General features: G+C 51.0%; 10 protein-coding genes across 10 annotated transcripts; 4 read left to right on the top strand and 6 right to left on the bottom strand.

The window, feature by feature from the left end:
• Positions 1 to 6122: 6122 nt before the first annotated feature.
• COL26b_013265 (uncharacterized protein) lies at positions 6123 to 6663 on the bottom strand (the record flags this gene model as incomplete). The annotated part of the gene is made up of 2 exons (XM_053185886.1): positions 6123 to 6128; positions 6151 to 6663. 2 exons carry the CDS (start codon positions 6661 to 6663, stop codon positions 6123 to 6125), a joined length of 519 nt encoding a protein of 172 aa, XP_053030178.1.
• A 443-nt stretch (positions 6664 to 7106) lies between these two features.
• Positions 7107 to 8523, bottom strand: COL26b_013264 (uncharacterized protein; the record flags this gene model as incomplete). Its single annotated transcript, XM_053185885.1, has 2 exons — positions 7107 to 7196; positions 7270 to 8523. 2 exons carry the CDS (start codon positions 8521 to 8523, stop codon positions 7107 to 7109), a joined length of 1344 nt encoding a protein of 447 aa, XP_053030177.1.
• Positions 8524 to 10143: 1620 nt separating this feature from the next.
• COL26b_013263 (uncharacterized protein) lies at positions 10144 to 14153 on the top strand (the record flags this gene model as incomplete). The annotated part of the gene is made up of 7 exons (XM_053185884.1): positions 10144 to 10161; positions 10209 to 11059; positions 11265 to 11701; positions 12220 to 12343; positions 12396 to 12690; positions 13072 to 14079; positions 14139 to 14153. The coding sequence occupies 7 exons, from the start codon at positions 10144 to 10146 to the stop codon at positions 14151 to 14153; spliced, it is 2748 nt and encodes a 915-aa protein (XP_053030176.1).
• Positions 14154 to 15000: 847 nt separating this feature from the next.
• On the top strand, positions 15001 to 15508 carry COL26b_013262 (uncharacterized protein; the record flags this gene model as incomplete). Its single annotated transcript, XM_053185883.1, has 2 exons — positions 15001 to 15438; positions 15467 to 15508. The coding sequence occupies 2 exons, from the start codon at positions 15001 to 15003 to the stop codon at positions 15506 to 15508; spliced, it is 480 nt and encodes a 159-aa protein (XP_053030175.1).
• Positions 15509 to 16976: 1468 nt separating this feature from the next.
• Positions 16977 to 17266, bottom strand: COL26b_013261 (uncharacterized protein; the record flags this gene model as incomplete). Its single annotated transcript, XM_053185882.1, has 2 exons — positions 16977 to 16994; positions 17027 to 17266. The coding sequence occupies 2 exons, from the start codon at positions 17264 to 17266 to the stop codon at positions 16977 to 16979; spliced, it is 258 nt and encodes an 85-aa protein (XP_053030174.1).
• Positions 17267 to 17272: 6 nt separating this feature from the next.
• COL26b_013260 (uncharacterized protein) lies at positions 17273 to 17999 on the bottom strand (the record flags this gene model as incomplete). The annotated part of the gene is made up of 3 exons (XM_053185881.1): positions 17273 to 17419; positions 17478 to 17696; positions 17736 to 17999. The coding sequence occupies 3 exons, from the start codon at positions 17997 to 17999 to the stop codon at positions 17273 to 17275; spliced, it is 630 nt and encodes a 209-aa protein (XP_053030173.1).
• A 9207-nt stretch (positions 18000 to 27206) lies between these two features.
• COL26b_013259 (uncharacterized protein) lies at positions 27207 to 27494 on the bottom strand (the record flags this gene model as incomplete). Its single annotated transcript, XM_053185880.1, has 1 exon — positions 27207 to 27494. The coding sequence occupies one exon, from the start codon at positions 27492 to 27494 to the stop codon at positions 27207 to 27209; it is 288 nt and encodes a 95-aa protein (XP_053030172.1).
• Positions 27495 to 32780: 5286 nt separating this feature from the next.
• On the bottom strand, positions 32781 to 33776 carry COL26b_013258 (uncharacterized protein; the record flags this gene model as incomplete). Its single annotated transcript, XM_053185879.1, has 4 exons — positions 32781 to 33039; positions 33100 to 33239; positions 33423 to 33431; positions 33477 to 33776. 4 exons carry the CDS (start codon positions 33774 to 33776, stop codon positions 32781 to 32783), a joined length of 708 nt encoding a protein of 235 aa, XP_053030171.1.
• Positions 33777 to 43251: 9475 nt separating this feature from the next.
• Positions 43252 to 45391, top strand: COL26b_013257 (uncharacterized protein; the record flags this gene model as incomplete). Its single annotated transcript, XM_053185878.1, has 2 exons — positions 43252 to 45127; positions 45375 to 45391. 2 exons carry the CDS (start codon positions 43252 to 43254, stop codon positions 45389 to 45391), a joined length of 1893 nt encoding a protein of 630 aa, XP_053030170.1.
• A 12060-nt stretch (positions 45392 to 57451) lies between these two features.
• On the top strand, positions 57452 to 58054 carry COL26b_013256 (uncharacterized protein; the record flags this gene model as incomplete). Its single annotated transcript, XM_053185877.1, has 2 exons — positions 57452 to 57568; positions 57773 to 58054. The coding sequence occupies 2 exons, from the start codon at positions 57452 to 57454 to the stop codon at positions 58052 to 58054; spliced, it is 399 nt and encodes a 132-aa protein (XP_053030169.1).
• Positions 58055 to 64012: the final 5958 nt, after the last annotated feature.

The following is a 64012-nucleotide window of genomic DNA, read 5'->3' as shown; positions in this document are numbered from 1 at the left end:
CGAACCGGTGGTCGGTGGTGTCTCCCCCCCTACGCCGCCGTGCCGTCCCCTGTCCGTAACTACCCCTATCCCCCCACCCCCCCCCCCCCCCCCCCCCTTCTTCCTCCCCTCCGAAATCGATCTTCTCTCACGCCCCGCCATCTTCCTCTCTGGACTCCTCGACGTCGCCTCACTATCACCTCCACCCACCTCCCCTGGGACCTTTTCGTTATGCTCGATTTCCTGCGAGGGATTGCTGGGCGTGAGAGGGCTTACGTGTCGTGTTGGGCCGCCGGGCCTCTGCGTGTCTCTTCTTTACTCTCCCAGACCCTTCCTGTTCTTTTTCCTTCTGTTGGGGTCCGGGCGCCACCAGGTGCCCACGGCTGTGACGCCACCCGGCCCCAGGGTTCTTCCAGTCTCCGCCAGCCAACCTGGCCCAGCTAGTTCCTTCCACAGACATCACCACTTCAATACAGTGGTATTGTTCTCTCACGCCTTCTTACACGTCTTCTGGTTTTCTTAAGACACGCTTGTGTCCCTCACTCTCAGTTTCTATTACCTCGCCCTTTTTGCTCCTGCACCGTTTGCGTCATGGCGGATCGAACAACAAGTCGTGCCTGTCGTGGAATTAGCCGGAGCTTAAACTGCTTCACGCTTAAGGCGGTGATCAGCAGCAGAACCTGCAAAGCAGTCATGACGTAATCTTGCGACAAAACACCTTAATATCAATTATGTACGGGGTAGTGGTAGACAGACGTACGGAACCCAACCTCCAGTCTCAGGAACCACTTGGAATCCCTGATTATCGCACCTCGCCCCTCTTCCTCCACAAGATTTAGCGTGGACCGGCCGCACAACCTTCGTCACAATTGTTTGCCTTTCTTCTTGGAAATAGTCGGCCACTTACTCTACTAAGGCCACAATATAGAATGATTTGTTTACTGCAATACGTATGTTCGCGGTTCCCTCCCACGTAAAAATTACCATCCTCGCGATGTGATAGGTTTCCTAGCCCTCAATAAGACACTACACCCCCAGCTACAAATTGCCGATTTGTTCATGACCCCGCGGACTTCCTCGCCCTTCATGTAATATACACATATGGTGTTTCCTCCCTTCCCCCTTTCATCGTCGTCAACCTCACGAACATCAGTGTGTCGGTTCGCCTTGCACCTATGCCCTGCATCCGACGGCCGAGACTTGATGAGTCCGCGGCGTGGGCCGTGGCTATCGGCGGGGCCTACTGCTGCGATGTCGACGAGCTCAGGTAAATTTCCCTGGGGACGATGGGAGACTCAGGCCACGCAGGCTGGTCATTCGAGAGGATGCCTAGGGGCGGTAGTGCTAGTCCGCAGCTATAGTTCAAGTGGATGCCACTATAGATATAGTAAGGGATGACGTTAGGGTTCTCGTCCTCTAGTGGAGGTGGGTATAGCACCCCGTGGGGGAAGTGACCGTTGATGACGCCAATCGGGACGGGAGGGGGCCTATGGGATGCCGCCGCGTGGCTACCAGAAAGGTGATTAACAGGCGTGGCAGGGTACTTTGACCAGTGCGGACAGTCCTCGAACATGCGGTCTGTCGTCAGAACCAACGTTCGGCTCGTCTGTGGTATAGATACTAAGTATTAGTGATAATATGTAGGGAGAGGTTGATCATCCAAATTTACTTTTAGGTCGTTGCGGGGGAGACATCCGCACCAGCTGTAGAGAGTAAGGTTCCAGATATCAATCAGATAGTGAAAGTTGGGCTTCTTGGAAGGCTGGGGCCCACGCTAGGGAAACCAGATGTAAATATAAAGGTTAGCAGCCTTAACGAAGTTAAGCTGTTTATTGCTGCGGAAATCAGCGTCATATAGGCGGGTGAGGTCAGCCTAGTCAGCAAACTGCCAAACGTTCAGTAAGTGGCACTTAGCGGGGTCCCTGAAGTCAAAAGTGTTACCCACAGCTCTAAAACGAGAGACCTTCAGACGTTACTCCTTCTCAGTAGCGGTGGTGTTGAGGATATTAATGAAGGTTCTGAGGGTATTGTGACCAGGATCGTCGTGGGGGAGGATGCCAGGCTTGACCAATATAGGGCGGATAGCGTAAAGCATCATCTTCTCGGCCGGCTTTGGGTCAGCTGACAGCTTGGGATTTGCGGTAGCAGCATATATCTTGCCTGAGAGGTGATTTGTGGTTGTTGAGGAAGGAAGCTGTGCCTTTGGATGCTCCCCTAGCAGTTGATAGCAACTAGGAGCGGTTAGTTAATACGTGCGAAGGAGAGAGCAGCTAGCTTAGCTGGGTAATAAAAATTAGTTGAGGGATGTGGTGATATAGGAGGAAGAGAAGAGAAGGCGCTAGATGCTAAATTGCTAGCTAGAAGGAGGTGCCTTAGAAGCAGCCTGCAGTCTTAAAAGAGAAGGAGCGGCCTGGCTGGATGAGGAATGAGGAAACTGCTGCCTTCCTCTATAATAGGAGGAAAGAAGGCAGTAGCAGATTGGAAAGCAGCTACATAATGAAGTGGATCAAAGGAGGAAATCTCATCAAGTGCTTGGATTCCCAGATGCTGGCTATTGTGCCCAGGACTTGCTCTGACGTGCATGCATGTGGAAATTCGAGGATTCACTACTGCTCCAGAAGGGGCGGAACAGGAAGCCCAGAAGACTATCTTGGTCGACAAGCCTCCTCGAGATGGCGGCCAAACAGGTAGTGCGCGTCGAGGCAACCTTAATATTCTGCTCAAGCTGTTTATAGACTAAGGCAGCGACAATACGTCCTGAAATTCGGAGCTTTTGCTCTCAACAATATCGTGACCATCCTAATAACCAGAAGCTGCAAATCAAAATAATAGACCCAGAGCTGTAGGACACAGATAATAAGGTCGTAGGTACTCTTATGTTCCTATGAGTGGAAGGGGGCATGGCTACATAATAGCGTCCACCGCCTCGTCCTTGATTCGCACTCTGCGTCTTCCATGCCTCATCCTGACACTCAAACTCTCTTCAACTCCACGTAACGCTCCTTGCTCGAAACTCCTCCTCTAAGAAGGCGATCAAACTCCTCCTGAGCGCCCATCTGCCCAGGCCTCAGCTTCAATCTGAACGGCTACTTCTCGATCACAGTATGGCTTCCCTTCATCGCAGCTCTAACCAATTGAGCACTCTAAGAGAACATAAGCTTCGCAGCATGCCTTAGAGTGTAATTAGCATACGCTGCAAAAACGCACAGCAAACAGCTCCACCACGCTACTTACTAGTTAAAAACGTGGTTATAAGTTAGGATATAATCCTGAGCAGCTATGATTTTGAAGATTATGGTGTTGTAATAATTAAGCGGTCTTCCGCTGGGCGATAGGTACTTATGAATGCGCTTCATCACCATGCCATCCGCCTTCATGTCTGTAAGCCTTTCCATTTCAGTAGTATTCTCATCCACAGCATTCATGAACAGTGTGATCAGCATCGCATGGGGGTTGATGAGAGGGCTTTGAAGGAGGGGAATCATCAGCTTGAGCGTGTGATAGATGCTGAGATACCTGGCATCTGAGATATTAGAGACCTATACTAGAGATGTCAGCTGAAGATTTTCGCTATAGTGTAGGTATTAATGCCTACTTACCTCAATCTGGCTGAAGGTGCTGTTCTCCAAGAACTTAGGAAGAGCAGACGCATCTATTTAGAACAGTCTAAATGAGGTCTGCAAGCTTAAAAGACGATGGAGAAATGCCCAAAGTACTGTATGAAGGCTTGTAAAGAGTTTGCTATAGATATCAGCGGTTGCAGGCCTGGTCTGAGTCTCTTAGACGTCCTTGGAAGACCATCTATTGAGGGGGTCGGCATTGTCGTACATAGGCTAGCTTATTTCCCGGTAAATAGTTCTAATACTTATTAGCTATATATTCTATTCCACTAGTGAAGAGAATCTGTTACTCATGGGTTAGGGTGCTGGAAGGTATTATGCGCGGCTCTAAATAGAAGCAGAAGTCTATCCTCGCGAAAGCATGTTAGGGCGATTTGATGGGATGGGGACTGGAGCATAAGGTGACGATCATAATAGTCCTTTCTGCCCTCGGCGAGGGTGACAGCTTTATAAATCTTAAATGCATAATTTGACGTCACGCCCTTAGGGGTGTCTGTGAAGGATAAGAGGTCGTCCCACGTAGACCTTTTCAGCATGAGTCTCAGCAACCGCTAGCTAAACGTCCAGGTCTTTGCTTAGAGGATGTCAGCACCCTTTCCCTTCAGCTTATGGCAGACCTCCTTGAGGACTAAGCAGATGCGATGCTACATAATATTGAGGTTGGATTTACAGAGGAGGGCAGAATACTAGACGTGGATAATGCAGTCGGCTGCAAAGTTAATATTATCTACTATAAGACTAATAAGAAGCATAATGACGTTCCAAGCAATAATATTCAGATCACAGTCGTTTATAGTCACCTTAATAGGCTGAGTGTAGCTATCAGGGAGCTAGGCAATAGTCTTAACGACGTTTTGAAGGTCTCTAGAGGCTATATATAATAAGTTAGACTCATCGCAAAGCTTGCAGATTATGGTACTCACCAGCAAACAAGAGGCGTAACTGCTCGTCATAGGAGACGCCTTCGTTTGCGCCAAGTTGGAGGACGTTAAAAGCTAGAACGTTGCCCTAAAGGTACTTCCCAGCTCTATAGGTCACCTGCAGGGGACTATTCCTAATGAAGGCTGGAGCTTGGTTCTCTAAGACCCAGTCAGGCTGCTAGCTCTCCCTTCCAAGGTGAGATTTGCAGTTGGGCTTATGCATAGTCCAGTGAGACTTCTGACACTTAGGGCTATAGTACTGGAGGAAGTCTGGGTCAGCAGATAGAGATGAAATCTTTATGGGGAATGTGGTGCCCACTGTGACTAGAAGACAGTTCTTGCAAGCGAACCTGCCAGTATTGTTGCATTTGGTGTTATCTGGCGCCCAGTTGGCGCATATTGGCTGGAAAGTTGCTATTTTGTTGTTGTTGCCACTAAGGTTAAGGTGCTAATTGCAAGAAGAGGAAGCTATTTTTTTTTTCAAAAAAAGTTGGCTGCCCTGCTCATTTATCTGATTCCATGAGTTTCCAGGCGGCTGGTGGAATTCGTGAAGCAGGTGCAGTTGCCCGTAAAAGGCTCCTGCCTCCATTATATAAACGCTTGTTTGCTGTACAAACGGTGGAGTGCAAACCTGAGGCCTTACTATGAATTTGATTATTAATCATAATGAAATGTAAGAGAATCGGTGAGATCTGACGAGTATAATGATTCGTGTCTGCTTTGTTGAACAAGTCACTGAACTGTCCAGGCCTCCCCGGATGGTAGTTGTTCGAAGTCCTTCCACCATCGTGAAGAAAGGCATATTTTGCTGTTCCATAGCTATATATAGTCTGTAATAAAACAAAATTTGTGTGTTATCTCAATGTAAAAATCTTCCTAATCTAAAGTCAGACTAAGTGACGAATTAAGCTGGAGCAGCAGGCACTAAAAGAATGTGATCAGAAGCCCAGATAGGTTCAGCTCAGGTGGGTATCAAGAAGGACCTGATATGCGGTGGTAGAAATGCAGTGGTAATGAATGGCTCCTTTCCTGCCAAGGCGTGTGCGTGTACTGCCCGGGCGATCACTCAGATAAAGTCTGGCTGCGCATGGCAAAGAAGCTGGAACACCATTGGTGAAACGCTTCAGTGCATGGCCGGATTCTGGTGCCAGATAATGTTTGAGAATTGCCTTTGTGGCCTTGGAAAGGAACATTCAACGCCATCTTGCTTTTTGTCCTGCTGCTGCTCCCAGCTATAACGAGGGTGTCGATGAGGAGAGAAAGACGACATTAGACTAACGATGTCCGGTTTGCTTTGGAGGAGAACCCCACAAATTGTAAGACGCAGTATCCAAATGGCCACGCGCTTTCCAGATTGCCTCCTGGAGATACTGGTCTTCTAATGTCGCCTTCCTGACGGTAGACCCTTGATTGATAGTACAGCTGTTTTCATCAGCGTAAAGACTGAAATTCTCTCTGAAGCTGCGTCGTAGAAAGCTTTTGTAGAAAGACTCAAGGTCTTCAGAACGACGTAACCTACACGGTGCCGACTGAACGTGTTCCTCCGCCTGGACATGTGCTCCTAATGCATCAAGAATTTTGTCTGATAACGTCGACTCGTTACCTAGAGCTTCGGCGGCGGACGATCGTACGTTGGTGTCCTCGTCCTTGAAGAGTTCCATAAGGGCGGCCACGGTTGCATCTGATAACGTCGACTGCTTGCCTAGAGCTGCAGCGGCAGACTCTCGTACGTCTCTGTCCCCATGCTTGAAGAGTTCCACGAGGGCGGCCATGGTTGCATCTGATAACGTCGACTGGTTGCCTAGAGCTCTGGCCGCGGACATTCGTACGTTACTGTCCTCGTCCTTGAAGAGTTCCACCAGGGCGACCACAGTCGCGTCTGATAACGTCGACTGGTTGCTTAGAGCTTCAGCGGCGGACTCTCGTACGTCACTGTCCTCGTCCTTGGAGAGTTCCACAAGGGCGGCCACGGTTGCATCTGATAACGTCGACTGCTTGCCTAGAGCTTCAGCGGCGCAATATCGTACGGAGCTGTCCTCGTCCTTGAAGAGTTCCACGAGGGCGGTTATTGTCGCGTCCGATAAATGTTTCTGAAAATCCCTCAATACGTCCAAGAAGACTGTTTTATCTCCAGAAGCTCTCATAGCGCGATTCAACACTGCTTCTGGAATCTCTGATTCTCTCATGAACGTTGACGATCCTGTGAAGTCCCTCTCAAACAGTACCCAGTCAAATAGTTTGTCTTCTATGTCCTTTCGAAGTTTATCCGGTAACCTCGGTGCCTCATTCAAGCAATGCATGACGAGGCGTTGGTGTGCTGGTCCCAAAACATCGACAGGCTCTTGCTCGATCTCTTTGAATAAGTGGCCAAGCTCATCTTCGCCTTCTTCGTTTGTATGTTCACTCAAAAACCCAGTAACAAAACGCCACATAATGTCGTACCGTCCATTATACTTATTTCTTCTGAGAAACTCCTCTGGAGAGACTTTGTAACTTTTCTCCCGGCGATTCAAATCAACACATTGGAGCATCTGTTTGTCCGTCCAGATTCGCACGAAGTATTTGGCAGCAAAGTACTCTTGGAAGGTTAGGTGTAGAAAATGATGGCTTCGGGTAGCAGGATCTGCTGACCCATCCGATGTCCGTAGAAATGATAGTCGTCCCATAGTTTCATAGACTGGCAGACTAGTTTGCGAAGAACGCAAAGACTTTCGAATAGCTTCGCGGTGTACTGACTGGAACTCAATCACGTTACTGTACATGCCGCTGAAAGCTAGAGACTCAAGCATATAAATCTCTTGCTTGGTATGGTCCTCAATCTCGGACGAAGACAACGCCTCGATATGCGGCTGTGATTCTTTCAATCTTTTGATATCCTTCCTCCAGAGCCGCTTCACAATAGCTTCATAGACTTGGGTCATCGTCTTGAACCCTTCATTGTTTACCAGAGTCTTGTCCCAAACAATGCAGAGTGCGTCTAACTGAATCGGGATATGGACGAGGCTTCGCATCAGCGGGCTTTTCTGGAGGAATGATTGGATATTTTCGGATACTGCCGGGGTCGAAACTGCTTTGAGGTAATCTTCCACCTGATCAGAGCGGAAGCCGATTGTTTCCACCTCCAGATCAGGTTTCTGGAAATCATACGGAATCGAGACGTGCGGCCGGGTCGTAATGATGACGTTCATCCGGTTCAGCAGCCCTACAAGAAAATCAAACATGGAAGGGTTGCGTTTGTCTAAAAGTTCGGAGATTTCGTCTAGACCGTCGAGGATGAAAAGGGTGCCGCGGGATGTGGAATTCTCCACATGCTGTTGTAAGGCGCTGGCAAGAGAGGCGTCGTCTGGATGTTGCTGTAGATAGATATGACGAAGCATCCCCGTCAGACCGTGCTTTGGACCGTTCCACGTTTTCAGGTTGCGCAGCGGTACCCAGAGTACGCTAGCAAACAGACTGTTCCACATCTCCATTTCAACGAAGTCGTGTACGATCTTCTTGCACAGAGTAGTCTTCCCGACGCCGGCACGACCACGGATCAGGATTCGTCTTGGCTCTTTCATCTGACCGTCTGGTTTCTTTCGCGGCTCAAAGAGCTTTGATAGCTCGACCTGAGAATCTTTGTGTGGCGTTTCAACCTTTAGCCGAGCAGCAAGGGAGAATTGATCGGATTGAAGTGTATGGTCTCCAGACCTCTGTTTCGAGTCGTTATCTCGTGGCGACTCTATCAGTGAGAGGTTGATATAGCATTTGTCCATCGGCAAAGTATCCCCGGAGAGCCTTTCGATTCGTAGCCTGTCCTTGTTGTAGTGCTTCTCGCGTATCCACGCATTTGCCTGCTCAAGCGGCGTCCCCTTGCGGATGTCTTCGAGGAAGGAGAGAATTGATTCCACGACGAGTTTGTAGTCCGCATCAGAGTCTTTTGGGCCTTGGAACTTATTCATAAGGACATGGCTTCGGTCGAGTTGGAGTGGATTTGGGACGCAGTCAAGGACTGCCGAGCTCATGCTGACCAGCTAGCGACTGTTAGCAAGCTGGCTTTGAAGGAATGTGCGGTACATTCTTACTTGTTTCTTCGATGGCGGTAGTAAAAGGGACAGGAGAGGGACCTTGGCTGGAAGGCTTGTGTAGCGCGTCTCGTAGAAAGTAAGCACTTTGTAGCCTTGATGATCGTTGTTGTCATGACAAAGCTGAGTGAATTCGCTGGCAAGGCGGGTGAGGTTGAATGTCGGCGACTTCACCCAATCCAGGAGACCAGTCACTCGGCGGCCTTGGACAGAAGCCCACGCTCTTAAGCCTGGCTCTGCCCATCTGGCCACGTCCTCAAACGACGTTCCTCGGAATGGTGTAGCGAGAAATATGATGCCGCGTGTCGCGTTTCGAACCGAAAGATATGCATCGCTGGCCATGACGAGGGCCTTCATCAGGATGATGCCCCCGAGGCATGACGCAACGAAGAGGATCGGTCTGTCCTTATGATGCGGCCTATCGTTTGTCGCAGGTGGCCGTCCTTTAACCCCGGCGAGTAGGAGTACAGCAAGTTCTTGAATGGTGTCTTCTTCTGCATCCAGCGTTCCGAATAAATCAGCCGGCCAGTCGCAAGTAAAGATACGAGCATTGGAGACTTCTGCCGGCAGCATATGTTCGTCCTGTAGCCAGTTCACTTTGTGGTCGTTCTTCGTTTTATACTCCCAGGTCTCTGGCGACCTGGTGTCGAGGCCGTGTACAGCAATGATGTCAATGCCTTTCTCTGGTGCGAAACTATCGTCAGCAAATGGATTGACCTGCCGCAGCCGGACGCCACGCTGGTTTCCTTGGCTTTCCGCGGCCAAAGTCGTTTTTGGTTGAGGAGCATGCGCAGGCCCGAAAAACCAAAAGAAAGCAGCGGTTGCGACTCCGGCCAGCAGGAGGACCAACCAAGCCGACGCCATTACGAGAGAGTCACTTGGACTAAGGTGGCGACTCAGTGTTATGGCTGCATAAGAGCAGTTTGTTTGAGATGCTGGATATGGAAAGATTTCGGCGGTCATCAACTGGCAAGCTGAGCAAATCGCATCAGATCTGAAGCTGGTGCACTGCGGCGCTGTCAACGATGGTAGGAGAAGATGCGATGATGAATGGCCATCTACTGAGGGGTAAAGACGTGGAGTGGAAACAACAGCGAAGGGCATGAAAGGCGGCAAAACTGCCAGTCTCAGCAGTACATAGCGTACTCCACGCAGTGTGATGCGGGTGCCTTAGCGATCCACAACGGCTGGAAGTCGTTGCTTGAATGCGAAGGCAACTGGCTGTGATAACGAACGCCCATGCATGCATGGGATATGGTCTCGTCCTCGTTGGGCGCTACTAGTCATCACCCTACTGGCCCAATACCGTGGCCCATGATCACCAATCTGAGATGCGAGAAGGTCGGGAGCTGGGATCATCAAACACAGTTGGGTGAGACTGACATTCGTCCTCAGAGGTCATTGAGGCCCCCGAGTACATAGTGCGTGAGTAGCCATGCAACACCACGAGTCTGCATCCAAAGCTGGGAGTATGCCTTTGCAATATATAAATGATGCATTGCTGTACAAGTTGGGCGGACGCCGCTCGCGACCCTCATCGAGCAAGGCAACGTTAAGATAATGGCGCAGCCACACCGCGTGAGTATCTTCGACGCATATAGCTCTGCCGCTAATGGTGTCTACAGTGCGCACCCTTTTCGCAACGGCTCCTTGCGGACGCCAGTCTTGAGGATAACCTCCTGTCGCTCCTCCCGGCGTCAAAACGGACAGATGACGATGATCTAGAATGCCTCACTGCGACACACCAATCAACCGATATCCGGAGATGGGTGAGCGAGGAGGTTGACGTCGACCGGCTGGACGATATCCACGAGTGGCTGTGGGTCGTCGGTCGGCCCATGCCCCCGCGTCCGCTTCACCACCAGCGCCTCCTCAACCGCGCGATAGTCGTCACGGAGCGGCCGGACATGCACCTCGTGTGGACGAGCGACCGTATCTTTCTCAAACCACTGCCACGCTTTCTCCTTGACGCGAGATTCTGGGAAGAGTATTTGTGTCGTCACAATGTGCCCCAGGCCGACGCAATGCACGCGCGCGCTCTCGGCTTCCTCTTCTCATACGCGGCCCTGATGATGCATGAGAGCGACTTCCGCATTGCGAAGGAGACGCACCTCATACCCGAGGAGCTGCAGTGGGCGGCATGGAGGGTTGCCGTCGGGCAGCTGTTGGACGTCTCTTCCATCTACTCCTGTGTCGACCGACGTTTCCACTACGGCGAGCTCCGCCTCAGCCGGCTGAACAAGATCTACTTCTTCTGGAAGACACCGCTCCACGGCTACATGTCTCGCTGGAACCAGTACGACTCGTTCTTCCACGACAACTTCGCGCTGCTGGCCAGCTCGACTATCTACATCGCCGTCGTCCTGACGGCGATGCAGGTCGGGCTTGCGACGGAGGCCCTCCAGAATAATGAGGCCTTTCAGTCGGCGTCCTACGGCTTCACCGTGGGCCGCTGGCTGCCGCTGCTCTTGTCGTTGTCGTGTTCTGCTACCTATTCGTTGGCAATTGGGTGGCCACGCTGCACTATAGCAGGCGGAGGCTAGGGCGGATTCGGCCTTAATGTTGTCAGCGAGGTTGCCACCTCGATTGGCGAGGGTTAGTGCGGCACGTTCATAGGACTAGCGGGCATTAAGTCCTCTGCAGCTGCTGGATCCCTGAGGCATAACATCAGATGTACCTAGACTGAAGTGGAAGAACATTCTTATGAGGGCCGCGACACGTTACGTGAAGATCCAACCGGCGTCAAGCCATATACAGCAGCTGAGCTTTGCTACCGTCACCACTGAGCGCCACAACGGTGACTGCTTTTGTGGCCTGTACGGTGCTGATAAGCTGTCCAACAGAGACGAGACTCCTGACTGCCTGCCGAAGCGGCAAACCCGAGTTGATCGGATGCCGCGAGGACAGAAGGGGTTGCAACGTAACAGAGTGACAACCCTGCCGTCGTCGGCCTCATTGGGCCCCAACCTGCTTCGCATGCTGTGGCAGGCGCTGCAATCAGCTCCGACTTGGCCTACCTGGACTCCCGGGTGCCCTCGGGACCGCATTGCCCGAGGCGGTGCGAAGCTGGATGTTGCTGAGCGGTCCGTCATCGACACTCCCAACATACCACGGAGCTGTTAGTGCTGGTGGGCCTCCTAAACGGGCTGGGTACGGATCGCCTGCTAGCTTCCCCTTCCTCGTGCCCAAGCGCGTGGAAGCCACACAGATCGCTCCTGTACATAAGCAAGGCGCCCTAGCAGACAAGATGCAGCCATATCTTTGCTGACCAGTCTACGGCGCTCTTTGGCTTCACAATAAGGGACACAGAGCTGTGTATCAACCCTGCTGACTTTCAGGCCCCTGCGAGTGGACGGCGTGCCCAAACCCCTCACTTGGCTCCGCGCAAACAAGCTGGGCATGGTTCAATCGCAGGTAGTAACACGCACGCAGCAGCAACTGCAGCCCACGCTGCTTACTGACACTCCCAAGCTCGTCTGGCTGATGCAGATTTCTCCATCGTCACCGTATGGCCTGGCTGCAACCTGAGCGAAGCGGAGTGTATCTGCTGAAGCGCCGTGATGACTGCTCTCACGATTGGGATCTCGCCGTCATGGGCTTTGTGGGTAGCAGCACATGCTGCACTGCTCTATGCAGCGTACCGATTCGTCGCCCCTTTCGTCGCCAGGCTCAAGCCTGGACAGCGCAATGCACGCGCCGACGGTCTCGATATTGTCTACGATCCATCAGAGAACCAAACTACACTCAGCCCTCAATTCGAGTGAGGAGTCTCCGCTCACAGACACATTTCTCGACAACTGACCTCTTTGCAGGATTGTCGCTGTCCACAGCCTCGGCGCGCATCCCGAGCACACCTGGGAGGGCAAATCAATCTACAAAGTCAAGCCGAAAGTTCACCTCCTTCGAGACCTGCTCCCACGCGCCTTCCCGACCGCAAGAATTCTGTCCTTTTCGTACAACTCCGACTGGCTAGTGGATGCGCCCGAGAAAACGGCACAGCAGATCGGTCATAGACTGGCGGAGAGACTTGCCAAACGTCGGGGCGAAGCGTTGCGCCTTCCCATCATCTTCATCGGGCACAGCTTCGGCGGTATCGTCATCAAACAGGTACGGCCACCGTTAGACATCTTTTTTTCTTTATTGAAAGCATGGCACAGGCTCTTTGCGTGATGGCCGGGTCTTCGAGTACGCTGGAGGACACATGCGGCATCATCTTCCTCGGAACCCCTCACCAAGGGTCGTCACTGTCTATCGCAGCATCTCTTTTAGGCAAGCTGACCGCCATGCTCGGCTCCAACACAGCGCTGCTCCTCGCCCTACAAAGCAATCACAACCAATTGTCAGACCTGGAAGACAATTTTCGGCGTGTCGCTGCTGACAAGCAAATTACATCGTTTTACGAGACGAAGCCTACGTTTTATCTGGGATTTTCCATCGGCTGCGTACGTCTGCCGTCTCACTGCGTTGAGCTTTCCTAATTCCACGCAGATTGTCAACAGAGAGTCGGCCAGAGGCTTTGCAAAAGATCCTGTCAGTATAGACACAGATCACGCGGGGCTCAACAAGTTCAATAGTCCAGCTCACCCCGGATTCAAAGCAATCAAGACGGTCATTGAGAAGCTTCGCGCCAAGCCCCTCATTCAGCAGGCCGACGATGTCTTGATCAACAAACACTATACGAGTGCAAAGCTCATGATCAAGCGGCTATCGGGAGAAGAATTACCAATGGATCAATGCTACATCAATCTCGCCATCGTGGAGCAGGTCCAAGCGAAGAAGCCCTCGCAAGACGAACAGGAAGCGAAAGACTCTGCGCCAAAGTCATCGCCATTCTCGCTCTTTGCGCGACTCAACGTCGAGACATCATCAGATGAAAGTCAAGTCCAGTTGAAAGACCTTTTTAGTCAGCGCAAAAGAACTGACGGGACGGAAATATCTCCCAGGAGGGTTTTGATCCGCGGATGCGCTGGGGTCGGCAAGACCACCCTATGCAAGAAGATTGTGCACGAATTTGTCGGCGGCGGCATGTGGCGCGATCTATTCGACCGTGTGCTCTGGGTACCTCTGAGGAACTTGAAGGAGCGACCAGCCCCTGGGTACAACCTCGAGAGATTCTTCTTTGACGAGTTCTTCCGGCTTCAAGGAGACTGTCCAGGCAAACTCTTTGCTAAGGAGACGGAAAAGGGCGTGAAGCACGATCGAACGTTGTTTATTCTCGATGGATGGGATGAAGTGAATCAGATTGCTACCGCAAACTCTGATATGTCCCGTTTTCTATGCGACGAGCTACTCCGCCAGCCCAACATGATCATCACCTCGCGGCCATACGCTAGCATACCTGTTCAGGGCCAGCCAATTGACCTGGAGCTGGAAACAATAGGGTTCAACCCAACGCAAGTGGACGAATACATCGAGAAAACGCATGACAAGACGGATGTGACGAAGGTCGACGAAATCAAAACTTTCCTGCAACGCCACGAGCTCGTTAGAAGACTTGTTCGGATACCCATACAGCTGGATGCTTTCTGCTACTGTTGGGATGACAACAATTACAGCAACAACAAAGTTGACACCATGACTGCGCTCTATCAAGCCATCCAAACAAGCTTGTGGAGGAAAGATATTCCGCGGCTGGGAGAGGAGCATGGGATACCCACAGCTCAGACCAGCGAACTGAAACACAGTGACCAAGTACTTATCGAGATGGACGTGAGAGAAGAAATCGGATTCCTTGAGCATCTTGCTTTCGACGGATTGGTGGCCGATAGGCTGGAGTTCGACTGGGGCGACATTAACAGGACATGGGCCAAGGAGATCACGCACGACAGAACTCGTTCGCCTGGCAACACCCTACCATGCCTCTCGTTTCTGCGCACTTCAGATCCGTCAGCCAATTCCGTTGGCCAGTCACATCACTTCATTCACTTGACGTTTCAGGAATACTATGCAGCACGATATTTCGTGCGACATTGGAATTCTCACCAATCATTTGAGCCCAATCAACAGAGTCAAGAGCCAATTATGCCTCATACGTTTTTACATAAGTACAAGTACGATGCACGATACGATGTCATGTGGCGCTTCGTCGCCGGACTTTTGGATGACAAGAAGAATGCGGGTTCTTTCTTCAAGGAAGTTGAACTAGGGCCTGTTGATGTTTTGGGACCAGCACATCAACGCCTCATCATGCATTGCTTGAATGAGGCACTAAGATTACCGGATGAACTTCGAAAGGACATAGAAGACAAACTATTTGACTGGGCACTGTTTGAGAGAGACTTCACAGGATCCTCAACGTTCATGAGAGAATCAGAGATACCGGAAGCAGTATTGAAACGTGCTATGAGAGCTTCTGGAGATAAAACAGTCTTCTTGAAAGTATTAAGGTATTCTGAGAGGCATCTATCAGAAGCAACCATGGCCGCCCTTGTGGAACTCTTCAAGCATGAGGACAGAGACGTACGATCGTCCGCCGCCTATGCTCTACGCAAGCAGTCGACGTTATCAGATGCAACCATAGCCGCCCTCGTGGAACTCTTCAAGGATAAGAACAGAAATGTACGAATGTCTGCTGCTAAAGCTCTAGGCAACCAGTCGACGTTATCAGACGCAACCGTGGCCGCCCTTGTGGAACTCTTCAAGGACGAGGACAGCTTTGTACGATCGTCCGCCGCTGGAGCTCTAGGCAAGCAGTCGACGTTATCAAACGCAACCGTGGCCGCCCTTGTGGAACTCTTCAAGGACGAGGACAGAGACGTACGATCGTCCGCCGCCTATGCTCTACGCAAGCAGTCGACGTTATCAGATGCAACTATGGCCGCCCTTGTGGAACTATTCAAGGATGAGGACAGCGACGTACGAGAGTCCGCCACCTATGCTCTAGGCAATCAGCCGATGCTATCAGACAAGATATTGGACGCATTAGGGCTCAGTATTCAGCCACAGACACGTACCCAATTGGTACCTTATAGTCTGTGTCATTCTCAAGACGTCGCAGTTTTCTATGAAAGCTTCTTGCGGCGTAGCTTCAGAGAGCATTTCAGCCTTCATGTCGGTGAAACGTTCTGCATCATCAACCAAGCATCTGTGATAAGAAAGGCGACATTGCAAGATCAACGGCAATTCCAGGAAGCAATCAGAAGAGCGCGGGACAAGTTAGAGCAAGACCTATATTTACCGTCTTTATATCTCTCTTAGCAGGCTGAATAAATACAAACAATCCACCATAGGCGGTTCCAATAATGTCACAGTCTGCGGGGCCACTGACTAGGTGGCCGTTTACCAGGATGACGGAGCAAAGTTATGTAAAACTGCTGGTGGAAACACTGTACTAAGCGAAGAAGACTGACGTTGACTTCCGAGGTGGGAGCTCGGGAAAGATCACCAATTTGGAGGGATTATGCTATCTGAGTTTCGGTCGATGCAACTATATCGGCTTTTATCAGTATTGGCTTTGTGAGACAGGGCAGTTCATACATTCAGCTTACGTATCAGTCTCCCTCATTCAGTTATATTGACCTCAGAGAATATCGGGTGTAGTCAACAGAAGAGTTCTGATCTACGCCTTACCTCGCGCTACTATCTCGTGGTACTAAACCTGTCCGTTGGTGCATAACTTTAGACGGTGCTGCTAACCTGCCACTTCATTTTTGTCGCGACAGCATGTTGTGGCCGTCACTATCAGATACTTGATCCAGCCTTCACCTGACATCGCCGTAGGAATAATATAAACCAAATACCCGGTCATCTCAATTGCTCAGGACCCCTCTTTCACGAAGGGAAAACCGCGCGTAGCACCTTCATGCGCTGTGCATCCTCCGATTTTTCCAACGCTTCCAGCACCATAATAGCATTGCTCACCCCGGTTCATCCTCCGCCTTCTCCCGCCGACTAAGTACCGTACTCGGTGCAAAGACAAAAGCTTGTCCTGTGTGTAGTGAAACAATCATAGAAAACATCTCCTCAATCGGGTTCTTGCCTCCGAAGCCTGAATTTCATCCTCTTCGTCAACGACCGTAACTGATATTGACGAAATACCTGCTAGGTGGGTTTTCAGTATACGTAGCCAGTCAGGGGAGGTGAAGCGATGCACGACCGTCATGGAACAGAGGTCGAGGAGTTTGGTTGACAGCGTAGGTTCTTGAGTCGAGATGAGGACGCGGACGCCTAGGTGACGCTGAAGACGGATAATCTCAAGGAGGGAATTCGTCAAGGTCTGGCTTTCCTCGGACTCCTTCATGAACTTATGAGCTTCATGGAGGGCAAAGACGCGGCCGATGGATGACTTTTTCTCCAGGAAGAGGGAAAGGCAGATGTTGAAGAGCGAGCAGGCTAACTCCGCTGTCACGCAAGAGCAGGAGAGGTCGACAACAATAAGCTCGCCAGACTCCGAATCAGACAGTTAGCTTAATCTTGGTGGTTATCGTGGGAAAGAGGGTCTTACCTTGGGCTGCCAGTCAATCTTCCCAGTCACGCCAGCACTCTGTCCCTTAACCACACTCTTTCCCTTGACCACACCCTTGGCCTTGACCATGGACTCCTTCTTGGCAAAAAAGCTTTCAAGAGTATCAAGAAGCTGGTTCAGGGGGTTCAGCTGGCCTGCAGTCAGTTCTTCCGAGGCTAGGTATTTCCTGAACTTATCGTAGCTGAAGCTGAGTCCGGTACTTTGCTGCTCTAAACGCATATCTCGTCAGATGCGGTTGACCACTTGCATGTACAGCGGTTTCGAGCTGCCTTCTCCGACTGCCATGAGGTCGTTCATGCGGCGAGTGTTGAGGTCGTCATCACTCAGCTTCAGAGGCTCAATCTTGACATGCGGAATGTTGCTGTAGATACTCTGCGAGTTGTTAGAATCATGTAAGGCGAATTGGAGGAAATTTGGAACAGCGGAATACCTGAATTGTGCGGACGTTCGTTGGGGCATAGAGAACTCTGACTGACTCCTTCTCGTGGGATGCGATAAACGCAGCCTCACAAGGCAATCCGCCAGAGTTGGAGACGAAGCTGTCATAATGGAAGACGATTCCCGTCAGGGGATAAGGTAACTTGCCAAGCTGACTGGGAATGAGGCAGTTCTCAAGGAGGCACGCGAGCGTGTTGCTCTTCCCGGAGCCCTAGTTGCCGCAGATAAAGACGCTTGAGGGGCATGTGACGTTGTGGAAGAGACGAGCTTCTGCCACGTAGGATGAATCTTCCGATATGGGAGCGCCGAAGAGGCCGAATTTAGAGCGAGGCGGTTTGTTGATGAGTGGTGCAGTCAGAAGAGGGCTGGAGAGGATCTCGTCCTGATGCTGCTCTTGTGGGCTCAGGGCTAGGTGATTCATCTGAACGGCGAGATCGTCTGGGGACTCAGCCTGCGCAATGGCACCACCGCAATCGGAGGTTGCGGGCGATGGAATACTTTGTTCTGAAGACATTTTGCTGGATTAACAGACGAAACAGCTGTGAAGAGCTGAAGATGATTGTGGAATAGCTGGGGCTCTAGCGTGTGAGAGCTTTTATATAGATGGGCTGTTAGTGTACTTCCGTTACTAGATGATTAGAAGGGAATAGTGAATACCGGAAGGATTATGCTTGGTTGTAGATTTAAGGTGTAACAAGGCTTGAATCTCGTAAATATTCATTGAATAAGATGACTGAAATCATCAACACAAAGGGAAGGTGCACTAAGCCTGTAGGCTTCCTGTAGTGTGGTACACAATTGTGCTTTAGCAAATAAAAGAGGTTTACGTGCCTTTACGATTTCTGAGACATATCTGATCAGAGTCACAGGGCTCCTTAAAGAACAGAGAGTCGTTGAAGAGTATATCATCTTACTAAGCTCAAGGTGTTATGGGGACGTCTTTGATTCATGTGGCTGCTCTCTTTGACTTCATTGACCCTAAAATTAGAAGAATAAGATGGAACCCAAAAGAAATTTGTCAGAGATCACAGCACTCTTCAGTTGATGCGGAGCCGGTTGCCTTGTGGGGTATGGTAGACCTTCTGTGACTGTGACTGTGGCTAGATTGGAGCTGCTCACTCGCCCCAGGTCTGGGTACGTTGAAGTTGGACTGCTCTATAAGTGTTTCTCATTAGCTATTCGATTCTCCCATTAAAGCCAGCGACTACGCTATCTCCTGGACGAGCTGCCCTCTAAAGGCGTCAAGGTTATATACAAGACAGTAACGGGGGCAGGAATTACAAGGGCCTAGCTAGCTTTCATAACACATACAACTATAGCTGTTGAAAGATGTATTGGCGAATACTATCTTCGGAACTGCTAAAGCTCGGAACCCACCGTATCATATTCAATGCGATCGATGCATGGGCGAAGAAAAAGGATACTCATTCTTCAGGCGCGCCGGAAGCTATCAAAGAGGGCCATGGGACACCATAATTAGTCCAGGAAGTATTTTTTCCAATGCACCTGATACTGCACTATATAAGCGAAGACTACAAATTTCAAACCGAGCTCGGCCGTGTAATACAAGCTTGCCCCGTGAATACAAATAAAGCAGTCCTCCTCTTTCCAATTTTACCTCTAATGCCTTTTGCTTTCGGACCACAAGTTTGTCATTATACTAAATATCAGCGTTTGTTTGTTTGTTTTGTATTTAACGCCGTGGCGGCAAGGGCGCAGCCGCCCTTGCGGCAAACCTTGCAAAGGGTATGTGGCGTGGAGGCCCACAGGCTCTAGCTATATAACTACTCTGCAGTACACGCCGCTTCCCAACGTCCTCCAAGTCTTGCCCGATGCCCACTGTGTGATCAATCCATCCCTAGTTCCCACTGGTGCCCAAGTTCCGTTACAACAATCTGGTTTCCTAATAACTAGAGGTAATCTGTCGTTGAGAGGATAGGTTAAGTCCTCGAAACATCAGTGGGCCAACGTTACCGCAGCCTTCTGCAAACGTGCTCGACTGCTGCCACCCGGACTTACAATCCCCTTCACCGACCCTGCTATCAAGTCGGGCAAGAATACGAGGTGCAGAACCAGGCAGACTGGAGTAGTCACGTCACATGGTGTTATGGCGAGGAAAATGCCAGACCTGCCGCCAGCTGGCAGCGGTCCTCTAGTAAGCCCCTCCAGCGCTTGGGCCCATAGGGCAGGTTGAAGCGTCATACACATCACGTTCCTTCCACAGGTTGTGAGCCCAGCCCGATTTTTTCCACTATAACGTCGAATTACGCGGTTATCCCTACCTTTCTGCTTATCCTGACGATCGTCTCATCGTCTACGTCGTTTAACTGTTCTTCTCGTGCGCGGATTGGCTGTTTTCATCACCGACCGCCTCGTCTGTTCACCTTCTGACTCCGCAACGCGTCGGAACGCGTCAAGGCAGATTGTTCAGCAACCTCTCGATCGTACGCTTTGCGACGACGAGCAGATTCCGTTATTACAAGTCACAAAACGAGCGCGCGTAGGCCAGTCCACCGCCTCAAAAGTCAATCCTCTCACGTCGTACGCCTCGCGGCGACGCCTCCTACCTACCCCTCACGTCGACTCTGCTGACCGCCACCATGTCCGGCGAACGTACGAGAACGACGCCCGTCAACGTGCCGAAGTTACGCGGTAAATCGAACTGGACGACTTGGAAGGTCTCCATCGGCGCCACGCTCCGAGCTGCTAGAGTTGAGAAGTACGTCAAAGCAGACGTCCCCGAGCCCTTTGATGACAACGAAATAGAGGCTTGGATGATCGACCGCGACATTGCCACAACATCCTCATTATGGCTACTGAGAGCCTTATCGACAAGCTGCTTAATGCAGGCTGGGAGGATGACGGCGACCCATACAGGTTGATGGAAGCACTGAAGAAGTACGTCCCCAAAGTCTCAGAGGACGCCGTTGGCGCGCTCGTCAATAAATTCAACAAGGGCACTGACGAGGACTACAAAACACTTCATAACGCGTTCAAGCGTGCCCAATACCTTCGCAGCCGCATCACTAGCCTCGTCGGCGAGTGCTCTGATCACTACTGGTCCATCGTCCTCCTCAAATACTTTACGACGAGGCTTACAGACACATACAAGTTCTACACTACCAACAACAGGATGCCCACGTGGAATGATGTCGTCCAGACCCTTCTCACTCTTGCACAAGATGAAGAGCAGAAGATCGGCATTGCTGCCTTCAAGAAGACCACCAACGTCAGCCAGCAGAACAAAGGCAACAGGAAGGCATCCACCACATCGCCAGCCAACAAGTCCAGCAACAAGTGCAATCACTATAGCCATGCCCATGCCACTCAGCAGTGCATCACCGCCCATCCTGAACTTATCCCAGATGACTGGCCCAACCGCAAGGCCATCCTGGCGAGAGCCGAGAAGAACGCCTGCAACGCCAAGTGCGAGTGGGACGCCCCCAAGAACAAGTCGGTCCATGTTCGCGCCTCACCTGGCATTCTTAGTCAATCATCAATAGCTGATGTTGCTATCAGAAGGTCCACGGACGTCGCTGAGCAACCTGTCCGCGGTGACGTCAGCAAGACAGTGCTCACTGCTGTTGCTAACCAGAAGATCCTCCGCTCAGATATTATCCTCGACTCCCGCTGTTCTGGCTCTATCTCCAACGAGCGCAGCCACTTCGTCACATACGAGGCTAAGACTGACTTGCCTCCATACGAGGGTGCTAATGTAGAGTACACTTCGACCTGAAGACTGTCGACTGGACTATTGACAACGTTGAGTACAGCCCTTTGAGTCCAGCCAACTCATCAAAACAGTGTAGAAGACACATCTGCAGTGACTAACGATGCTACATAAATACCTCCAGAGACTTACCTGCAGGATGAACATGATGACGACTCATTTGAGATCGCTCTTGAAGATGATCACAGAGATCCAGCCTATGCTACATAAGCTATCGAAGAAGCAACTGACATGACAGTTCTGGAAGTGGCAGTACGAGCCGGACCCCGCCGAGCAGCTCAGAATCCGGAGGGACACTACCGTCAGCTTGCTGGCGTCCGTGAGTACAAAAAGAAGCTCTCCGCAGCCACTGACATCCAGGTTCCGGACCGCACTGTCACTTTGCGCTCAGTTCCATAGCTGCCGCCGCCCTTTCGAAGGCTCTACGCGATGACATTGTCATTTCGAAGTCCTACAACCATGCCAAGTCCAGTCCTCAGTGGTCTCACTGGAAGGCAGCATTCGAGCAAGAGATGCAGCAGTTCCACGACAAGGAAGTACACAAGCTCGTTTATCCTCCCCGTGATGCCAAGATCCTGCCCGGAAAGTGGGTGGTGCTTGACATCAAGACCAACAACAACAACAACAATGAGGACATTGCAACCATGAACGTGGAGATTGTGTCACGGGCTGGAGCCCGGATTGATATCTCCGGCTTCGCCGGAGCAGTTACCGAGATCCGGCTCCGTTGGATCCACTATTCTGCCGCAGTACGCCGCCTAACCCGGCCTGCTTCACCGCTGTTAGGCGCCTACCCTTGTAAAGTCCTTTCTTCCTTCTACAGCTTAGAATAGTCAATCGACGGCACCTCTACCTTGAACAAGCCTAGGGGCCAGCCCCTTACAGATTGGTCCTCTCAAGAGGTCTACGCAGCTGTTGCCACAGCCACTGCCACTCGCATGTTCTTTGCTATCGTGGCACTTCATGGACTCAAGTATGAGATGCATGACTTCGACATTGCCTTCTTGGCCGCTCCTGTTCCCAATGATGCAAAGGTCGTCTGTCAGCCTCCAGGTTTCTCGACAAATGACGGCAAGGTCTGGCTCCTTCGAAAAGCACCATATGGCCTTTGTAAGAGCCCTCTGTGGTGGTTCAACTACATCAGCGTTGAGATGCAGAAGCTTGGCTTCACCCCAGTCGATGGAGAAGTCTGCCTATTCACCAACAAGTCACATGGAGCCTACGCTCTCATGTACGTCGATGACAACGTCATCGCCGCTCCGAACAAGAAGATAACTAAGCAGATTCGCGACATGCTCAGCAAGGTCTGCCCCCTCAAGGCTCTTGGCGAAGCCACTGAGTTCCTGGGCTTCCAGATCATCAGAGACCGCATCAATAACCGAATCTTCGTTAACCAGACCAAGTACGCCAAGGCCATCCTTGCTCGCTTTAGGTACAAAGATGTCAACCCTGTCAAGACTCCCACAGTATCCCACGAGGAACGGCCGCCTACATGGGACCCCAAGGAGTGTACAGAAGAGGAGGGCACCATCTATGTCGAACAGACAAGTTGCCTCAACTACCTCACTACTATCACGCATCCTGACATCACTTACACTGTCGGCAAGCTCAGCCAGGCCAATGCTGGCCCTTCTAAAGCCTATCTACGTGCTATTAAGCATCTGTTCCGCTACCTCAAAGGAACTGTTTACTACAGCATCATTTTCGGCAGTTCTTCCCCGATGATCGACCTCAGCCTGTACGCTACGGCAGATTCATCCTTCGCAGACAACAAGCCCTCTCGTGTCTCAACTGGTGGCTACGTTGTTTACTTCGCTGGTAGCCCAGTTGCCTGGAAATCGAAGAAGCAGACCTTCGTTACCCTCAGTTCGACCGAGGCCGAGTACATTAACCTAACGCCCACCGCAGTCACCGTGATGTGGCTGCGTCGCGTGGTCGAGCAGCTCCTCGACCAGAAGATCCCTAAACCTACTATTCTCTTCACTGACAGTGCCAACGCATATGCCAACGTCATCAGTCCCCTTAACGAGGCTCGGACACGTCATATCGACCTCCGTTATAAGTGGATCATTCAGGAGGCTATTCGCGACAAAACTATCACGATTCGCCAGATCAGAGGCGATGAGATGCCTGCTGATAGCGAAGAGCCTCGGCGCTCACAAGCACGCCGAATTCGTCAGAATGCTGGGATTAGTAGAGGGTCTTGATTGAACACGACAGGACGGAGCGGAGGACATTGACCGACTCTGGAGAAGGATTGATCTAGAGCCCCGGCCAATCGGAGGCCAGGATGGCTACCCGGCGTCTCACCGACTTGTCGTATTCTTTCAAAAACTCCTCGTTTTGAGCTTGCTAGCTTGAGGAGTGATTTTGGCCAAAGTGGCCCATTTGTACGTTAGTTAGCCCGCGCTGTTAGGCCTGAGAGGGTGTCGGCAGTGCCCGTCACTCTGGCAGCCCTGCCGCCAGATGGCAGCGGTCCTCTAGCCAGCCCCTCCAGCGCTTGGGCTCACAGGGCAGGTTGAAGCATCATACACATCACATTCCATCCACAGATAATGGACGACGGTTCGTGGGTTCAGCACGCTGCAGAGCCTCACAAGGCATTAGGTCTCGACCGATGCGAACTATGTATGACATCCAACCATCCACTATCAGATATCGACCAGGCTGATGTGCACATGGAATAGCCTGTGAAGAGCACGAGGCGGCGTACAGAAACTACAGATGAGGTTGTGCGGCTAGTGGCGGGTGAAAAGTTGGCCCTGCTCTAAGTCATGTTGATGTTGGTTCTGGGGACGTCTGCAACGCGTGCGATACCCCCCTGTGACATATCGATTGATCCTCTGCTGTATAAAAAGACAAACTAATTGCATAGAATACAATTGAAATAGCAGACAGCCACAACACAGCCAGTTTTTAGTTTGAGGTGGTAGACTCAATTTGTAGGAGCTCATGCTTGGGCTCTTGAGTCCACCATAGATGATGTTCCCTTCGCAGTTCCCTCTCCTGCTTCAAAACCCCCTCCAGTTGCAGCTGTAACAGGCAACGTTTTTGCTCGCGCTCCAATTGCCGTCTTTTGTCGCTTGTGGTCTTTTCCATCTTGTCTGACTCGCCGTTCTTTTGCAAAGCCGAATACGTCGGATTCACCCGCAGTTGCTTTCCTGAACCCTCTGTCTGGCAGTAAGGACATTTGCTGAGAAATTGAAGCCCTGCTTCTTGTAGACATTCACTATGAAAGACATGACCTAGGACTCGTTAGGGGCCATTCTTGAAAGAGTAACAGTGTAGACTACCGCAACAAATTGCCACGAGACGCCTGTCATAATTATCATGACAGATCCCACATTCCACGCTGTAAAGTACCTAAGTGTCTTGCGGACCTCTGATATGATGACTGTACTTGGAGCAGATTAGACTGCTAGACGAGTTGTAGTCTTGGTAGTTTCTACAGCATGTTGAACATATGACCTTGGCTATTGTTAGCATGAGCCTAACGGCGCAGGTACAGGATGCACCCACGCAAGAACACGCAGTCAGGAGAACACGGTCCGTCAAGGGATGATAGCACCAGGCACAGAAGTAGGAAAACTCTGGCTCAGCATCCGATTTACTAGCCATTGTGTTACAACGTAATAATAAAGAAGTTGAAAAATGAAGAATCCAAAGGACCAAGCGAAAGCTCATTCTTTATTTATGCTTAGAGAGTAGAAACCAGTCTTACACTATCTTACAATCAAATACATGCTGCGTAGGCCCGCCACTAATCCGCTTACCAGACAGCAGTCTAGTTGAAGTTAGACCAGCTGGTTACATACTTCCGCTGCGTGACCTCGGCAGGCGTGGCATCCAGATTTGGCCTTGGATGAGACGAGTCCTGCTCGTTGGATGTGCTGCCATCATTCCTTCCAACAAACCATTCCTTATCAGGCAACTCGGCTATAGCAGTTTCTATTGCGGATGATAAAGGTGCCGTAGTTGCAAGCCCTATATCACCCATCCGGTAGGTTTGGGGTTCTGAGACATTATCTAACCGAGGTTAGAGATTTCATAAGTATGTATGCAATATGGTAACCTACAAGGCAATGATCCAGGCTGTTCAGCAGAGACCTGTTCCTCTGCATTCTCCCGGTCTCTGGAATGCAACCAGAGAAAGCATGAGAAAGCTAACACGGGGACAGCAATTGCGATGGCTAAAATAATTATGAAAAGTGGTGCGCCCTATATCATAGGTCTATCAGCCTCAGACTCCATCATCAACGCAGTAGGTGTGACAGCAGTCACAATAGTCACAGCAGAGGTGACAGAAGTAGTTAGGGCTGTAGTAGTACTGAGTCTCATTGTGGAAGAAAAGGTTGTAGTGGCTGACGCAAACGAAGAGATTGAGAATGAAGTGACGGCGAGGTTGTTAGGATAATCAGCCAAATCACAAGGATCGACTGCATAGCAACCATGAAACCCATTCTTGCTACAGACGTAGTAAGACTTTTGCTGAGCGCAGCTTCGACGATAAAGTTGTTGGTTCTGCATTGTCGTTCTAGTCTGGGATAAGAATTGTGTTTTCAAATGCAGTTGTCAACATTGATATAACAAGAATTTATTCGCCATCCTCTCCTCCAGATATCCGGCGCTTAGGGATTTCTAATTTAGGCAACGCTGTTCTATTCTGGGACCAACCGTCGGCCAACGACAGCCCAACCTCAATGTCCCAAGTTGCTGCTTTCTCTCTGTTCATATCGCACAGATGCCGACAATATATACGCCGAAAGGCACCTGGAGATGTAAGGAAATTGTCTCCCAGACACAGGCAAGATCATGAAGTACACGGGCGAAAACATGGAAACCGAACAATTGTGTCGCGAACCCACACCTGAGCAAGAGCTCTTGCCTGTTCAAGATTCCGTTCACACCAGAGCCACTACTACTCCTGACGACGACACTGAGAATGTAGGCATAAAGCCTTGCAAAGTGATCCTGCGGACTACTTGGAGCTCAGGTCGAGCAGTCAGAGCCAGACAGATGGAGAGACTGCGTCGTTGGAAACTCAATCTGGCTAAAAAGGCTCACGAATTCCATCGCGATTTCCAGCAAGACTTCAATGCAGATGTCTTTCTCATCGTGAGGACTGCAGGGAAGTACCTGATTTTTGACTCGTCCGACGACCCTGGCTGGCGTTCGCCAACCTATCTCGTTTGTTTGTCTTCCCAATCATGCCTTATGCACTATTGATAAGTACCTAGGACAGGACTTACCCCATTCCAAAAGTGTTCACACCAGAGAGCTTCGCACACGAATGAAGGGCTGCGAAAGGGACTAAGGATGGCGTCTGTCGCTGCGTTCAAACAACGACACAGGATTTTCTTCCCTAATCGAGGATCCTAATAAAGCATGCATTGATTCTCCGCGAAATATAATTCCTCAAGGTGATTAACTATGTGGTAGAAGATGAAGTCTGCGGCTACAATGACATGCTGCCCATATTCGGAAGGAGCCAGCAATCCCCAGAACCACTGCAATCCAAGAGTTGGCAGATGGAAGGAGAAAGACGCCGCGAAGTTCCGCTGGCCGATGAAAACACAAGTGTGCTTTTGTTATATGGTCAGGGGCATGGGTCAAGCATGGCAACGTATGAATTCCTATATAGTGCGTATAATCAATGGAGACACACTCTATATACGTATGATTAGTAATGGTACTGAACAGGGATAATAATGATTGCAAACGACCTGGGTCGCTGTGATGTTTGTCTGGCGATGTACTCATGGAAAGGCAAATGGGGCTTAGGTAAACATGTCGAATTAAAGTATGCAACTACTGAAGGAATCATCTTTATCTACTCAAATCAACTTCCACCGCGCGGCATTCGACTTGCCACGATCGTAGCGTTGTAACTGATGACTGAGTGTGCGGATGACTCAGACCAAACTTCTTCCCTCTAAGACGAACACAGTCTTGCATCAGAATAAGAGCATCTTCTTGTCGACCTCAACCATGCTAAGTGAATGCCAGGTTGTTCATGCTGGTCAGCGTGTCGGGATGGTCGACCCTAAGCTTCGTCTTGCTCGTCTCCATCACCTCCACCTCCAGCTTCTCGGCCTCCTCCCACCGGCCCTGGTTCCTGTACGTCGACGCCAGGTTAGCCATGCTGGTCAGCGTGTCAGGATGGTCAACCCCAAGCTTCGTCTTGCTCGTCTCCATCACCTCCACAAACAGCTTCTCAGCCTCCTCCCACCAACCCTGATTCCAAAATGTCGACGCCAGGTTAGCCATGCTGGTCAGCATGTCGGGATGGTCGACCCTTCAGCTTCGTCTTGCTCGTCTCCATCACCTCCACAAACAGCTTCTCACAGCCCAAAGACCCTGAGTGCGATCGCATTACCAGTCGAGAAGAGACGAGAGACGGCTGGTACAAGTTAAGCGTCAACTTGACTGGATGAAGAGCAAAAGCAATCAAGATAAACAAGAGCCTGTTGTATGAGACAACTCATATTGGTACAATCTCCAGACTATCTGGAATTTTTGCAGGAGCGGCGACAAAGTCATTCCTTGAGTCGTTCGTGAATCGATGCAAGGTCCCTATTCATGTTCCTAGCTCGGGGTGCAAAACTTCAAGCCACCTCGTGAAGAAGTCAACTTCATCATCTTCCAGAGTGTTGTATCTATGTGGGTTTAGCATAGTTGCAAACGAGTAGCATATCGAAACTCACTGTATCGGCTCGATATTCTGTCTCAACACATTGAAACATCTGCGCGCATTCTGAAATCTAATGACTGTCTCGTCGGGTCGAATGGTCGAACCTGGCAAGTATCTTAAGACATCGCAATCGACACCTTTTTCAAGCTTCTGCAGAACGCGTCCTTCTTTCACATATTTCCAGTAAGGAGTGCTCTTAGGACTTCGCGTGACCAACCCGGTCGCTCTGCGTATGACCTCACTCTCAGCCGTCTCGCGATGAACTTCCTTGCTTTGTCCTGGTTGGGCATGCGTGTTCAAACTTTGCTGGAGCTCTGCTCTCCTGGCCCCGTCGCCAGCAGGCTCATCAAAACTTTTGCCCCTTTGATTGTTGGGTTCGTTCCTCGTTCCCTTGGACAATATCGTTGTTTGCTTCGCCCGTTGTTTCGCTTGTTTACTCGATTGTGCCCTCTTGAATGCCCTCTCTTTTTCGTTCTTTTTCGTCACAATATCCAGCTGAACCTGAAACTCCTTCGCAATCTCGATCAGAAGCTTCCTATGCTGAAAGCTATGTGACTGAAAGAGAGCTTTCATCTCGTTGATTTCATGAAATAACTCTTTTAATGAGCATGAGCCACTGCTCAACTGGGGGATACTCTGTTCGTTTACCGGAAGAGGCCGGCATTCCAAGATCATCTGGATCAGACGGGCTTTTTGTTCGATCCCGAGGGCCGATTTAGCATCGTTCAATGCTTCAGCAGCCTGGCCGATAGCACGACCGCTAACTCTGGAGTACTCATGCAGGTCACTGAACAGACAGTGATGCCTCCCCTCAGTGCAACTTGCCTCGTTGGCGTCACTGATATGCGAAGACTCAAACATCGATTCAGGGGTATTCACGACGTCGAGGTCCATCTGCTGCGTATGATCTGGGAGGAGACCGGAGGGAACTCCCGAGTGAATGAGAAACCTACGAAAGTATCTCTCCCTCAACTCAGGTCCCGTAGGCCATCGCCCATCGTTCTTCAGCTTTGCCTCGAGGTAACAGTCCAGGGCAAAAGCGCAGAGAAAAGCGCAACACAAATCGTCAGCGTAGGGTCCAAGCTAAACAGCATTAGCAACAAGCCAAAGCTTGGAAGGCTTCAATAGGTGAATCGTACATCATGGGACCGCCTTTCGAGCTTGAAAGATCCTCCAGAGACCTCAGAGGCAAGAGCCTCTATTCTTGAGCCCTAGTAACGAAAGGAATCGTTTTGCATCCCGAAGGCATCAAATATCCTCGTGCCCAGATGGACAATTGCGATAACCTAGTGATTTGTATTCCTGCTTAACATCTGGTCAGATAGGTTGACGTTAATAGGTAAGACGAGGCCGTTTACATCCATGGAGAATGCTTTGAACATAGGATATAGGAAGGCTTGATTAAGCTTCAAATGCAAAGGGTTGACAACGAATAATCTGGAGTCTTCAGTAATCATACGAAGAAGTTAAAGAAGAACAATATCGTCAACAAAGGTGCCTAGGAGGAACTAACTGAGCCTTTATCTGAAATATGATTCATTCTAGCAATATAGCTTTTTGGCGTCAACGCATTCAATCGCAATGTTGATCAACTTATTAAGTGATTTCATATGGCTGTCGTCATCTATATAAGGGCGGGTCTCAATAAGTTCATCATCATGAAGAGCCTCTCCATTGGACTCAGACGAGAGGATACCTAGAGACTCTTTGTCGCTAGCAAGGCCAACAGCAATACTAGGCTAGTTGTCCAAGTTAGGACCAGGAAAGTGGTTGGCCAATTAGGCATCTGATTAGTTGTTAAGGACACCATCAATACTAATGGTAGCGAGGACAGTTTGCCCAGTATGCTTAGTAGGTTTAACTTCAATCGTGGACTCAGCTGAAGACTGGGCACCAGGTATAGGACTTGCCTCGATACTGGATTCAACGAATAGGCTGAGACTCCTAGGGCTGGATTCAACGTAAGGTTTAGTGAAAGCTCGGTCGCTGCGCAGTTCAGCCGCAATACCTTACATCGTTTCAACGCTGTGTTGGAATCCAGGCTCGGGAGCGGCACAAGGCATTGCGCTTGTATCTAGAGGATCATATGATGGTGATATTTCCAGCCGGCCTAAGTCCATCAGGTCGCTGCTTTGCAGTGCTGGAAAATTCCAGTCCAATAGACCGTAGTATCCTTAACTAGTACAGTGAAAGGGAAGGACTTATGTTTCTTCGGTCTCCTCATTCAATAGCTGCCCATGCTGTAAGGTGGAAGATCGGATGGGTGCTTCTTGCTCGCCGGATTGTGGTCGAGATGGTGGATCGGACAGAGCATATCGGTGGGTCTCCTCCAGTTCTACATAGCCGAGGCCAGCGGAGTCTGCTTGAAAGCAATGAGCTCTTGATTCGATGGTACGAAAGAATTACTCACCAAGCCATGAGGTCCATGCGGAGATCTTACCACGCAGATGCTCAACAGCACTGTCAACATCCCCAAGGAATGTGAACCCTAAAGCGCCATAATCGGAGATGAAAACATCCGGACTGCTTGCGCCCAGCGGATCCAAGGACCTGAGCCGATCAACGTGATCTTGAACATTCTTGTCGAAGCTGGCCAAGACTGTGCTCACATCTTTCTGCAACTGTAGGATAGTGGGACTCCAGCAACTCATGGCTGCTCTCTTTATCGAAAGAAAGCGGAAGCAAGAAGGTAAAGGTGCATAATCGTTGTTCTATCCGTTTGACAACATCACGTCTGCAAACAAGTAAGCACCTTCTTTCCGCCCGATATAGGTATTCATAGACTTGCCATGAAGGCCACCACCCTGCTGGCCGCGGTGCCATCCTAAATGTCTGGCATCCATGAACTCTGGGTGCTGCGCCGCAAGCCTACGCCAAAGCAAGCCGCAGCAAGAGCGTAAGAGCTTTCTCAGATGCGCCTTCATAGCTAAGCCAGTGTCACTAGAACTGATGGCGTTCTCGGTCTGGGGAATGTAGAAGATTCGAGATGTTGAGCTCTTGTTCCACGTCAAGCAGAGCTTCAACTCGCGCAAGACAAGAAAGCAAGATGTGAGGGAGGCCGAGCCAGCCGGTCAAGCAGGAGGGCGGGCGAAATGATCAATACAACCTGGTGTTAGAAGATGGTGATAGCAAGGTTTAGGGATAGCATCATGGATTAACGTTGATGGCGTGAATTGGCGGATGATCTGATTGGATATCTGATGAAAGAGCAGTTATCCTAGCAAGTTGCGCCTATCCTTATCGAGATAGCTCGCTAGAAGAACTAAGCAGCATCAACAAGGTAAAGGATATAGACTGGTAGACGCCATATTTAGCGCAGACACAATCAAACACCAATAGCGAGTAGGGATGAAAGGGCGTTAGTTGATATCATAGTTCAGACGGCAGCAAGCTGGTGGTAGTGATTAGGTATGCAGGTATTTTTGCCGATTTGATTGACGGCCGCTCATAGGTTATGCTAGAGGCATCGCATCGCCAGTCAAGTGATCATTGCTCAGCGCACCCCACTCACACCATGGTGCACAGGCTTGGAATTCTTGGTTCCTGCCGGGGTGCGCCGGCAAATCGCAAATGTGGGCTCGTTTGCGCCGCAGTCAGAGATACCAAGAGTTGACGTGGGCACCTTATTCGTATTGATTCACTGCATGCGAGTTACCAGCCTCGTACCTCCCGACATGAGTTGTCCTTCACGCCACCTGTGTCTTCTTGTCTTTGCTCCGCGTTGGCTCACGCTCAGGGAACGACGTAGCAGGCAGTCTCTTTTGCCCTGTAGGGAAAGGAGCTTCCACGGTTGTGTTGCACTGGGTAGCTGATCCTTGCACGATTTCGAGGCCGGTTGAGATTAGCAAAGATCACAGACCAGCAGGGATTATCGTTATGTTGGAAACAGAACTGAGCTGTTGACCTTGATTCTGATGATGTCTTTCATGGAATGTGATTGAGAGTCTTCCGGAGCACTTCCCCGGCGATAGCGGCCTTCAATCTCGGCGTTGGAGCCTTTGAGGCCAAACCGCCGACGCGACAGAGAGAAGTTGGGTGGACTGCCAAGGGTGGGAAAAGGCCTCCACTCGAACGCCAGAGAGGCCTCGGTTTTACGTAAATGACAAGCATGAACGTTGTATCGGCCCCCAGCCCCCAACTGGATTGGTGTCTGTGATGGATGGGTTTCGCGGATGAGGGGCCAGAGACGGGCTACACGTTGACTGTCTGACAGCACATGTATTCTTGCCCGTCACTAGGACGGATAGGTTTCAGAAACACGCTCAGGTTCGCATTCAACGCCATAGAGCGTTGAAAGCTTCAATAGAGTGGACCTTCCAGACGTTATTAACTTTCAGACCCTTACAGGTATATCCCTGCTAAATTTACGAAATGAGACACCTCTAGCGATCTCAAGCAATCACCTGCCACCACTGCCCCAAACTAGCAGCATTGCTTTCTTGATCCAGCGCCAACGACCCATCTGCCTGGATAGGGGCCGTCTTCACAGAGCTTATCTGCTCCAATAGCGTGCGCACCAGACCTTCCATGTTTCTGTTGATAGCGTTCCACGCTTCTTTCCGCCCAGGCCCTTCGTTAGGACTATGGCATTATTGATTGCGTTCCATCCTCACTAACTAAGTGGTACCATCCATCACCGCTGTGAACGCTTTGCATCTGTCGTCTTCGCACAGTTCTTTATATCCACAGTTGTCTCTTTCAGGTGCATCAACCCCATCATTCATCTCGCAATGAGGCTCTGTAGCGTCGCCGAGCAAGGAGGCACTAGTCAGTGATCTGTCGGGCGTGTAGTGCACGACCGCAAGAGAGCTGGACCTAGGTGGGCAAGCGACCACAATCTCCTCAATCGCATTGCTGTCATCTGCTAGCAGATATCAGCAAGTTTCACGCTGTTGCTTAGCTTTAAGATACGCACCGGTTAGCATGTTTCTAGGTGCGTTATGACGCTTAGCGGACTTCAACACCTGGTACCCCTCATCCAAAGCTCTCTTGAATCTCTCGTTGTTCAGCTCCGCTTTGTCCTTGTCGCAGCCTGTGACTCGAACGCCAAAAGCCTCAATGACGGCTGGGAGGGCAGCTGAGGGTCTGTTGTGAGCGTAGCCCTTCAGGTGGGAACCTGCAGCTGTGACCGCTCTGTATAGAAAGTGTATATTGTGTTCGTCGCATTAGAGGATAAACCAATCTTTGCCGTACTGGACTATTCGGTGCTTGTACTTCGCATCTCTGTTGTTGTAAAGCCTGTTGAAGTCGACTGTCTTCTCGATGGATTTCGTAGCCGGAGTTGCGTAGCAAAGTCTTTTGCCTGGCGTCGCGGGCGCGTCTTCGACCGGTCTCTTCGCTGGAGATGCTGGGATGGATGCAGGTGACGCTGGATGATACGGAGTTTGTTTTTCGTGAATCGACGCCAAGTCATCAGCATGGCCTGCGGCATCTCCACACAAGTCAAAGGAACATTTCGCTGAAGGAGATATTACAGGCGACGCGCTGTTCGAGGAAGTCGGATGTCCCCCGCATACGAAGTCAAGCTGCGACGTCAGCATTGCCCACAACGTCGCGATGATGTTGCTTACCATGTTTTGAGTGTTTGGAAAGGCTGAAACCTTGCGCCTGTGCTGGACAGCCGCCTCGTAGGCCTCCTCGATCTCTGTCTGGTGTTCACAAGCAGCATCTTCCTCCTGTCGACACGCCTTCATCTGCTGCTGTAGCTGTATCATTCGCTCTCGAATCGCTTTAATTCTTGTCTGGAATGCTATGGTCTCTGCGTCCAAATCTCTCTTCGCTGCGGTTTCCCGCTCTTCTGCACTGCGGCGGATATCATTCAGCTCACGGCCGAAACGCTCCACCGCAGCATAGATGTCGTAGGAGAACATCGTCGTCAAAATGTGTAACAAGTACTGCTCTATTTTGCGGATATGGTGGAAGACACAAGCAGAGCAAACATTTTGCAGACGAAGTAGACGGGACGAACGCGGGGAAGGAAATGCACTCCCAGTGCAGAGACTTTTGACAACACGTAGAAAGACGCAAGATACGTTGCGCCTGTGGTTCCCTGAAGGCTCAACGGATCAAGCGCCGGGGAAGCTGAGCTTTGCTTCCAATTGGTTCATGAAAGCTGGGGTTGCAACAGCGCCAACATCGAGACGTATTTAGGATGAGTTGCCTGATCTGCGCGCAACATCGCTCATAGTTCGTTATCGCCAATCCTTGCGAAAGTGCTTTGGGTGTGGATGAGTGGAATATTCAGAACGCTAGTGTTGGAGCCGGGGTAACATCTCTTTGCTTAAAACTTTTTGGAGCTTTCGTGTTGGAACCGGGTGACGATCATTTTGCGGACCTGGTTTTCTTTTCGCGGCGCTAGTGTTGGAGCTGTGATAGTGTTAGTGCCAAAGCTTGCTGTGACCAATGACCAGACTGTCGGGACAGCTCTCATCTTAAATGGCAATCATGTCCACTGAGAGATCCAAATCTGGGTGGAGACGTACCCCGTCGGCCTTCGGACTTCGCCTCGCCAGTATTTCCGTTTGTTGGTCTTCCCTTTGACCGACGCCTGTCTTTCCAAGGCTTGGATTTGTCAGTCGTTTGTCAACGATGATGGATTACATCTTGTCCTTGTATGAAGCATTGAGAGTGGTCTAGATACGAGGCGTAGAGGCGGGGTCGTGCATGCGATGCGTTGCATCATCCTGATAACCGGGTAGGAGGTCTTTTTCTACGGCAGAAATCCAGGGAACCATGCTGTCGTCACAGGGCTGCAGCGTCGTCAGGTCATTGCCCCGTCGATCGTTGCCTATCAACTTCATGGCTTCATGCATTGCATCTCGGACCTGCTTGAAGTGAATCTCTCAGCGTACAGTAGCATGGGACAATAGCCTAGAGTCGCGTCGCGGGCGATTCTCTTGTTCACAGCTGTACACATTGCTCTTACTTCGGACTTGGTGAAATGCGACAACAGAGCTGGGCAACCCTTGCGGTCTTAGGTTGATGGTGGATGACAGCAAGGTCCTGGGCAGGTTGGTAGGGGCGAGGTAGAGCAGATTGCGGGGCACAATCTCCCTGTCGCGTCAGGCTCTTCCCTACTAGCAAACGCGCTGGACTAGGTGGTCGTAGTGACAGTTTGCGCACGTAAGGACTGATCGTAGGCGAGAGATACAGCGGGTCGTTGGCACCCGCCTTTTTAGAGTTCACGTCGAGGCACATGAATCCTGGTAATTCAACGCGCAGACGTGGACCTCGTGAGGGTCCCTCCGAGCTGCGAGTCAGTGGGAGGAGCTGAGGCACAATGTACAGCCAGGTACAGAAAGGAGAAAAGACCAAGGGACCTTAGAGCCATACCTAGAGAGGTACTCAGAATCGGTGGGAGAAGCATTCACCTCTGCTGTCACTCCCACATCCCGAACATGTCGACGATCTCGGACTGTACAGAAGCCCCTCAAGAGATGTTAACCCTGTCCAAAGGCGGCCGTCAACTTCCTTCAGTCGACGCTATCACCGCTGCTTGAGACGCCCCAGTCCTGCCAAAGCGCATCTTCAGGAATCTGTCCCACGACATAGATGTCAGCACACGCAGTCTGCCGCTGGCAATGGCTCATGCCAGGTTCTTAATATGCTGTGTAGACAACATCCCCTCTTCGATGAGATCGGATCCGCATCTACATATCGTGGAAATATTACTTTGTGGCGCATCCAGGGCACCCTGGAGATTGACAACCTGATTTCTTGCGACGCTAGCGTATCGCGTCACTATGGCATGTAGCTAGCTAAGCGTGCTTTCTAGAGCTGTGAACTCTCTCACCAGCACACTCAACAGGGCGAAGTTAAGCCGACAAAAACGGTATTTCTCCACATCGGTTTGCACACAGGATAGCTTCAGTTTCAAGCAGCACAGTCAACTTTTACGCGTTTAAGAAACTCGACACTTATACTGTCATGATGGGCGACATGGAACACTACTTGGACACGTACCCACCAATCTGCTGGAATGAAGCATCACAAGCGGCAACCAAGCGGCTGCCCGATTCACAACGATTTGTAGTTTTATTTCTGTGTGTATGACTTTGCAATCCAAAGCGTCCCAGGCCCAGAACGCCTCGCATTACGACCCTTGTTGCTATTACCGACCGTCAGGAAGCTGGGAACTCGACCACTGACGTAGGCAAGCTGTCGCATGTGCGCTAGCACCTGAGGTTTGCTTTGGACTCAACCCAGTGTTTGGCCACATTGTGCTGGACGGCATCGCTGGAACCACTCGCGGACATCGACCTCACTTCTTTTGTGCAGGATAGCGGAGAAACTAGACGCTCGTGCTGGTGGGCACGTTTGGTAACAATCTCTTTGTTCTGTAAAGCCATTCAGCTACATCGTCGTGGAAACGGCTGTGCCTTACTCACTGTCTGTGGTTGCGATCCCTCGATCTTATCATCTGTAGGGCCTCCAAGCTCATCTTACAACTGTAGTGCTGGTTGAAGTCACGCGTGATGAGGTACCACATGCCATGCCCTTTGGCATGACTATGTCGATCAACCAGGTAGCGAAGATACCCTTCCTGGTTTGGGCGGGCATTTGGCGGCGCTGGCGGCTGGCGAGAGCGTAATGCGGTCTGGTGTGCGAAGTCCGCAGCACAGCCTATGTCGTTCGAACTGCTGTCGTCGCCGCAGCCGTTTCTCCCATCTGAACGCGGCAACGTTGCCGAGAGCGGTCCCGGGGATTGGAGGGCGTTGAAATGGCGGCCCGCGTCAGATGCAGATGGTGGAGGTGACGGTCGGGTTTGTGTCGAACCGTGGCCAGGAGCATGCTGCGCATCGCTAGTGTTGTCGTCCTGACTAGCAAGGTTTACTTCAGCCCCTCCATTCTGACGATAGAGTATGGCATCGTGTTCTGCCAATTTCTGTCCTACTCTTGGTGCGGGTTCTTCGGAACCATGTCTGCACTCTGCAACCAGCAATGAGATGCCGGCGGCGGACGCCGGTATAGACCTCAACTGAATTTCGCGCGAGCCTGGATGTCGTCGTGAGCCAGTTTGTAGGATACAGGCGACGTTCGCCACTTCGTCGTGAGGACTGGCAATGTCGTCTAGTGTCGAGGTAGGCTTTGACGAGGTGATGGTCTTCTTGCTCATATCTGAGAGCGAGGTACAGCCTTTCGAATAAGCAATACTTGCACTATTGCTGTCGCTATCGTCTCCAGAGTTGTCGTCTGAGCTTTCATTATTATTAACTATTTCTAAGCTTGGCAGCCTAATAGTTGACTTCAATACGTGGAGCTTGCTGTTTCCTGTGGTTGATGCGTTATGTGGAAGCCTCATGGCATAATCTCTGACAAACCTAAGGAACAACTGAAGCATGTCCAAACCCCCTTAACTGCCGGACAGTTCAACGCTACTCCCAATAAGAGCCTGGACGGTATCACTCATCCGCAGCATATGTTCTGCAGAAAAACCACAGGCGTGACATGTGGTTGAGGATGGATCTGCTGTGGTGGCGACGGGAGAGAGGGGACCTTGTCCGGACCTTTGGGGAGTAGGCTCCCCTGAAGAGGTGTTAAGGCGAGGTGAAGCAACTTCTAGTGTAGTTAGCGATCGTCTCCATAGTCTTCCCGCCTGCTTTCCTCTTATCAAAGTGTGGTTCACCTCTAGCGCAGGTAGTGCATCAACACGTAGGTGGTCATTATCACAGTTCATAGAGATAGCTGCGTGAGACTATGCCTGTGATCTAGAGGAGCGCTGAAGCTGTCTGTCGCTTTATGTTATGAGGCCTCTCTTGTCTAGCTTATCTTTCAAGACTCAAGATGGTAGTGCGCGTAAAGTCCTCGCTGGAAGAGCCTGCGATACTGTCTCCATGTCGGCATCTCGTGACTTTCGTCGTTTAGGCAAGCGGCGATTATAGCTCTCGCAGCTGTCTTCAATTGCCTCACAACCTCGCTTCCTCCAGCTAGTGATAGTATCACCGCCTTCCTGTGAGACAGCAGCATGATCTGAGGATGGAGTAGGAAGCGAGAAAAGGTTTGTTTGAGGCTCTTCTACCACATCCAAGGAAGCAGCGGCAGCGTTAATGGAGAGACTAGTAATAGGGCTTGATGCGTATAACGGACTCCCCGTGGAGTCGGGCGCCCCGGAGGTGCTTGCAGTCAGGATGTGTGATGTGGTGATCCCCGATAAATCTGGACTTATAAGGTTAACCGCTAACTGCTCAGAACAGCTCTCACTCTCAGTGCTGTTATCGTAAGAGCTAGTGTAACCATCTTTGGCTGAGCTGTTATTATCGCAGCTTTCCCCGGTGTCGCTGGTCTTGCTCCTCTCTTTTGATCCAGCAATATCTGTGCATGTTTGTTTCAGTCTTAATATCTCTAGTTTGCGGTTTTAGTCACTCATATGCGTTCATGTCGCTAAGACAACTTGTTAGTTGCTCGGTTGAACGTCTGACCAGGTCAAGAGCCAGGGGCTGTTCGCTTCGTGAAGAGGCAATTGCCACTTCTTGCGAATTCGGTTCTGTCGGAGGCTGGGCTAGTTCAGGTGTGCAAGTTAACCAGGATACCGGAGACTTGATCTCATCTGGCAAGCTGGGTTTCGTATTTTCCGCTGTAACACTACCAATCTTGGAGATCGGAGCAAAAGGCTCGGTTGTGTGTGCAATGTCACCCAGAGCATCGTTGTTATATAACTCAGCTGTGTTGAAGGCCTCAATAAAGTTGAATCCGAAGTCGTCAATACCAGCAAAAGAGTCACCAAGACCACCTGCTTATTATCAGTTAATGCTTATTAGGAAGTGATGTAGGTGTACCTGATGTGAAGCTTGAAGCCTGAGTCTCTGTCAAAATGAGAGCGCCAACATCTTGCTCGAGTTGCGTTGCAAGTACTGTTGACAAGTTTGTTGATATTTGCTGATGCTTTGGCTGCTCCTCAAGCTGGCATTAACGTTTCTGTCGTTTGCGCTCCCTCTGTTTACGCTCCTTTTCTTAGTAGAGCTTTATAAGGGTTTGCACGTCATACGTTTTTCTGAAGTTGGGGTGAGCCATCCTCAGCAAACGAGAAACAATGAGGTAAAGTATAAGCAGTGTGGAATCAGTCAGCTGCCGTAATAGGGGTAGAAGAAGGGCTTTATATAGGTTTTCTTTCAAGCCGAAGGCCCTATCTGTAGATACAACAGTCGGGTCAAACCGCCCCTTCACTAAACCAGAACGGGGCTTATAGCTCCTACATCCGCGGTGAAAGCCAAACATAACATCGCCAGGCCCCTCGCTTCATGGCAACGCTTCTGCCCTGTTGTGTCATTTTCTCTGCGCCTCAGAGGTGCCCCTGACGCGCTGGCGGCGTTTTCCCCCTCTTCCGAAATACGCCAATGATTGATCATGGACGCAGCAGTTTGCAGCCCTGAGCCCTTGGCCACGTCCAACAAGCCATGTCACCATCTTCAGAGCAAACCAGGCCCGATCCAAGCGGCATGAATCATAGTTGGCGGAGCAAGACAGGCACCCATCCATCGATGCAAATGCTTGGACTTGTGGTTGCAAGTTGCAACGAGGGAGGCCAGTCTGGCTGAACCCAACCCTCTATCGAGCTCGGCCAGCCTGTCAGCTGGCGCAACGATCGCCCCCTTGACATGGGGGAGAGAGGTTATATGCTGCTTCTCCTGGGACGTGTGCTGTGATTCTCTAGGGCTAAGAGCATGATCCGTTAGGAATACTACCTCGGAAGCCGTACAACAGTCTCAAGCTGTTGGGATGAGGCAGCTTTTGTAGCGGAGCTATTGATCGTCTTGGGAATATTGCGCTGGCACTTTGAGCTGTGCTTGAGCTTCCTGGCAACCTCCGTCTCGTATATGCAAGGTGATCTATCTTAGCACCCCTTTGTCGGAGGCAGAACAGGCAGACTTGAACGGCATGATCGAGATGAGAATTGCCTCTTCAGGCAATTTTGTGGTCTAGAAAGCCACCGAGAAGCAGGCTATCTCAAGGATACATGGCCTGGCTGGCGTGCTTCATATGAGGCTGTTATCGTCGGTGGCACTTCGCTAGGGGTAGGTGAGCAGGATACCCGGGCTACAGTTGAGAAGTGAAGTACCCAACAAGGGAATTCTGTTGGCACATGCCACCCTGGCCCCTGACAAATGTGTCTCTGAAGCCTAGAGGGGCCTCAGCGAGGCGGAGTTTGTCCTTTCTCGACCAGCAGCCTGGCCGGATGCCAATCTCTGCGACATGTGGTGTTTCTCACCCTCTTTGCCAACTCTCAACCGCTAATGAGGTTGAAGGCTTGGAAATTACTAAAGACGGCAATTCCCCAACCAAGCCCTGCCTCCCTTCGCCCGAGGATAGACTGTCAGGGACATCACCACGGGCGCTCATCGTGATGCCTGATACAGCACCTCGAACCACCGCTGCGTGGTTGCATGACCATAGCGCATCCCACGACCCCCGCTGAGTTGTCAAATTACCAGAAGAGGTAATTTTGGGCTTGAGGGAAGGCCTGGCACCCACGACGTCACTCCTGGGCGGCTGTAACGGTGCAATTGCGAGAACTGAGTTGGTTCGTCGGACCAGCGTTGGCCTGTTGTATGGTCCCATACCTCATCCAATGTTCCCCCCTGAGTCCTCAAGTTACCAGAAGAAGCAATTTTGGGTCGGATGGTAAGGCGAGGTAAGCGTGGATGGTAATGGGAACCTTCGAGAATGGGCGACGGGCCTGCTAGGCGTTCCCTCGGGTACTTGGAGATTGTCGACATTGACAATGAATGGAAACGACAAGCGCAAGGTAGCAGACGAACGTAGACCAGATTACTGTAAACGGCAATACACTGCTGAGGAAATTAGCCACACTGTTCCAGCAGGAGAACACCGGAGCCTTTTGTGCAGGACACGCTGCACCTGGCTTCGGCATAACGGGTGGAGGTAGCGGAAAAGAGATACCTCGACCATCCAAGCACCGGCATCAACTGGTGTTGAGAAAGGCTGTGGTTTATCGCGTGGTTTATTATCGCAAGTGAGAGTTGAATGGATGTTAACGAAGGGCGAACGTTGTAGTAGAATGTGGATGTGGCTAAGGCGGTCGGAAGGAACATGAAGGTGGCGCAGGGCCAAGCTGCGAGAGGAAAAGATACAAAGGGAACTTCGAGGCACATAGGCGCGTTGGGCAGGGTAGGCGCTCATTTAAGGGACGGCAAAAACGGCGAGGGATGGCGTGGCCGAGAATTACCCGATGTGGCAGGTGCCGAAGATGGCATGTCAGGACCGCCATTTCCGAAGGCAGGCAAGCCGTCTCATGTTCTACGGCTGTCTGACTTCTGAAATAGCAGTGGCATGTATCGCATTCGAAATGGGGCGCCTGGTGGAACTTGGCAGCAACATGCTGATCCCGGGATCTCCACGTTGGCTAAGTTTGCCAGCAGGTGCCACAGGCGAACGACACATTATGAGATGGAAGAAAGTTGGGTGGTATGCATGGACGCAGAGAAGAAAGTGCTACATAGAAGTGGTTGTAATTCACGGAAGGCTGCCTTTTCAACGTTTAATGCGTCCGCCGACCACTGACCGCATGTCTGCGCAACGATCAGGTGTCATTTACGTGACGCAGATATCCCTGGACTTTGCATTGCGGCCCTGTGTGCGGCCTCCTGCATTCGTGGCGTCTGGCTCAGAAAGGCTGCTGATAGACTCAGTGAAAGGTTGAAAATGAGAAGCATTCCAATAAAGTGCATACTGTAGAGTACATGGAAAGCACTAGGTAGTTTGATGCTGTAAAAAGAAAGAGCAACGTGTGGGTGGCATGGATAGTTACAGGCAACCATAGCACGTAGGAACGGCTTCGCGCGATTCATATCAAAACACCCACCCCCGGTCTCACACTGCAACTGGGGATTTAGTGTCTTCCGCAGCACTACAGCCAGATTGTGCCGCGCGACTCGGCGGCGAGTTAGGGATCTGTTGACGTGGGGTTTCCAGGAAACGCATGCAGCATGGTACAGCAAGTGAGCCCGTCTTGGAGGGTTAGCATCACTTGTCGCTCGTCAGCAGCTTAGCGTTCCCTTGATGACCTTGGGACGCACTTGCCGACTTAGTTCATTAGAAGGCAGCCGTCTTCGAAGTCGTATCTGCAGTAGCAGCCCCCTTCGCGGCTGGTATTGGACGCTTGGTGTACTGCTGCTAACATTACTAGTGATGAGACAAGACGCAAAAGTCGTATGATTCTGCATCTGGTCGGTCATCGATTCAAGCATGCCAAGCTGGCAAGTTACAGCCACAAGACTAGCAGCGATTTTTTAACGTGCACGCAGATCGGCGAATGTGAGGCGAGCGAGTGCAGTCTCGTATCGTACGAGTGTGCCGTTAAAACCCATATCCCGCATAGGCTGGCTGGTCCGTAAGCCAATTGACTTCCCATCCCCGATCGATTGCACCATACCACAAGCCACAAGGGGGTAGGAAGCTGTGGTAAATGGGCATAGCTGCAGTATAACGCGGGCCCTCTGATCTGCTACTCGGGTTGAGTACCCGCCCCACGTATTCGTTGGCCATGGTACTGTGTGTGATACGTTTACTTGATGGCCGCTTTCAGGACAACTGTGGGAGCGATTTAACGACGGCTGGGCACCACTTGCTCCAGCATTTCCTATACTAACATGAAGTAATGCGAACTAATCGGTTGTGCTCGCGATATTGCTGGCACAGAGGGTAGATGTCTCTGACGGTATCTGCTACGCTACAAGAGCTAGTTATACCAGAAGTTTTCGAGCCTCTTTTCTAACGTCTGCCAGAATGAGGGATGATCAGATTTGCTCAGAGCCACTCCAAAATGATAAAATTGGTCACGCATGACACGGTAGCCCTGTGCAGGAGAAATTATGTCCGACAGAGCGTAAATTCATATTGCTACATAATCGTCCTGTGCCGTTGGTCTGTTATTGCTCCGTCTACATGTCTCGAATACTGAGAGCTTCAAAATCCAAGCTGACTGCCTCTTCGTGACTCTCGGTGTCATTCTGGTCCCAGTCAAACAAACCAGAAACGTCGAGCATCTGAAGGCCTGGGATGGTGATCAGTGTTATTCATAGTATATCGCATATGCGTCACGGCCTAGAATGATCAGTCGCATTGCTTATTACCGGTCATACTAGCCATTTCAAGCTGTCCATTCTGTGCTGTCGGCTGTTGCTTGCCTATCTGTGGGCCGACCACTGTATATTCAGCAGCGCATTACATGTCGCTAAGTCTCACCCACAGCAAGCCTGTTAACTAGGTTTATTAGTCCCTAGTAACACTTCACTTTCACTCCGCTTATAATTGCTGAGGGACCCGTTTAGCGATGGGTAATCCCGCACCCCGTCCTCATGAACCACACCCGTCTGCCAAGCCGCAACGATGAACGACAAGGACGACAAGGACCAGTCACTTCTACAGCTTAGCCGGCACCATCGCACGTCCATCGTCTCGCAGCTCGTCAACATAGGCAGTAAGTGCAACCAGCAAGAGCATGTTAAGTTTCGCCGCTTCATCAGCAGCCTCCAGTGTCTCCAGCCCAGAGGCTCGGAGATGCGCCGCCGGTCGATAAACGCTTTCCGCCAGCGGCAGTACGTCGCGCTGTCCTACACCTGGACTCCGTCGAAGCACGAAAACCCGGAATCCGGGTGGTACTCCATCGAAGACTGGGACGATGAGTATCAACCCTCGTCGGTCCGGAAATGCATCCTCGACCGCGTCCTCTGTTATATGCGCCACACCGGCGTCCGCTTCCTTTGGATCGATGCCCATTGCATTCGTCAAGACACATGCGTCATCGACGATTGTGCTCGCCACTCTCACTGCGTCGAGAAACGCAACGCCATACAAGCCATGGACCTCGTCTACCAGCTCAGCGAGCACCCCGTGGCATTGCTGGGCCGGCCGCTGAAGACCGAATCCGAGTTATACCTCCTTAGGCGAATCCTCTCGGGGGCCCTTGTCGACGGCGATCGCAAGTTTCAGGTTTCTACAGTGACAGTTGTTCAGGTGGCGAGGACGGCACTGCTGCTGCTCAGCAAGATCACGCAGGACAGCTGGTGGTGTCGTGCCTGGACATTCCAGGAGCACTACCGCGGCGGAACGCATATGCAGTTGTTGATCCGCCACGACCCGTCCCTGGAGCCGCAGAAGCGGCGCCATAGCGTATTCGGCAGAATATCGGGCGAGCTGTGCATACCGTTCATCATGTTCTCCACGCAGGCGACGCGGCTGTGCCTGGCGCTTCGCGGGCTGGCAGGGCTGTCGCCGCCGGACGCGAAGCGGATCGATGGCGTGCTCCGAGCAGCCGGAAGATATGGACTCACGGTACACAGCTCAAGCTCCATGACCCCAACGGTAATCGACGATATCGAGGCGCGCGAGTTGTCGAAGCCATGGGACCGGCTTGCCATTATAGCCAACTGCTGTCAATACCCAGTGCGGTTGGACGGCGGAGCGCTCAGCCGGCAGGGTCAAAGCCTCAGTTTATCAGTGCTAGCCATGTGTCTACTCAACGGCGAGATCCTCAACAACGGCAACAATAACACGTCATCAATAGCCGAGCTAACAACTTCAGAATTTCTCAACAAGATGATGTTCCGGCAATTCAACGCGCCTGAAGACGACATGCGGAAATTGACTTTTAACAAAGGCTGCCGGCTGACCGGCGTGGAGTTGATAGCGGGCGGCATCGCAACAAAAGGCCACCTGTGGAAGCTGGGCCCTATCATCGATACCGCAACGTTCCGGCGGGAGTTGCCGTGGGTCGAAGATCCGAGGGGTCGTTTAACACTGAATGCGCGGAAGCGCTTGCTGCAGCTTGTGTTTTGCTTATATGATCTGGACTGCGACTGGCTCGCCGACCGAATCCGCGAGCACCTCGACGCTGACGTCGACGCCGCCGGGGAAGAGCACCGCTCCTTTACCGACATGCATCTTCACCGCATGGCTGCCGAGCTAGCGACGGCGATCCTGGCCCGCCGGAAGCTGAGGCTAGGTAGGATTTGGAACGACTCAGAGCAGCCAGCGCTGTATCGCGCCATTTTCGTGTGCTCAGACCTAGGCGACGACGGAGCGTACCCGCCCGCGGCTTTCGCCTTCACATCGGCATGGGAGGGCGTTCCTGGCTCGCAGACATACGATGCTAACGATATCGACCGCCACGTCTCTCTCGAGGTCGAAAAGGGGGGATCACTAGGCAGCAGCGGCGTGCCGCAACTCCGCGTCCGCAGGTGGCTGCTGGGCATGTGTTTTTGGGGTGGTTGTCGGTGCATTAAGGTGGTGTTTCCCTGGCCGCGAGCGCTGCAGGCACTTAAACCGTGGCTAACGAGACGGAGGGATCTGGCGGCAGACCCCCATCCAACTATTTTCCGCTTCACTTCGGAGGTAGACTCTTTTTATCCACTGAAGATGTCAAAAAAGCCCGTAGAGCCACGTAAAACTACAAAACCTCTCGAATTTAATCACAGTCTTCTTATATATGATCACACCGACGCGCCATCTAGTAACCTTGCCCTCTTAGTCCCACTACAACCTACGATAGACGACTGCAGCCTGGCGAAGACTCTGTCATTAGGTGCTAGTAACACCGACGAGAAGTTGTTTCCCCATTGCAGCCCTAAGAACAGCAAACGGCGACGGATAGCGTAAAATTTCGCGGGGAGACCCAGCGTGCTTGAGGTTACTCAAATGCTATCTTCGTCTTCCCACGCGCTGCTCGGGCCAACTAGGCCACCTAAACTCCTACAGAAAGCCAAAGATGGTCAGCGAGGCGACGGGAAAATGCCAATCAAATGCCACGTCATGACCGCCTGCAGTCAGCCACACCGAATACCGAATGAACCAACACTATGCCAGCAAATCCATACAGGGTTGCAGTTGAATGCTGCTGGATCCTGAAAGACGCATATGCACTTCCAAAGTGGCAGTGCCTGCGTTGCCATTGTGGTCAGAAACGCGTCAGGGCTTACAGAGTGCAAACATATCGACGACGACTTGGACAAACCTCGGCCACTAATCTAGCCCGGGCGGGCCTTCACCAGTCGCAAACTAGCAGCATGCAAGTCGCAGACAACTGCAGGAGGGGCCTCACCAACGACGGTGAAGAGTTAGCTCGCTAAGCCTTTTATGATGTCGCCTCATATACTACCCGAGGTGGAGTGAGGAGTGGGATTGCTGGTTGCACCTCCGTTCGGGAAGTCCTCCAAAGTGCATATTCATCTCAAATCCAGCCGCAACCTTGAGCAACCCTGACCTAAATTGCTATATCACTCATGTGGACGCCTCCAAAATGCTCTTCGTAATGCAGCCAAGCTTACTTCCACTCCCTGCTGCTGCGAGCAAGACTTGCGGCTAGACATCACTGCGTGCAACAACCAAGCAGAGCGCAATTTGACATGCAAAGTCACCATCGTAATCTAGCTTGACCCTCCGCGCTTACCCAGACGCCATGTCGGCGACTCCGCTTGATATTGCGGACTGTGGCGGTCTTAACTGCGAGGCATGCCAAGCTGCGATTTTGATCCAGATAACCGCCAACGACGAGGCAGAACAGATCGGCGAAGGTACTACGGCTACGTCTCCACGCAAGGCAGATATCGGTGGCTCGTCTCGCACATCCCGCCTCTTAGCCTGCGCCGCAGCTGAGTGTCAGCGACGCGGACGCTCCAGTATAAATCTGTGCAGGGCACCATGGCCAGGCGGCTTGGCAAGATCCATCACCAACAAGCGGCAGGGAAACTACAAGGGCTGTTCTGCACAAACATCTCAGCAGTGCCAGTGTACATCCGGCGGGGGGGGGGGGGGGGGGATCCCCACAGTAGCAAGCTGCCACCACCACACTAAGGGAAGCTATACCGCTCGTTGCACACCATCCCTTCACCTATCGCAGAGTTAACAACAATGTTACCTTGCTACTTCGCTGTCTCACCGAATTCCGCCTCATTTAACAGAGCTCACGCCAGCCACTTACGTACCTCCATGCAGTCGGATCCCATGGAGACTGACCTGCAGTCGCCTAGTTCCCAACCAGGCGGCCAACGAAAGGGAATATATCCAAATCGCCCTCCCTGCTTTTCCAATTCCAAATGCAATAACACCTTTTGTTAAGACCGCAGCAGACCAGAAGTTATTCGAGGTCCTTATCTTCCACACCTAATCGAGAAGGCGACCAACGACAAGTGACTGCCATTCGGTGTGTGTCATGTAAGACGGATTTGGCGACTTAAACTGGCCACACCAGCCCCAAGCTGCATTCGAAGGCTATGAATTATATTTCGTGCTGAGGAGGCATGACTTAGTACCAAGAGCAGGCTGTAATTGTTGGCGTTGTTTATGGGGTACTGAGTATCACGGAATGACGTAAAGTTGAGAATTGAAGATAAAGATACGGAGGCCTCCCAGAAGTTTGAATCACTCAGAACATCCAAGCCTGGCACATTGGGACTCCAAACGTCTCTGGGTTTATTGAAATACAACGAGGGGCTAGCATTCCCCCACAATCAATCATGTCTTCAGTTCCGCCACAGCGTTTTGCCCTGCTTGTCGGTGTTGATCTGTATTTAAACGACGGGTCGAGGAGACATTCAGATGGCAACGCCGTGTCCCTCAAAAACCTCGACGGCTGCGTCAAAGATGTACAGGCCATTCGGGACTTTCTCTATCAAGAACTTCAACTCGATAAACCATCCGTTCTTACATCCTCCCCGGCTGTTTTAACGGAAAACGAACCTGCGAGGCCGGCCGAGCCACTCGATTGTTGGCCTACATTTGCCAACATTAAAAGGGAATTCGACATCGTGTATAATGGAGCGAGGGCCGGCGATTTTTTCTATTTCCACTTCTCGGGACACGGTGCTGAACTGCAACCAATTGACGGATCTCCCGATGCCAGTCCAAGGGAACCGTCTCTGCTGACAGCCGACTTTTGCTGCGGAAACCCTGCCGTGCGCGGATGGCAGCTGAACAAATGGCTGGAAAGACTCAGCGACAAGCATGTTCATATTGTGGTCACTATTGACAGCTGCCACTCTGGCGGCGCCTGGCGTAATGACGACCACATGCGCACCCCGGTTGGTTGGACCACGGTTCTCAACCTTCCCACTGACAGAGCGGCTGCCGAAGAGGCCGAGTTCCGGTCAGTTCTTCGGGATGGTGAGTTGGAGAAGTGTTGGTCCATCGCCCCGGACCGGCTCACGGTGATGACGGCTTGCGAAAGCCACGAAAAGGCCTCGGACAGAACTATCGACAACCAAGTGGGCGGGGCGTTTACCCACGCGCTCCTGGGTTACTTGAAGCAGCAGCCAGTTTCATCGAGTAGGACGTATCGCGTCATTCGCGATCATATTGCGAATCAAGTTTCGGGACAGAATCCAAGGGTTTTTGGACGGGACAGGCTCCTCTTTTTGGGGACTGAGGAGCCTTTTTCAGCCACGCCTTTGGTTGGGAAAATCGAAGAGGGAATGGTCCACCTTCCAATTGGAAGGGTCCACGGTGTTCAGCGAGGATCTAAGTTTACATTCCCGCCGACTGGGGATGTCTTTGTTGTTGATGTTGTTGATGAGTTTCAGTGCCGCGCAACTGGCAAGCCGAAAATTATGGAGGTACTAAGGGAGCATATTTTCCAGGTCTTTCCATCCAAGTGGAACTTCGGCGAAGATAAACTCCACGTTCTTGTCAATCTCCAACTTGGTAATGCGTTTTCAACAACACTGCGTGGATACCTTGAGGACCGGATCGCCAGCGACATTGAAATTATCCAGCAAGGAGCAAGTGACAACAGCAACGACAGCAACTGCGCCGTGCTGAGACTCGAACACCGGGGGGATAATGGCATTGACATCTTCGGGCCCGCCTCTTTAATCGGTTACGAAGGTCCTGTACGGGGCTTGAACGTTTGCGGAAACAACATCGAGCTTGCGATTACATCCGCTGCAACTCTGGCACACCTAGCCCGTTTTGAACAGATTCTCAATCTTCGCAGCCAGACATGCAAGGAAAAAGCACCGTTTGAATTCACAATGGTACCCGAGAATGCTGCCGCAACGCCCCCATTCTCAAATGGCCAGAAATTCAACTTCGCTCTCAGGAACACAGGGGACGCCAAGCTGTATTTCACAGTCGTGGTTCTAGGTCCTGGGTTCCATGTGCGGCAGCTTTTCCCTACCCAGGACTCTCCAGAAACGCTGCATGCAAACGAGACACGATCTTTTGCGTTTGGTATCACTATCCCGGACGAGCTTAAGAGAGATCAGGTGGCGGACAGCGGACTTACGCACAGAGACATCATCCGCACTATTATTACAAGGAGTGAGCCACTTTCATGGAGGAGTCTGGAGCTGCCCGACATTTGGAATGCCTCGCAGGTAGAGCATACGCGTGTAGGTGAGCCAGGAAGGGACGCAACGCTAGTGCAAGGCGGTTTCGCTTGTTGGATGGAGGACGAGGAGATACTTACACGCTCTGTGTGAGGAGGTATTTAATCAAGGACCATATGCGTATGGACGCCTAACTCATATTTTTTGTATATGGCTTAGTTTCACTTATTCTCACAGTGGGATTATTTCGCTGAGACTAAAACCGTTCTATCAGCAACTGGAGAACTATTCGTGGGGTGGCGAAGGCGATACAGAGTTTCTCCGTCATTCTCGGGCGATTCCGCGTCGAAGTCGGTCGCTGGATTCAACATGAGCGCCTGCACGATGCCAGTCCCCCAAATACAGGAACAGGAAAGACCTCAACTGTCTCCTTTGACAATGATGTGTTCATTTTCCTAAGAAATCAAACTCACAATGCATCCCTGGAGAGCATGACATGAACAAACGGGCTTTCGCCTGATTAGTTACCAAGGTACAGTATGTTACCTTGATCTCGGCAATACGGTCAAAAACCGGCCGTGAAGACACCTGTCAATCTTTGATACATTTTAATCCACAAATAGTCATACATTAATCTATCTACGGCTATCTTACGTGGGTAACAACAGAAAAGCAAAAGCATGCCCAATCTTCTGAAACGAATCCATCACCTCCACGATGGTTCCCATCACCACCGCTTGCTGTGCGTGTCGCTGGTTTATTAAGTTTCGGCAGTTCTAGCATATCGAAGGAGGTCAGATGGGAGGTCACAAATACGACTATTGCATCGTTGCAGTAGAGCTGCCCTTTGTCCGTCGTCTCCGTAGGGACTTCCATCCTAAGCTTCCACGTCTTTTTGGCCATTCCTGTAGACGTTTGATCCCCCTGAGGCCGAGGAACCACGTCATGATTCGCTTCAAAAATATTTTCAACCTGCTGATTGGGACCCATGTCAAATATGTAGACATAAAGCTCCCTGTCTCCCATGTTCTCTGCGGTCAAGGTGACTAAGTCGCGATGATACACTTGCACTGAGGACCCAGGATAGAAAGTATCTCCCGAGGGACCAACAAGAGAAATAGCGAATGATTGCTGGAAAGAGGTTTTCGGTGTTTCGTTCGCCAAGTCTTTGACCATCGTGAACTTGGCCAAGTGCTGGATGATATCACAAACCTGGTCCGGCGCCGTTCTTACCTGTGCTATTGCAGGGACACCGACAGTCTCGTTGGTTGATTGTTCTGAAATCTCGTAGTTGTTACCTTTGGATCTGACGGCAAATGCAAAAGGGGATTCGTTCTCCTCAACAGCGCATAACGATCGTTCTCTGAGAGCTGCGACTAACTCCTCCCGAAACGGAATGTCCCTGGGAACTTGCACAGGATATTTGTTGAGATAATTCCTTGTGAGTGCGACAGCGGTCCACCAAGTTTGAGTGCCCATACTTGCAGGGTCCATGACTTCTAGAGTTGACTGAAGTGCTCCAGCGTAGGTGACCGTGGCAACGCACAATTTTTGAGAAGCTGCGAAGGTGCTTTCTAGAGAGTCGTAGGGAGACATGGCGAAGCGGTCCCCGTTGCAAATGCCCTGGGCTAGGCCGGCTTGCAACTGAAAGGTTCCGTTTCCTTGATTTATCGCCTGGATTGAAATGACCTGGGCCTCTGAAAAGGTGTTGCTGAAGAAGCATTTGTCCCGGTTGCCGTAAAGCATGGGATTCTGCTGCGGCCAGTATTTCTTGAATCTGGCGCATAGATGGCGGTAGATGTAACCTTGCTTCCTCCCAAGGCCTCCAAATCCAGTCAAGGTTCTGAGAAGGAAATAAGACAGCGCACCGTGTCGCTCCCCATCTGGGAGTTGGATCTCTCTCGCTTTTTCGTGAGGACCACACGCCGTAATGATTGTGTATCCATCCGGATCCATTAGCCAATTATCCCGCATAGAGATATCGCGGTGGGATGGGGGTGTCTCGTTTCCCTCGGAACCAAGTGTCGTAGGATACTCCGCGTCTGTACTGGGGTTGTAACGGAGATAGCGGACGGAGGAGTCATCGCGATACAAGCTCCCAGAAAAGCAGCAGTCGAGAACGAGTGAGACGTGAAGTTTCTTGACGACGAGGTCCCGAAGGAGCAGGGCAAAATCGACTCCACGAAGGTACCTGACACCGGTTTTTTGGATATTCCCCAGCAGGTCCAGAGCCAAATCCCCCGCAGGTTCTGTCCTGGTTCCATGGCCGGAGTAATGTATGTGAATGTGATCGCCGGGTCTTGCAATGGAAGCAACTTCTTCAATCTTCGGGATGATATTCTCAAACGTTGGCCAGAGGCTTGGATCTTCGACTGGCAGTGATGACCCCGTGTCTCTAGGCGGGCTTGCGGTAAACGCGTGCACCCGAGCCTCGGGCTTCACACGCTTCAGATATTTCGCGATCTCTTGGACATCTCGGACGCAGCCTTTGAGAGGAGCGTCCTTGTAAAAATCGATGCCGATCAGGATAGCAGAGTAATCTGTGTTTTTACGACTGCTGTCCATGTGGCTCTCTGCTGTAAAGCTGGCAACGGGGGAGCACATATCGAGGTAGCGGGTTGGGAAAGAATGTTGCGGTGGGATCAACGAGGTCGGATACGATCGATTTGGATCTTATTCCGAATAACTTCTGCTTTGGTAGGTTTGACAGGAAGTGATCTCAGATCAGCGACTAATTGTGGGTATGAGTGGTAGGCCATGCGGTCCTCGTGTGTTCAGCATTTCTGTTTGTTGCTGATTTGCAGTCTCTCCCGATAACCACGTCATTTGTGCTGACACCCTGGCTCGGGCTTCACCATCGGCCGCAGCAGATGGGTCCTGTACCACGCAGCTACAAGTCTTGCATTGGCTGGGAGTGATCTACCCGCAGTTCTTGTTACGCACCTGAAGCCTGGTCACAGCATGGTCCACTCCTGTGTGCCTGGACTTTCCAGCACAATCCGATGATAACCTCTGTCGATGGATAGGTTACATCCACTAGTGGCTGGCTCACACTGCAGGCGTTCCGCATCTTGTGACGCGTGTACACAGGCGAAAACACATCAGTAAGCCCGGTGCGGAGTAGAGCCAGTCATAATTAGGGCCAAGATATTCAGAGCAGTAGAAAAGCAACAAGCAACATTCACCTGGATAAATTATGCAGAGCCATCTCTGTGCCCCCCTGAGAGAGTTCTAACCGACTGTCCCCGCCTCTGGCTGCGACATACATTCTATGCCTGTTCCAAGTCTTTCTCATCTATTTGCTCACCCCTCTTAACAGACTGGCCATCCTGGGTGCAGATGGTGTACTTCCCCGCGGCAGGCACAGATTCGATAGCAAAGGGACCTTCCTTTCCACCACCTGCAGTGCGTAGGTACACGGAATCACCCACTCTAAACTTGTTATTCTGTCCGCAAATCTCAGCGGGATCTTATGACGAAGGAGATGACAGCTTACCGTATGGGCCGATACAATCCTGGCGCGGCCTTCGTCTTCATCGCATATGAAGAATTTCGGGCTCTCGCACCTGGTCGCACAGCGTGAGTGGTAGTTTCGAAGTATGGTATAGATCGTGCTTGCCTGGTGGGAGTGCTCATTGCGGAGGTGGTGTGGTGGGAGCGTTTTTTCTGTATTTGGGCCTCTGCCTGTCATTCGCGAGTCTCTTTACCCTCCATTGTCGTTGGCTGCCTTTGCTTTTGTAATTCCCTTTGGAGCCGCAGTATGCCTTGCCCTCCGACGTCGACCCCGCCAAGTGCATGCGGTGCGCAACCCTCGCTGCATTGCTGCCTGAAGTAGGCTCACCGCATTAGCTCTGTCGGAGCAATGTGTACCTCAAATGCATCAGCATAACGTCCGAAATGGCGCCACGACCTGAAATAACACAACACCACTGCTATGGCTTTAGAAAGCGAAGAATAATCGGCGTCTTTCACAAACGCAAAGTCAGGCATCTACGGCGAACCACAATGCAGCGCCTTCGATCTTTCAGCACTGGCTGGAAAGTGCCGTCATATAGGCAAAACCCAGTGGATTTGGAACTGGGATGCCAGACGACCAACGTACGGCAAGGAAAGAAAAGTAAGACTGTCCCTGAGACTTACGGGCTCTGGCTCACATACCTAGTTGAGGATTACAGGGCTGGATACCCTCGGTTTGCTGCTCTCATAGCAGCTAGCGATTCCTTTTTTACTTTCAGGCGTTTCCTGCGGCTCCGCGCCCGAATCCTTTTGCTGAAACAAGACCACCTGTCTGTTCTCGAGGAACAACTGGACCAGCTCGATGAGAACGAGGGGTCGCCCTTATTTCTCGGAAGAAGTCGATGCGACAAAAATGATGCTCGCCACTCTCTCCTTCGTGAGATAGAACAGTGTCTAGCCGATTACGGTTCATGCCACCTACCGTTCTTTACAGATCTAGTCTGACAATCTCCAGATTCCTTCTGTGATCAGACGCGCCGGACACTCAGTTTGAGTCCTGCAGGCCCCAGGGATGTTCTAAGTTTGCGAAATTGGGTTGAAGATACCAGCTGCTTGAGCAGAAATGAAACAGCGTACCTAGAAGAGACCGCGGATCTAGCTGCTATAGCTACCCCAAAAGACAGCGCGATGGAAAAACTGGAAGATTGGGTGGAGGATAAACTCATTCAATATCATCGAGGATTCCGCAAGGTAACGAGTGCCTTCCAAAGCAGAATGTCAGCTCACGAGAGAAACAGAGTTCCCTCCACGATGTGTCAAATGATACGAATGTGTACATCTATTCCGGCTCTTTGATCAAACAAAGCGCTCGAGCGCTGATGCTTTTTCTGGTTACGGGCCTTATCCTCACACCGGTAGTAATCTGCATCGTCGTCGACAGCGTTGTGGCTCGAGTATTCGTGATCATCATTTCCACGGTTTCGTACCTATTCATACTGTCCCGATTGACGAACTCAAGGATGATGGAACTCATACTAGCAGGAGCCACGTATGTTTACTCCCCACTTTGGACGATCGAACTGACCGGGCAGGTTTGCCACTGTCCTCACTGTTTTCGTTTCCGGCGAAACCACTTCGGCAGGTTCAGCTGCCACGGTAACATAGGGGCATGTGAGCTGGCGTTGTAGAGGGAAGATCATAAACTGAAATAAACAGCAGTGTCGCGAAAGTTTCCTTTGGGGTGCTGAGAATTGCTGGCAAATTCCCAGTCGAAGGTAGCGGAAACTCGGGCAACTCACAACCGTAAAACTCGCTAAAGGGAAGGAATGAAAGACTCAGCAATGATTCGGAGCCTTTGGATCAATAACGCCTTCGCAAGGTAGTCAATTAGGTACAGAAGTGGTTACAGAGTTAAGGAAATTGAATTAAATCGATTCACCCATTGCTTACCACTATGTAGTTGCGTGGAAGAAGAGCAATACAGAATATATTCAATTAACAATAATAAAGTACTGCCTGTCTTACGAATTCAAACGCCGTAATGAACATAGGGAACCCATGTCGGCGTGCCCCGCACTGCATCTGTGATCAAAACCGCATCCCGTTTCTGCTTCACCCCCGAACATCCCACCTTACCAACCCACTGGTCTCGTATCGTTCTCATAGCATAGTGGAGCCCGTGAGCTACTGACTTATCACTGAACTGCTTCTCACTCATAAACTCATACGTTATCCTTGCTATGTCTACACACAGCGCATCGTCGACTGCCCAAAGCGTGCCTATCACGTGCCGGAACCCTGCCAGTTGGAATGCACTCGTGAGGTGGATGCTCTCATCCACAGACTTATCGTCCTGAATCTGGCCAGTCCCGCAGGCCGAGAGGTAGGCGAGAAATGGCGAAGTGGAGCGAAGATTGGTCTTGTCGAGAAGGTTCCCGACAGAGAGTGGGTTATGCTCCCAATCCTCAAGAAGTAAGCAGCTCTGAAGTGGATCTGTTGGATGTGTGCTGCCGTGTCCAGCGAAATGAAAGACTTGACAGGTATTCAGGTCGTCCAGGACTGGTTTTTGGTAGGGTTGTGGTTGACGATATGGCACCCCTATTAAGGTACAGATACCCCGCACTCTGTCCACCTCGTTAGCTGCGTGATGGAGATCACTCTGTGATGGTGTCTTTTCCATAGCAACGAGGACGACTTGTAGGTCCTGATTTGCTGTTGGCTTTTGGGGCTGTTGGCGGGTGTTAATAATCGACTTAATGGATGAGCTGTACGACGAGACAACTCGATCAAGTACTGTTTCTGAATTGCCCTGGAGATGATATCCGGCCGCATGGAGTGGAAACCTAACGAGAGGTCCTGTGGGAATCCACCATACATGGGGCCAAGAGTCGTCATTTGGTGGAGTTTTGGTAAAGCCTAAAGCGTCCAGCACAGGCTTAGCCACAACCGTCCAGAGCCAGCTCAGAGTTTCAAGAGACTTGGATTGGCTAGTTTTGACGAGAATGTCTTCGCGGGTAAGCTGGTGTAACTGCAAAGCCTGAAGTCCGACCTTCTCGATAATCAAAGCGTCACAGCGGTGACGACTGACGTTGATAATGACGATAGGACCCTGGGCTGCAGCCTCCTGCATCTGGGTCTCCGTTGCGGCCACGAGGAACGTCTCAAAACCAGGCTGGTGGCGGATGTTATTAAGTTGGGCGGTCATCCGGCTGCTTGCCTGGTGGCGTTGATCAGCTATGGCGGAAGATGATGCGGAAGGCGTTGTAACTGGTGAAGTGATATCAGCAGAACGAGTTGATACTGGTGCGTCGAGTAGGTCACGGAGGTCGACAAATGATTTAGCTAGATTCGGGTGCTCTTTCTCCAGTGACGAAAGGTCGGTGCGGATGTCCTGCAGCCAGCGCTGCCGCTAAAGCCAATCTATCAATCAAACTTCCAAACAAATCAAACAACTGAGGCTATTGCCAACTATCAATCAAACAACTTCTGACCCCCCGGATTTGATATATTGGGTTGGTTTGGCTTGGCGTATCATATAAGCTTGCATATATGGAATGGGATGCCATTATCGCGAATATTCACGCCCATCGCGGTCAGCTTTCTTTTTCTGTATGCAGCACTATTAATCCTGACAGCTTTGCGACGTTCTTTTCTGCCCTCCTGGCTGTATTTCCTCTTGAGGTAATACTCCTGAGTGATCTATGACTCCTATCGACATTGGATATGGGTATAAAAGCACTGGAATCGCCCTCTTGCTATGTCTCTTCTTCTTCTTCGTCATGCCTCACAAGCAGCCAACATCAGCAACATCGCTAACACTCTGGGCTTGCCTACCTTTGCTATGATGACTTCAACTGTACGTCAGCTACCCACCCCTCCCCTCTCCCTGGCCCTATATAAGGGCGTTCCCATCCATTCAGGAAGCTCTTCTTCTGCAGGCATGATGATGTCTTGGTTTCATAACTAACGATGCTATTCACAGATGCTGTCCCCCACTCCTCTGACTACCAACGCACTTCAACTGCTTTGATCCCCCTCCAGAGTCGCAACTCAAGTGGCTAACAGTCTCTCTGTTGTTCTTCCCTCGAATCCATCCATCTTCAACCTCCCTACGATCATATGGCAGAACAAGAGATATGTGGTTGAGGAGTAGCTGGCCTGTAAAGGAGGCAGGGGGAGGAAGAGTTAGATCAAGGACTATAGGGTCTTCCTTATTAAACTTTATGATGAGGGGCTAGCTGGTGCTTACCGGTGCTGTTAATAATATGATAGTAAAGGAAAGCCAGAGTTCTTTGCTGCTACTGCTTCTAGCTCTGCAGCAGACCATCTTCGCAGGTATATATTTGTCCTTTGGTATAATTATTATTAACTGGTTTATACACAGATGCCATCAAGTCTCACAATAGGGTTCTGCTACCGATGAGACAAGCTCAGGAGAGACTCTCCACAGCTCAGAACAAAGCATTCGTTCATCAAAGAGGAGGAAGATCTCCCATATACCCAAGTTGAAAGTGACTACTGTCAGAGATCTCTGTCTCTCCACCATCATCACCAACGATCTACTATTCAACCACTTTCAAGATAGCTTCGTTCAACAGCTTCTATGACTCCATAACTCCTCTCTAGTTGGTCAGGTGCTATGGGGTAGGACTTCAATGATGGACCATCTTCCCGTTCTCTTTTCTAGGGGGCAATCTTACGTTAAGGATGAACTCCAAAGTGCCCTCACTAAGATCCATATTAGGTTTGATCTGTGGACGTCACCCAACAATTACGCCTACCTTGCAGTCACTGCCCACTTCATTAACAGTATGGGCCAGCACCAATCTCGTCTCATCGCCTTCAACCACATGAGCGGCGATCACAGCGGTCCCAACATATCCAACAACATCTACGAGACTCTTCAGCAATGGGATATCACTGGCCAAGTGGGTGTGGTGGCCTGTGACAACGCCAGCAACAACGATACCTGCATCTCTGCCCTCTTTAGGAGACTTAACCCTATGATGGATCAGGGGGACTATCAGGCAAGGAGAATGCGATGCTGCGGCCACATACTCAACCTGGTGGCATGAGCCCTTCTTTTTGGTGCTGATCGCAAAGTCTTTGAGGCTGAGTCACTCTTCTACCAGTCTGTCCATTATGAGGAGGAAGATCTGAAACTCTGGAGGAAGACCGGGCCTGTTGGTAAGCTTCGTAACATTGTTAAGTTCATCAGGGCTTCCCCTCAGCGATCTGAGCGATTCAGGAAAGCAGCCCAAGAGGTTGATGCTGGGTCAGACTTCGAGCTATTCAGCCAGGGTTCCCAGGAGTCATATCTTCTTCTCAACAACGAGACGAGATGGAATTCCACCTACCTCATGATCCATCGAGCTCTCCAGAAGAGGGCAGAGATTGAGACCTACATCAACTAGGTCCAGGAGCAGGAAAACGCCAGCAAAAGGATACCTGACGATAACCTTCTTTCTCCAGAAGATTGGAAAGTCTTGGTTGAAGTCAAGGCTATCCTTGAGCCCTTCTACCTGCAGACGAAGAGGATGGAGGGGTGGGGAAAGGGGGATGGGCATGGTTGTCTCTGGGAAGTCATGATTGGTATGGAGTACCTCCTTGAGCATCTTGAGGAGTGGAAGAGTCTATACAACTCTATACTCCACCCTGTTGATTCTCAACTGGAAGATGAGTCGTCTATGATCAGTCTAGTTGCTGAGAAAGAGTCTCCACTATCACAGACTCGATCAGGGCGTCCCATTCGATCGTTAGTTAACGGTTAGACCCAGCCTCTTTAGGAATCTCTATTTCCACAACATGTGAGAGAGGACTGGAGTCAACATACTGCTCGGTTCAGAGGTCTCTCTTCCTCGTACCAGGAACACCTCCGTACTTCTGTTGAGTTGGCTTGGCAGAAGCTCTCCTGCTACTATATAAAGTTGGAGGAGTCTCCCTTATTTGCTGCTTCTGTTATTCTCCACCCTTCACTTGGTATCTCATACCTTGAGGCAGTCTAAGATGAAGGGGTTCAGCTTGAGTGGGTTCGTGATGCAAAGAAGGGGCTCAGGGACTACTTTGACCATTGGTATAGGTCCGAGGAAGAGTCTGATGACTCTATGGCTGTTCTTGAGATCATACTTCCATCCCATGAAGACAGCCACTTCAGGCAATGGGTGCAGAGTAGACGAAGTTGTGAGACTTCTCGACAGCAGGATGAGCTGGAGACGTACCTCAGGCAACCTCCTACATCTACGGAAGATCCTGTTAAGTGGTGGAGAGACCACCAGTCAACGTATCCTCTACTCAGTAGACTAGCTCTTGATGTGTTGGCAATACCAGCCATGGCTGCTGACTGTGAGAGGGCATTCAGTACTGCGAAGCTGACCCTGACGTCGCAAAGGCACTCAATGAAGCCTCAGACTATGGGTCAGCTGCAGTTGACAAAAAATTGGCTGAAAAGGAAAGCCATGCCTATGGGGGTTGAGATTGGCTCACATATTGCATCATGAATAGTTGTGAATAGCTTCACTTATTTCCTAATTGGGTAACTAGTATAGGCGTCGTTGGGTCACGTGTTCTGTGGATTTGTTTGATATATTGGCCAATAGGGCAAATCAACCAATCTTGGGGAAAAGGCAGTCAAATTAGTCAAATCTTGGCGTTGATTTGTTTGTTTGCTTTGGCGGCAGCGCTGCCTGCAGCGAACTCGCAATCACACCGCGGCCGGTTTCAAGAAGCTCGATAGCAGGTAGAGGGCCTTGGCCAACGTAGAGGGCGACAGCAGCAGCGTCCGAGGCCAGCCCAACAGCCTGTGATAGAAGGTGTTGCTTATCGGCGGATTGCAGGGAAAATGGGGCGGAAAGGGGTACTAGGCTGATGGCTGTCTGGGTAATATGATATGCTTCTAGACCATCCTGTAGAGTGGCTTGATGGGAAAGTAGACTCCTGCTGGCAAAGATGCGGGTACTGGTAACAGCGCCCACGGAATTCAAGGCAGTGGCGTAGACTTTTTGGGATTCTCTCAGATCCGTCATCGCGCTAATGCGGGAGTATCTGTCGCCAAGTCTGCCTCCAAGGTTGTTTAACCACACAGCCTGGTTGGGATGGTCTTCTGGAGTGGCCTCAACAGCTTGTCTAGCAATGCGAATGGCCTCTTTGAGGTCCACCATCGCGCCAGTGCGTGAGTATCTGTCGCCAAGTGTGACTCCAAGGTTATTTAACCACCTAGCCCAGTCGGGATGGTCTTCTGGAGTGGCCTCAACAGCTTGTTTAGCAATGCGAATGGCCTCTTCGAGATCCACCATCACGCCAGTGCGGGAGTATCTGTCGTACAACCGGTTTCCAAGGTCATATAAGATTGTAGCCTGAGTGGAGTGATCTTCTGACACCAGTTGCATTGTTGAACTCATGATATGTATGGTCTCGTCTATATCGACAACCCCCACCCCGTTAGCGTTCCTATCGTCTTCATTATTAAGTCCAATGTGAGGTTCAGGGGACAGGCTTTGATGTCTGGCTTTCGCATACACCAACACCTCTATCTTCCAAACTGTGTTCACCCAGCCGGGGTATCTTGCCAGAGGATATACCCCAATAACTGAGCCCTCGGCATAGGACAAAGATTCCAGCCATGCGTGGACGTCGCTATCATCCCCTTCGGCTGGCACACCCAGGGTCCACTGGTTGGTGTGGCATCGCACAACGGTTGAGGCTCGCACATTTCTCTGGAACTCAAGCAACTTGCTCTGGGTCTCTTGTGCCGGTGTTGATTCTTCAACAAGGCCAATCGAGAACCAGGTGTGTGAATTAGCGTAGACGTCTTCTGTTTTCAGATGGTCGTCGCACCATCCTACGGGTTTTTGTTAGATACGAGCTCTATAATGCTATAATGCGACTTAGCCTGACTCGCCTTGATCGTTGGACCATATTTTGATGACCAGGCGCTGTAGCTGTCCAGGCCCTAGCTTGAAAGTGAGGTATGGATCCTTCGGTGTATCTTTGTCAAAACTCTCCCGGTGTGTCTTGGTGAATACCTGCGGTTCGAAAAGCCCGTCTGTTGCCATGGTTTCTGTGAATGGCTTCAGACCGGGAAAACAACTGACTTCGGCATTCTTACGAGTGGCCAACATGCTGAGGCTTCACCACTTTGATAAGCAGCGACTGACTCTCTGCTTGTCCCCTCAGTATCCATGCAATCGCTCTTGGCTCCCTCCCGCACTTGTCGGTGTTGGAACCGTGACAAGGTAGCCAGTCTAGCGACATTTTCAGGGCTGTCCAGTTTGCAACGTGTTCATGCACGCCGTCAGCAACACTCAGCTACCTGTTCACATGCCTGCTATGTCGGAAGATGACCAATGGGTGGCTTAGAGACTTTGCTAAAGGCAGTGATCGTCCGTTTTTCGGTGTGACCTATCGGGCCAGCCGACAAGGCTGGTAGGTATAGAGGACGGAGAGTATCGCCAAGCAGATGATGGAGGTCACTTTCTGACCCTTTCTGACCAGACCGGCGAGCTGACTCCGCCCACGAATACACACCGTGTCGCTCGGCAGCCCAACTGGCACCTCTGCCGCCTCTAGATCAATGTTCTTCATGCGGGGTGCAGATGACTTGCAGTTGAACGTTGTCCATGACGTAAAATTGGACATGTTATCCTCATGATGTAGGGACTGGACCCGCCTTGCAGCCATTGGGTGTATGTAATGGCGACATGCAGGACGCGCATAGGTCATCCCCGACAGGCAAATAAACTGTTCAACAGATGCCCTGTTGGCTGGGAACAAGAGCGAACCATCGCCAGGCAACCAGACATACTTGTTCCCACCAATTATACCTCCTGTTGCTGCATTTCGAGATGCAATAGGTCCACCTCGGTGTGATCTATCAGTTATGCCGACAGTAGCCGACACCACTTCATTTGAACAAGGATGCTCTCTTGCCGCTCGAAGCCTCCCATGCTCGCTACACACTCTGTGCCGCTGAGCTGCAGCAGCCATATTACCGTGGGTGGTACGAAGCAGGCTGAGAATGATATTTTGAGTACGTATGTCGTCAAGCCAAGCTGCGGGGCTTTAGTCCATACCACCTTTGAGCCCACACTGGTTTCTAGCGTGGAACTTGTGCACTAACAAGTGAGACCATAGGCCATGCGGGGTCTTGGGGAGATAATTATGAGGTGGGCGATAGGGAGCACTGTGGAAACCCTCCTGCCCATTTCGCTTTGGGTTTAGATCACGCTCATCTCAGTCATCCGGTACATGGAGGTGCAATGATAAACGTACTGCGGGCCAGCACGGGCCAGAAGCGGGAGTGGAGAACACTGAGCACAGGCACAAACTGATGTATCCCATCGAGTGCGAGATGACGTCGGTACATACATAATCCACTTTTCTCCAAATCTGCCCCTTTCTAGAGCTTTTGATTTGCGGGAATAAAAGGGAATAAGTCGGATTAAAGCATAATTTGTTACTACCCCGCATATGCTTGTACCGATGTCATCTCGCACTCGATGGGATAGTGAATGAAGGATTTCTGCAAGGAATTTGGTGTTTTGCATGCTTCAGTACTACAGTAACACCAGCATGCCGAGAAATCTTTTGAGACTCATGGAAAGCCTTCCGGGTCGGATTGGCTGCCTGATCATAAGCCAAGAGAAAGAACGCCTGGTCAGCAACAGGAACAAGGCAAGGATGGCCAAAAGTTAAGTGGAGTAAACGAATGAAACGAGCGCGGTATGCCGGTGATAAGTGAGCCGAAGGTGAGCGTCACCCCCTGTATGTCCAGGCTTTCAACCAGAATGTGGCACAGGCTGGCAAACCGTTATTTGTCGGGCGATTACCACTCAGCGACGACTGCGAGGGACGGGTAATAGAGTAGTTTAGTGGAGAAAACACTTCGGGTATGCGTCAGCGTGCTGCTTTTCATTCACCTCTACATAGCTCGATTCTCCTACGGCTTTGTTTCGTTGCTAAACTCGTGTGCATAATTCAGTTTGGCCACTCTTCTTCCAGCAACATATCAAGAACCCCGGAAGACCGCGGAAACTTCTGTCCCCAAGAGTCATGGCCACAGGCAACCTTCACGAGCCTCGGGTGTTCACTAAGACACACCGGGAGGATTTCAACCAAGGCACACCGAAACATCCTTACCTCACTTTCAATCTGGGGCCTGGAGAGCTCCAGCGCTTGGTCGTAAAAATATGGTCTAATGATCAAGGTCAGCCAACGTCAACCCTTTGTCCTGATGAGTTTTATTTAATTAGGATATCCAGGGTGGTGCGACGACCATCTGAAAACAGAAGACCCCTACGCTAATTCACACACCTGGTTCTCGCTTGGCGTTGTTGAAGAATCGACACCGGCACAGGTGACCCAGAGCGAGTTGCTTGAGTTCCAGCGAAATGTGCGAGCCTCAACCGTTGTGCGATGCCACACCAACCAGTGGACCCTGGGTGTGCCAGCCGAAGGGGATGATAGCGACGTCCACGCATGGCTGGAATCTTTGTCCTATGCCGAGGGCTCAGTTATCAGGGTGTATCCTCTGGCAAGATACCCCAGCTGGGTGAACACGGTTTGGAAGATGGAGGTGTTGGTGTATGCGAAAGCCAGACATCAAAGCCTGTCCCCTGAACCTCACATTGGACTTAATAATGAAGACGATAGGAACGCTAATGGGGTGAGGGTTGTCGATATAGACGAGACCATACATATCATGAGTTCAACAATGCAACTGGTGTCAGAAGATCACTCCACTCAGGCTACAATCTTATATGACCTTGAAAACCGGTTGTACGACAGATACTGCCGCACTGGCGCGATGGCAGATCTCGAAGAGGCCATTCGCATTGCTAGACAAGCTGTTGAGGCCACTCCAGAAGACCATCCAGACCGGGCTGGGTTGTTAAACAACCTTGGAATCAGACTTCGCGATAGATACTCCCGCACTGGCGCGATGGCAGATCTCGAAGAGGCTATTCGCACTGCCAAACAAGCTGTTGAGGCCACTCCAGAAGACCGTCCCGACCGGGCTGGGTTGTTAAACAACCTTGGAGTCATACTTGGCAACAGATACTCCCGCACTGGCGCGATAGCGGATCTCGAAGAGGCCATTCGCACTGCCAAACAAGCTGTTGAGGCCACTCCAGAAGACCATCCCAACCGGACTATATATTTGAACAACCTTGGAGCCACACTTGGCCGCAGATACTCACGCACTGGCGCGATAGCGGATCTCGAAGAGGCCATTCGCATTGCCAGACAAGCTGTTGAGGCCACTCCAGAAGACCATCCCCACTGGGCTGGGCAGTTAAACAGCCTTGGACTCAGACTTGGCGACAGATACTCACGCACTGGCGCGATGGCGGATCTCGAAGAGGCTATCCGCATCG

This window comes from Colletotrichum chrysophilum (assembly GCF_026319265.1).
Source record: "Colletotrichum chrysophilum strain AFK26 chromosome Unknown scaffold_215, whole genome shotgun sequence".
NCBI lineage: Eukaryota > Fungi > Ascomycota > Sordariomycetes > Glomerellales > Glomerellaceae > Colletotrichum > Colletotrichum chrysophilum.
Note: the sequence above shows the minus strand (reverse complement) of the source record. Positions and strands in the feature narration are given on the sequence as shown.